Raw genomic sequence first — 72,089 nt, forward strand, 5'->3', positions numbered from 1 at the left:
GTCGTTCGGTCATACTCAGCTACATAGTGTTCTTATTTGAAAATAATGATGATGATCCTAGCAATAAACTTATAGTAACAACACTAAATAACTCCCAGTATACATACCAATCCGAATCATGCCATTATAGCTCGACCTTTTTGACTCGTCATCATGTTTCACCCTTTTCATTCGCGCGCAATCACATTAAGCCCATTATCTTGACACGCACATAGCAGAGTAGTCGGTTAGTGACTATGATCCTTCTCATGGAGTTCTGGCACAATATGTGGTATACTCCTTAGCACTCACTTGTAGATTGTGGGGAATCGGACAATAGTCCTTCCTACCAAGTTCAGTACCAGACGACTTCTGAACCAATCGACAATGAGTTTTTAAATTCTTTGTATTTGAGATTTGCGACCGTTAGGTTAAATGATCTTGTGAGGATCACCTTACTTAGTAGGCACATTTCTTCTTATGGTTAAGCACATAATTATTATTATGAGGATCATACACTTATATTCATCGACTCTCTGCGTAGTTTGTATCTAAGACGGTGCCGACTGCTAGAATAAACTACTAAGGGTTACTTCAAAACTTAAAGTCGATGGTTTTGGTATAACGGGTATTCAAATCGGTTACGCATACTCGGGGGTTTTAGAGTGTTGGGACAATAAGGATATTGACTATATTCAGTTTCAATGCGTTGAGTGTTTGAGTAGCTTTGTATTTCTCGAACGTGTGGGGTTTGCGTTTATCGTTTTTGTTATGGCTCAAGAAAATGGAAGAAATTGAAATAACTACGGAATTATACATATAAGACTTAAATTCCATAAATATTCTTTATTGAATTAGAAAAACATTACAAGGAAGGGAAATAACTGAAGGGAAAAATAAAACTAAAGGAAATAGAAATAATACGACTCCCCCAGACTTAGATGATGCAATGTCCTCAGTGCATAAGAACTACTCCTCATTGATGCGGTTTCGAGAACTGCTCGCGCCTCTTGTACGAACACGGCGACGTCTATCAGGAGGAGAGTCATTCACACGAATGTCAAGATCATGCAAATATGTAGCAATTTCAGTGTATTGACTTTCGTTCCTAATAGCATAGTCACGGTGCTCCTGTTGCATCTCTCGGATGAGCCTAATTGTTTCAGTTTGGTTTGTCTGCATAGCTTGAACGAGTTGATCTTGGCGTTGAATAGCAGCATACATGGCTTCAAGAGTGATAGGCGGAGGGTTGTTTGGAGGAGGTTGGTTGACATCAGCTTGCCCTTGGTTGAGTTCTTCTTCATTTGCATCCATAGGTTCATTAGGATGTTTTGTTGGTCATCTTGAGGGTTGTCTTCAATAAGCCTCCAACGTTGAACATAACAGATGTTGATTCTTTCAGGGCATGGGAGGATGACATAAGGAATAGGAACTTTGTTGACGACCAAAGTGTATCGGCCATCATGGCGGGGTGAAACCAAGTGGGAGTCACGGCAGTAGGTGAGATCGAGTGACTGAGCAGGCTTCATGAGATGTGAGAGTGAGAGGAGCTCGTCACCAAGACCTAAAGGACATGCCAAGGAAGTAATAATGCCGCCAAGCAAGAATGGATTTGTAGCGGGGGCGTTGACTAAACCTTGGATGTGTTGGAACATAAACGGTGCGGCATTGAAACGGATATTGTTAAGCGCACAGTTGTCGCTACCGCGAAAATTAACAGAGTCGCCACTAACATATTTATCCTGAAAAGGAAGGGAATGCCAGCAAACCACGAAACAGAACAACGGTCTCACGACCAGAGAAAAAGGGTAAGGGAGTCGGTTACGCGAGGGGAAGGTTCTAGCACCCCTCGCGCCCATCGTACTCGATGGTATCCACGCCTGTGTCTAAATCTATGGGTGTATAAGCAAACTACGCTAATCTGGACTAAAAAATGAATGCATAATGTAGGGAAAAGAAAGGATTGTGCTCGCACGGGCCCTACCCCGCTGCCTACGTATCTGTTTTGCAGAATCAGAGCTACCGTAGCTCGGCTAACTAGTTTCTGTTTGTTTTGTGTTTTTTAGGTGAACAAGTTACATTCACACTCCGCTGCTCGACCTTTGGAGACTTATGCTTGGGAATGGAGCGGAAATAACAAGCTCTTAAGAAAAGAAAATCAAAGAGTGTGGTTTGTGTTTTAAGGAATGCATGAGGAAGACCTAAGCTAAAGGGGGAAAGCTTGCTACCTAATGTTATCATACAAAGGGTACAAATCTAAGCTAAGCTATCAACCAACGAGGGAAAAGGGAAACAAACAATAATATCACACAAACGAGCATCCGCTCGTAAAGCAAACAAAACCAACGGTACTGACCGAATGGTAGAAAAGCGGTCCCGCCATAGCCAAGGGGAGCAACTCAACCCAAGTCAACCAAGCATTAGACCTCGTGAAAATGATCGGGCCATAGACAAGAGGGCGGACCCCTCTCAGCAACCAAGCCGTCACGGATCGTAAAGGAAAACGGTGCGTGCGTACACCGAGCATCAACGTCGAGCGACGCGAGCTATAGGAAAGGCGGGGGTCCGGCTGCATGAACCCTTTTCCTGACATACTCGATAACAAGATCTTGTGCTGGTTCAGAAGCGAGCAACGCGTAGCGTGCGCATACTGAACGGACTCGATGAGACTAGGCGGGGGTTGATTGCTAACCCTTTCCGCATGCCTTCCATGAGGACTTAACGGAGTGCCATATAGGACTTATTACACCGTGACTCCCTGCCGCAAAGCACAAATGTAAACACACCAACAAAAACAGAGCCTCTTTCGAGGGCTTGGCCGGATGAATGTCTAGGTCCTACTTCTCATGTTACAGGATGATGCGGAAAAGCGATAAAGTGCAAGAGAAATAAAATGAAACGGGAGACAATACTGAACGGATAGCAAATCCGCAATGAGCTAGCAAGCGTAAGCAGAGAAGTCCGAAGTACTTCGCGTAAGCCATCATCAAGCAAAGCGAGTCAGAAAGCGTCGTCGTGAAAATAGATCACAAGTGACATGTGGCACGCGTCGAGCATAACCACACGAGCAACCTGCAAGAGAACACAAGCCAGATAATACAGGAATATACATCTCAATGAATGAGAGACCAGATGAATTGCATCGGGCATAAGTTCGTGTCCCACAAATAAAGTGGAACACGACGCAAGTCAATCGCACCGGAAGCGAATTCGTGTCCCACAAATAAAGTGGAACACGAAGCAAGTCGAATCGCAATCGAAGGCTCTCTCGAAGTACCTCGCACATCTCAACAACCAAATCAGTAATAACAAGGAGGCATGCACCCGTCATAGAAAATAAGAGAAATTAAATTCTAAGTAAATCCTAAACAAAAGTCTAACAAGATTAAATTGTTTTTTGTGACATTTTCATCTAAAAGGATAATAGAACAAAACTATGCAACAAAACATCAAATTCTAACAAAGAAACATTACATGTTTTTGATTATTTTTTATCATCTAAAACAAATATAGGAAACAAAAATCTAATCTTAACTAGAAAAGAATACATGTTTTTATTTATTTTTATCATGCAAAAGTCTAATAAAACAATTATTTTTATGTCATTTTTATATCTAAAAACTAACACAAAATCTATTAAGAATATTGAAAAACCGTTACATTTTATCGTCTAAGAAAAAAAATGAAATCAAAACTAATTCTAACTAGAATAATACATGAGTCAGGGGGTGTAAAGCGAAAATATGATGTATGGATAGAAAGGGGCGCAGGGCCCAGGCTGATGGCCCATCAGAATTGTTTTTGTTATAGATTTTCATGGCCAAAAAAATGGTGTTGGGCACAGAACAAAGGGGGTGAGCAAAAGCAATTTCGTTTTGGGCCAAGGAATTTTATTCAGTTTTTGTTTGATCCAAATGCATCAGATTTTATATCATTTTCAAATTAATCATCATGTTAATTAAACCAGATTAATACCAATTATTATGACTAAACTCAAAATTAATACAGGTTTGAATTAAAAGGGGAATTAGGGATTTACGTGAGTTTCCATGGAGATGTTCAAAGCTCCTTCTCCTTCGATGAAACAGCGTGGCAGCGACGGAGACGACTCTTTCCAACTCCGGTCAAACTTCTCCGCCACCGTCCGGCCATGGCACCAGCGTCTCATCCTCGATCTCCCTTCTCTCATCTGGATTTGTCCCGATCCGATACCTCTCATCTTCTCCTACGAACCAAACACAACACCGCCGTTTCAGCCTCTCCATCGATTTCGTCTAGCTATCGACATTGTATTCAGAAATCTCATCATCTTCGCCTGCGTTGATGCAATTCGCTTGCGGTTTCAGATGCGATGTTCTTGGAGTTGTCGCTGATTTGAAAAAGATTTTATGGAAAAAACTCTTCAAGAACTTAGGTTCGTATTTGCGCTCTCTACCTCTCCGATCTCTTCTTCCTCCTTGCGATTTTGGTGTTTTCGGATTACTCATCGTCACTCTCATTACGTGACATTGAGATTACGAGACAGTTGCGATGATGATTGAAATTGATGCGCGATGAAGATTTGTGAATGAAGATTCAGAATTGTTGTTGATTCCATAGAAGAGGAGATGAAGATGAATGGTTCAGGTTTGTTACATTTCGGTTCTCTTTTGCTTCTTCTCTGAAATTCTGTTATGCATTTTTTGTTATCAGGTTTTGTTGAGAGAAAGAGATGAAGAATGATTGGAGAAGGCTATCGAGTGTTGAGTTTTTTCTGGTTTTTGTGAGAAGATTCAAGATCGATTATGGTGATGAAGTTTTGAAGGTTATGGTGGTGGATGGATTGAGGATGAACGTGATGAAGAACGATGAAGATGGTTGAAGATGATATCAAGGAGTTTGTTATCGGTTTCTTGTTCAGAGCGTGAGAGAGAGAGTCGAAGACTATGAATGAAGCGTGAATGGAGTTTTGGTTACCTTTCTGTTATAGGTTGAAGATCGGAAATTTGATGACGAATGATTGGTGAATCCAAAGAAATTCGGCAAGGGAAGAGATGAAGATTGAAAGGGTTCCAGAGAGTTTCTTCTGTTAGAATCTGTTACATTCCTTTTTTTTCTGAATTTTTTCTGTTATCATTCTCTTCTGTTACACTGCTCCTTTTCAATTGGAATTCTCCCCTGATGTATAGACTTTGGCTCTAATGTGAACCGGTTTTGAAGCGGTTCGGTTAGCTTGAGATTCAATCTTTTGCAGGTACAGCCTCGGTTTTTTTCCTCTGAAGTGCAAAGAACTTTGTTGGTTTAAGTGGAGCAAAGTCGGTTCGTTACTGCAGAGTCAGTGGTGAAGAAATTTGGTTCGAACTTGACAAATCCGTACAAGCAAGGAAAGGGAGATCATGATGTAGCTGCAAATTGGAACTGTTATTGTTGTATTTGTTTGGGATTTAATGAAGGCCTTTTTGTTGTATTTTTGTAATGGGCCTGGACCCTAGAATAGTGTAATGGACACTTGAATATTTTGTAATGAACATTTGAATGAAAGGATGATGATGATACTTGAACACTTATCCAATTAAGTTTCCAACTTGTTCCGATCCAATTAAGTTTTCTAACTCAAATCGATCTGGAATCTCTATCGATAGCCCTTGAAACACACTTTGATGAAGAATAAGATTTGAACACGAGATCGCAATATCTTGAATTAATAGGCCATGACCCTTTAAAATGATGACAACTTTGGATAAACTTTGAATAACACTCGTGGATCTTAGCCTGGCCTGAATCCTTGAGGAACAAAATGCCTTAAACGAAATTTGAATAATAGGATCAGTTATATCATCAAATCAAACTCATTCTCGAATCATTGGGACCCTAATTCAAATCTCAATTCTTTCATTCAAACCTAACTCGTACGTTGAGCCACCGATAAATTGCAAATATAATGGCGCCTCGGACACAATGCTCCCTTTTAAGCTCATACCCTTTTATCATGACTCACTACCTTGCAATTCATCCCACAAACCTCTTGACTTAATGATCTCGAAATAACATAACTCTTTAGTATTTTTCTGAATTTTTGGGCGACGAAATAAACGTCACTCCATAACTTATAGCACAGGAAAGAGGGCAAATTTTAGGGTGCAACAGCTGCCCCTATTCAAACTTCTTGAACCTGACGAGTGAGAAACGAAAGTTTCGAGCCGTTGAGGTGGAAGGAGATTGAATACCACAATGAACTCGAAAATTTGCACTCTTAATCAACAGAAGATTCTATCTTGCAAAAAGAAGGAATGTACCACCCCAGAAGCAGGGAGAAAAAACTTCAATTGATCTGGGCATCGAGAATAAGTAAGCCTTCATATGACCCGACAATTTCAGGGAGAGGGAGACAAACTTCTTCTGATTTAAACATCAGGATGAGCGCGTGTAATGATTAGGCGAGTTGCTCTCTGGGAGACATTTGAATGTGGATAACTTTCATGCAGAAAGAAACAGATATGATATGCTTTATGCATGATGCATGTATGAATGTGTATGGAATAACGTTTCCGAGGAGGAAGACGCTACACGCTTAAAGAATGCAATACGAATGATGCATGATTCGAACGTTACTTGGGGAGGCAACGGATGAGCACTGAATTGCAGAAGGAGTCTTAGAGAGAGTATAGAACTCTGCGGGGAGTACAAGATGAGTGACCAGAAGTCACAAACTACGAGCTGACAAAGATGGATCAGAAATCTGCTGGAGATGATCAAACGCGAGCTCTGGTTGGGGAATAAATCTTGCTTGGGGATATGAACATCCCGATTAACTGCTTAGGGAATACCCTTGCAACTTCATAGGATAAGAAAATTCTCAACATTCTAGGGATGTGGAGATAAAGGCAAGTCATGGAGACAACTCTAATGGGGAGTGACCACTTGCTGGTGTAGAACGCATTCTGTTGGGGAAACCCTTGAAGGACACAGATTCTGCTGAGGATGCAAATGAAACTCTGCTGAGGAGAGACTCAGTGGGGAAGATGAGTACTTCTGCATAATAGTCCATTGGGAAGATAAGAAATCCGCTGGGATAAGGAACTCGGCATAAGAATCTCTTGTTAAGACAACTCCACTAGGGAATAAGATGACTCTCTTGGGGAAAACGAGTCAATCTGTTGGAGAAAGAGACACTCTACTGGGGAGAATGAGGAATTCAGGCAAGGAATCTCATTAAGAGCTTGTCGGGGAATCAAATGTCATTCAATCATGATTCAACTGGGGAGAAGACGTTCCACCGGAGAACAAGGCTTCTGAAGCACGGAGATTGCATTGAGACGTGCTTTGCTGAGGAGATGAGAATCTTGGAACAAAGAAAGTCTCATCTGAATGTAATCCACTGGGGAATGAGAATCTCTCGTTAGGAAGCACTCGTCTGGGGAGTGAGAATCTCTCATGGCTAGGTCCGCCAACATGTTGGTGCGAAGCGCTTGCAAGGACGTACCTGCGAGACAAACAAATGAAAATTCCCCAGGATATAGCATGGCATCTTTCACAGGGTCTCCTCACATGGCAGAGAACGGTAATGCTCACCCACAATGGGCAAATGCAAGAGCAAACAGATTGTCAGACATCTTAGCTTTGAAACTTTCCATACATGCAATGGATTCAATGAGCTGATAGGCAAGCAATGATTAGAACACCAAACAAGTATCGGTCGGAGCATCAAACAGGCATTAGTTCTTCAAGGGAACGCCACCAAGAAGTGGGCTTAAGGGGTCAAGCCAGTGTTGACTTCAAAGGGACCAAACAGGCATTGGCTTTCATAGTGTTCTGCATATTCGTATTGATTGTAAAGATGCCAATCAAGTAATGGGCTTACAAACACATTGGAGTGTATATGACAACTATCTGCAACTGTTGGAAATCCACGACACGAAGGTTGGAAAGAGATCAAACTCACGACACGAGGGTCGGAAATGAGATAAACTCACGACACGAGGGTCGGAAAGGAGGTAAACTCACGACTCGAGGGTCGGAAAGGAGACAAACTCACGACTCGAAGGTCGGAAAGGAATCAAACTCACGACGCGAGGGTCGGAAAGGAGAAAAACTCACGACTTTAAGGTCGGAAAGGAATCAAACTCACGACGCGAGGGTCGGAAAGGTAACAAACTCACGACTCGAGGGTCGGAAAGGAATCAAACTCACGACGCGAGGGTCGGAAAGGAATCAAACTCACGACTCGAGGGTCGGAAAGGAATCAAACTCACGACGCGAGGGTCGGAAAGGAATCAAACTCACGACGCGAGGGTCGGAAAAGAGATAGACTCACGACTCGAGGGTCGGAAAAGAGATCAAACTCACGACGCGAGGGTCGGAAAGGAGGTCAAACTCACGACGCGAGGGTCGGAAAAGAGATAGACTCACGACTCGAGGGTCGGAAAAGAGATCAAACTCACGACGCGAGGGTCGGAAAAGGATCAAACTCACGACGCGAGGGTCGGAAAGGAGATCAAACTCACGACGCGAGGGTCGGAAAGCAAAGGACTCACAACACGAGGGTTGGAAACTCACGACTCGAGGGTCGGAATGCAGAGGAATCCGATGTCCACATAATAGGACTCAGGTTGAGGGATACCAATAACCAATGGTTGCAACATCTGGAAGAGATCTGAAAATCACACTGAAATGCGAAGATGCCACTGAAGATTGGACTTTCAGCTTCAGACCATTGAGGATGACGACCCTGATGGTTCTCAAATTCATAAGTTGTTTAGCTCACACCTGAACTTTAAACTGAACACCTTCTGATGAGGATAAAATGCCAATGCATAGTGTCTTGCCCCAGCCTGTAAGGACTTTGAAGAGATTCGTCTTGTAAGGATCTTCTGATATCTGTTCATATCAAACTGACTTGCCCCAGTATCATGACTTATGGCACCATGCTCTGATTGACCAATGTTAGAAGTAGTTTCTTCTACACTTGGGTGAATGCCCTTGATTGCTTAGCATTTGAAAGATTCTTCGAATCTTGACCTGATTGCCCCAGATTGATTAAAAACTTACTCGATAGAGTATTCAAAATGCTTCTGTGTCCCTGAGGGTGATCAAGCTTCGAGATATTCTTGCTTCAACTCAACGGAGTTCTGAAGACAACCTGCCCTTCGGGAGAGATAAACTTTTCATCTGAAGTTCACTATGGAAACTTTCTTGATGTTAAGCACTTGTTCACATGCAAAGAATGTTTATTATGAGAAATATAATTCTAATGCAAAGAGTATGTTTGTCTTGAAGTTTAAAGAAACTTTTTGAAAGGATGTCGTAACATCAATTTTTTTTTATGAAAGAAAGATGGTGTGATACCAACTCAAGCGCTTAGCGGATCTCCTAGGAGTCAGCTTACCATATTCTCATGTATAGTCTACTTTCGAATTAACCTTGCTTCAATTAGGACTTTTAAGGGTTGTAACGTGGCCAGGTTCACGGTTTTAGAAAAAATATTTTTAGGCTCAAATTATTTGGTGCCCACCCCCTTCATGATGTTCTCCAGTCCTAAGTTCAGTTAACTTGACACGAGCATTCATCTTTCAAGAGGAGTTTGGAAATGATTGAAGAGTCAATGAGGTCTTCTGGACACGGCCGCCACTTTACCTTTTGTTTTTGGTGTCTGATCACACGACTTTGTTCTTTGTTGAGGATTCTTATTTTGTAACCCTTGTTTTTCGCTTTTGCTTTTCTCTTTTTTTTTTCGTTTCCCTAACTTTTGCCTGGACAAATTCTTTTGAATTTTGATTTGGATGTCCAGCGGGATGCCCTAACTTTTGCCTAAGTCACATGTTTTCAAGTTGTTGACTTAGCAGGCTTTCTTCTTTTTTTTTTTATTTTCTTTTTTTGATTCATTCTTTTCTTTTGAACAAGTCGTGTGTTCCTGAATCTGTGATTTGTTGGAAGTGATTGTGACTGCCTGAGTCCTTGATTGATGAAGAATTACCATTGTGGTATCGTCATATTTTGACCTCCTGATGTGAGGGATAAACCACAACGGCTTTGATGTTGGTCTCGACCTCCTGATGTGAGGGATAAAGTTGATGTCTTGACCTCCTGAGGTGAAGGATAATCATTGTGGATTTGACTTTCCTCAATCTGATGCGAGGGATATCCATTGTTGTATCCATAGATGTGTGCTCCTGATGAATTTTGAATGCTCAATCAGGTTAACTGAATACTACCCGCCCTTGGGTTAAATGTAAGGGTTTTTTTATAGAAAAGAAACTCCTACTTCGAAGGCTCAGAGGGGTTAACGAGGGTTTCACTCCCTTATATCTCCAGTGTTTGGGGATTTGAAACAATGCCTGTACATCATCAACAGGGTTCCACTCAAAAGCATACCATTTGAGTTTTTTTTGGTATCATGTTCATCATTCTCCCTTCGGAGTTATCATGCTTTATGTAGCAAGAGTTAAGTATCACAAAAAGCATAGAAAAACATATAAGAGCAAAAGCGAATGGATTTTTTCAAGACAAACATATCCAATGCATTATTATTATAGTTCAAAAACAAACAAGTTTTGCATGCAACAGTATTGAACAAAGCAAGAAAGCTTAAACATGAACATGCATGATGAATTAGGAATTGTCAATGTTGAGGAGATTCTCTCCGTATTAACTTATTGCTTCAGAAGATCCGTTGAGATAGAGGAGAACTTCAATTCTGGCCTTCAAGTGCGAATGTGACAGCCTTTGAATCAATCAGGTCTTGAACCTTGTCTTTGAACGATGACAATCCTTAATCAGATAACCAGGTGCCCCAGCATGGAGATTACACCAAGCATCAACATATGTTCCTGTAGAACACTTTAGATTACTTCCTGGAAGAAGATTTCGGCGAGGCCATACAATAGTTGTAAGTGCTCAGCTTTAAGGATTTGAGTTGTGCCAGTGGTGCACAAACTCAAGATACAAGGCGTCTTGCTTATCCCTCGGTCGGGAGCCCCAAATATAGTTGCTGAAGTTGTGAATGCTTTAGGGATTTGAGCTGCCAATGATGCGAACTCAAGAACACGGAGTCTTGCTTATCCCTCGGTCGGGAGCCCTAAATATAGCTGCTGAAACAAAAATCACCATCATGAATGGAGAAACCTTGTATTACCATTGGTGAACAACCATAACCTCTGCCGCTTGTCCATCAAAGTTGTTGGAACACACAATAGCTATTGTGAAGGAAACCTCTGGCAGTACCATTTGCAAGTGTGATTCTCATGAATTACTCCTCAAGGAAGAACAAACATTCTACTTGCAGCAGATGAAGTGGAATTGACCAGTAGGAACCATTACGAATAAACTCAAACATCTCTGCATCGAGCAAGTTCTGTACTCTTTGTACCTCAACACTTTGTAAGGCTTGACATTATGATCAGGTGCCCCGAGAATGGAAAACACCAAGTATTGTCTTCAAAATCAGGTGAGCTATTTGTGGTAAGAAAGATCCAAAGCAACCAACTTAAATTCCAACAAGCAAGGAAGTAACTCGGATACAAGGCACTTGGAGTACATCAAATTGTTTCTTACTCTTTCTGTCTCTGTTGACAAGCAAAGGATACTGACAAGGAAAATCCAGGATGAAGAGGTGACTCGGAATATGAAGCAGAACCTTGAGAATGAGAGGCGTCTCTGTAGAACACTTTGGATTATTGTCTGGCAGAAGATTCTGGCGAGGTTACACGGAATTTGTAAGTGCTTTAGGGATTCGAGCAATGCAAATGGTGCAATGCTCAAGATAGACAATGTCTTGCTTATCCCTCGTGCGGGAGCCCCAAGCAACTTCAAATACTTGCAGATCCTAACATCATAACCAGGTGCCCCAGAATAGAACTCACACCTAGTGTCATCGTCATCAAGCATAGAATTTGCAAACATCCATACAGTACGGAACTTAACCAGTTGCAAATAAAGCAAGCGTGGAAGCAAATGAGAATAAGACCTGTCTTCAAAAAGAACCCCAAACTGAGCTTTCCTCTTTGTCACCCCACAAAATTGTTTCATGACTGATCTTTGAACACCCAATAAGAACAAATCAAGTCTCTGAATCTGGAGAGAATACCAAATCTGAATAAGAGATCATCGATCCTGAACACTTGTTATGCATGGAATGTGTGAGATGCATGATATGCATGCAGTGCCATGTTCATTCGATTTCCAAGGAATCCTCGTGTTTTGAAATTTTTAGCAAAGCAAGAGATGGAAAAGCTCAACACGAGGCTTAAAGATACAATTCCTTGGAAATGAGAGGAACATGTATGCTAGTTATTTTTTGTACATCATTTTTTGGGAAGTAAATATGCAATGATGCAAGGTGGTGGGAACCATAATACTGGATATATCTGGGATGCCGAGAAACCACACGGCACAAGTTCACAGGTTAGGCCCCAAATGGTAAACCACACGGAACACGGAATGTCAATCCACGGAACCAAAGCCCATAGTCAATAACACACTGGAATATAATACAGACTGCCACTCGAACAAGAACCATAGTACCCCACGAACAGGAACCAATAGTATACTCGAACGAGAACAGCGGTAACCCACGAACGAGAACAGCGGTAACCCACGAACAAGAACAACGGTAACCCACGAACGAGAACAGCGGTCACCAACAATGTACCTGTTAATATGATCATTGATTCCCGCCCCACTCACGGGTAAAATCTAGGCCAAGGTAAGGTCATGAAACGCAGTATACGGTCCGCCCGAAGGTAAGCATCATCACAGCGCGTAAGCGGGTGACGATAATACCTCCGTTTGAAACCACTACTCTGCTCGTGTTCACATAATCCATCCCGAGACGTACACCTCGAGACAAACCATGCTCCCACTCTATCCTAGGGTTCCTATGGTTCACACATAGCCTGGGTATTGGGCCTTTTACCTCTTGAAACACCCACCCACAGATAGAAATCCAGACAGTCCAGAATATGATGCAGAAAAGTAAAAGCGCACATAGAATGCAATGCAAACAGGTAAATATGCAAAGCAGTAAAAACACCCAAAGATAAACACACAAGCGCTAGGATCGACTCACTGAGTCCGGACCAGCAACAGGTCAAGACGTCCCCAGCAGAGTCGCCAGCTGTCGCTACCGCGAAAATTAACAGAGTCGCCACTAACATATTTATCCTGAAAAGGAAGGGAATGCCAGCAAACCACGAAACAGAACAACGGTCTCACGACCAGAGAAAAAGGGTAAGGGAGTCGGTTACGCGAGGGGAAGGTTCTAGCACCCCTCGCGCCCATCGTACTCGATGGTATCCACGCCTGTGTCTAAATCTATGGGTGTATAAGCAAACTACGCTAATCTGGACTAAAAAATGAATGCATAATGTAGGGAAAAGAAAGGATTGTGCTCGCACGGGCCCTACCCCGCTGCCTACGTATCTGTTTTGCAGAATCAGAGCTACCGTAGCTCGGCTAACTAGTTTCTGTTTGTTTTGTGTTTTTTAGGTGAACAAGTTACATTCACACTCCGCTGCTCGACCTTTGGAGACTTATGCTTGGGAATGGAGCGGAAATAACAAGCTCTTAAGAAAAGAAAATCAAAGAGTGTGGTTTGTGTTTTAAGGAATGCATGAGGAAGACCTAAGCTAAAGGGGGAAAGCTTGCTACCTAATGTTATCATACAAAGGGTACAAATCTAAGCTAAGCTATCAACCAACGAGGGAAAAGGGAAACAAACAATAATATCACACAAACGAGCATCCGCTCGTAAAGCAAACAAAACCAACGGTACTGACCGAATGGTAGAAAAGCGGTCCCGCCATAGCCAAGGGGAGCAACTCAACCCAAGTCAACCAAGCATTAGACCTCGTGAAAATGATCGGGCCATAGACAAGAGGGCGGACCCCTCTCAGCAACCAAGCCGTCACGGATCGTAAAGGAAAACGGTGCGTGCGTACACCGAGCATCAACGTCGAGCGACGCGAGCTATAGGAAAGGCGGGGGTCCGGCTGCATGAACCCTTTTCCTGACATACTCGATAACAAGATCTTGTGCTGGTTCAGAAGCGAGCAACGCGTAGCGTGCGCATACTGAACGGACTCGATGAGACTAGGCGGGGGTTGATTGCTAACCCTTTCCGCATGCCTTCCATGAGGACTTAACGGAGTGCCATATAGGACTTATTACACCGTGACTCCCTGCCGCAAAGCACAAATGTAAACACACCAACAAAAACAGAGCCTCTTTCGAGGGCTTGGCCGGATGAATGTCTAGGTCCTACTTCTCATGTTACAGGATGATGCGGAAAAGCGATAAAGTGCAAGAGAAATAAAATGAAACGGGAGACAATACTGAACGGATAGCAAATCCGCAATGAGCTAGCAAGCGTAAGCAGAGAAGTCCGAAGTACTTCGCGTAAGCCATCATCAAGCAAAGCGAGTCAGAAAGCGTCGTCGTGAAAATAGATCACAAGTGACATGTGGCACGCGTCGAGCATAACCACACGAGCAACCTGCAAGAGAACACAAGCCAGATAATACAGGAATATACATCTCAATGAATGAGAGACCAGATGAATTGCATCGGGCATAAGTTCGTGTCCCACAAATAAAGTGGAACACGACGCAAGTCAATCGCACCGGAAGCGAATTCGTGTCCCACAAATAAAGTGGAACACGAAGCAAGTCGAATCGCAATCGAAGGCTCTCTCGAAGTACCTCGCACATCTCAACAACCAAATCAGTAATAACAAGGAGGCATGCACCCGTCATAGAAAATAAGAGAAATTAAATTCTAAGTAAATCCTAAACAAAAGTCTAACAAGATTAAATTGTTTTTTGTGACATTTTCATCTAAAAGGATAATAGAACAAAACTATGCAACAAAACATCAAATTCTAACAAAGAAACATTACATGTTTTTGATTATTTTTTATCATCTAAAACAAATATAGGAAACAAAAATCTAATCTTAACTAGAAAAGAATACATGTTTTTATTTATTTTTATCATGCAAAAGTCTAATAAAACAATTATTTTTATGTCATTTTTATATCTAAAAACTAACACAAAATCTATTAAGAATATTGAAAAACCGTTACATTTTATCGTCTAAGAAAAAAAATGAAATCAAAACTAATTCTAACTAGAATAATACATGAGTCAGGGGGTGTAAAGCGAAAATATGATGTATGGATAGAAAGGGGCGCAGGGCCCAGGCTGATGGCCCATCAGAATTGTTTTTGTTATAGATTTTCATGGCCAAAAAAATGGTGTTGGGCACAGAACAAAGGGGGTGAGCAAAAGCAATTTCGTTTTGGGCCAAGGAATTTTATTCAGTTTTTGTTTGATCCAAATGCATCAGATTTTATATCATTTTCAAATTAATCATCATGTTAATTAAACCAGATTAATACCAATTATTATGACTAAACTCAAAATTAATACAGGTTTGAATTAAAAGGGGAATTAGGGATTTACGTGAGTTTCCATGGAGATGTTCAAAGCTCCTTCTCCTTCGATGAAACAGCGTGGCAGCGACGGAGACGACTCTTTCCAACTCCGGTCAAACTTCTCCGCCACCGTCCGGCCATGGCACCAGCGTCTCATCCTCGATCTCCCTTCTCTCATCTGGATTTGTCCCGATCCGATACCTCTCATCTTCTCCTACGAACCAAACACAACACCGCCGTTTCAGCCTCTCCATCGATTTCGTCTAGCTATCGACATTGTATTCAGAAATCTCATCATCTTCGCCTGCGTTGATGCAATTCGCTTGCGGTTTCAGATGCGATGTTCTTGGAGTTGTCGCTGATTTGAAAAAGATTTTATGGAAAAAACTCTTCAAGAACTTAGGTTCGTCTTTGCGCTCTCTACCTCTCCGATCTCTTCTTCCTCCTTGCGATTTTGGTGTTTTCGGATTACTCATCGTCACTCTCATTACGTGACATTGAGATTACGAGACAGTTGCGATGATGATTGAAATTGATGCGCGATGAAGATTTGTGAATGAAGATTCAGAATTGTTGTTGATTCCATAGAAGAGGAGATGAAGATGAATGGTTCAGGTTTGTTACATTTCGGTTCTCTTTTGCTTCTTCTCTGAAATTCTGTTATGCATTTTTTGTTATCAGGTTTTGTTGAGAGAAAGAGATGAAGAATGATTGGAGAAGGCTATCGAGTGTTGAGTTTTTTCTGGTTTTTGTGAGAAGATTCAAGATCGATTATGGTGATGAAGTTTTGAAGGTTATGGTGGTGGATGGATTGAGGATGAACGTGATGAAGAACGATGAAGATGGTTGAAGATGATATCAAGGAGTTTGTTATCGGTTTCTTGTTCAGAGCGTGAGAGAGAGAGTCGAAGACTATGAATGAAGCGTGAATGGAGTTTTGGTTACCTTTCTGTTATAGGTTGAAGATCGGAAATTTGATGACGAATGATTGGTGAATCCAAAGAAATTCGGCAAGGGAAGAGATGAAGATTGAAAGGGTTCCAGAGAGTTTCTTCTGTTAGAATCTGTTACATTCCTTTTTTTTCTGAATTTTTTCTGTTATCATTCTCTTCTGTTACACTGCTCCTTTTCAATTGGAATTCTCCCCTGATGTATAGACTTTGGCTCTAATGTGAACCGGTTTTGAAGCGGTTCGGTTAGCTTGAGATTCAATCTTTTGCAGGTACAGCCTCGGTTTTTTTCCTCTGAAGTGCAAAGAACTTTGTTGGTTTAAGTGGAGCAAAGTCGGTTCGTTACTGCAGAGTCAGTGGTGAAGAAATTTGGTTCGAACTTGACAAATCCGTACAAGCAAGGAAAGGGAGATCATGATGTAGCTGCAAATTGGAACTGTTATTGTTGTATTTGTTTGGGATTTAATGAAGGCCTTTTTGTTGTATTTTTGTAATGGGCCTGGACCCTAGAATAGTGTAATGGACACTTGAATATTTTGTAATGAACATTTGAATGAAAGGATGATGATGATACTTGAACACTTATCCAATTAAGTTTCCAACTTGTTCCGATCCAATTAAGTTTTCTAACTCAAATCGATCTGGAATCTCTATCGATAGCCCTTGAAACACACTTTGATGAAGAATAAGATTTGAACACGAGATCGCAATATCTTGAATTAATAGGCCATGACCCTTTAAAATGATGACAACTTTGGATAAACTTTGAATAACACTCGTGGATCTTAGCCTGGCCTGAATCCTTGAGGAACAAAATGCCTTAAACGAAATTTGAATAATAGGATCAGTTATATCATCAAATCAAACTCATTCTCGAATCATTGGGACCCTAATTCAAATCTCAATTCTTTCATTCAAACCTAACTCGTACGTTGAGCCACCGATAAATTGCAAATATAATGGCGCCTCGGACACAATGCTCCCTTTTAAGCTCATACCCTTTTATCATGACTCACTACCTTGCAATTCATCCCACAAACCTCTTGACTTAATGATCTCGAAATAACATAACTCTTTAGTATTTTTCTGAATTTTTGGGCGACGAAATAAACGTCACTCCATAACTTATAGCACAGGAAAGAGGGCAAATTTTAGGGTGCAACAACAGTAAAGGAAAAATAATTCATTTTGGTTTACCTTGTGGTTGTTAGATCTCGCAAAAATAGTATGCCCCAAGACACGTTGAAAATAACGTATAGCGGGGTTTTGAATGTGAGAAGCATGGAGAGCTCTCCAACCGGTAGGATTTTCTCCAGTGAGATGGAACCAAAATTCAAAAGCGAGTTCCTCTCAAGATCGACCATTGAGTTCTTGAAAGATAGAGCGGTGAGCAATTGGTGCATGATTAAAATGCAAATATGAAGCTACGACATCTTGATCTAGAGCATATTCACGGTTGAACATCCGAAATTGGATGCTACCGGTTGAGAGTGGTTGATTAGAGGGAGTGTCGTAGTTGAAAGAACTCAAAAATTCTAAGACGAGCGGCTCATAAGTAGGTACGGGTTCGGTACAAAGATGGTGGAGGCTAGATTTAGTGAGCAAACGGGTAACACCATCAATGAGACCTAAAGTTTCTAGACACTCGGTGTTCACAAATTTTGTGGGAACAACCGAACGTTCGTAGAAGGCGACATATTTTGTTCGTTGAGCATCATTGTCATCATCTCGGAAGATAATGTTTGAAAGGTCGGGAGGTGGTCGCTCGGGACGCTCACTACGGATGAATGAACGTGGAGGCATGGTGAGTATGGAAATGAAAAATAGAAATGTAGTGTAGAAAAATAGAGAATGGTATGAAAGTTGTGAAGAAGAAGAGTGGTGGTGGTGTGGTTTTATAGTGAGGTTTGAAAATGGTGTGGTTAATGGAGAATTAAAATGGATTAATGGTGGTGTTTGAAGTTTGAATAGAATAGAGAAGTGAGAAATGAATGGAGTTTAAGAGGTGAATGATGGAGGATGAATGAGGTTTATGGAGTTTAAATGGAATAAATAGGGGAAGAATGAGGAAGAGTGAATTTTGAAATTCAAATTCAAAATTCAAGAGGGAAAGAAAAATGGTCTGCATGGTCAAATGCAGACTGCTGGCCTTGGGAGATGTGCGTCTCAGGCAGTCAGTCTGCTGGGGCAGAGCATGGAGACGTGCGTCTCCTGTCCCCTGATTCTTGTCAGCTGGTCCCACACAGATGGAGACGGGCGTCTCCTGTTGCAGGCAAGTGGGTCACGCATGCAAGTGACCAGACAGTGCTGACAGATACCATAAATTGTCCATCAGTTCAGAACAGTGTCGAATTTTATTACTATTAACAGCAAACAATGATAACCAGGCAAGTATATATAGCAGTCAATAGCAGTGTAATATAACACAGTAGCAGTGATCAAAAGAATTTTGCATTTAATATTAAACCAGTACTGAGTGTTAACAGAAGCAGAAAGTAAAAGTGCAGAAAAATGAAAATCTAAACTAGGAATAGAAATTACTAAAACTAGAAATAAAATCTAATAGTCTAATACGGTAACATCTAGCCACGTCTATTGTTGTGCTCATTAGACTGAATGTGTTTGAAAACTTCGTCGAACTGAGCATTTACGGTGTCGATAAAATCGAAGAACTGCATTTGCAAAGTGTGTAGCTCGTTGCGCACGTGTTGGACATCTTGTTGTATTGCAGTGATGGCTTGCTCGTGCGTGTTCAGATTAGGCATTCTTTGATTCACCGATGCGGTAGATGTAGCGGGTTGTTGTTGCTCGAGCTCGACATCAGTCATATCAACAGTGTAATCATCAACGGAATCTTCAGAACGAGTTTCAGGCTCATACTCAGATATAGGTTCATCAACAGGTTGAGGTTCATAATCAGGAATGGGTTCATCTTCAGGATTAGGTTCATAGTAACCAAGAGGTGTTTCAGGTTCAGATTCAGATGCAGGCATTTCCTCATCAAAATGTTCATAAGCTTGAGGAGTTTCAGGTGATGGCTCTCTCTCAGGAATCTGACCATAGTAAAGCCAGTTGGCAGGGTTGTGCACACTCGTCCTAGGATTCGGTAAGGTGAACTGATACCAAACTTTGTTATCAATGAGCAATTCAAACCGATTAGGTCCAAGGTTACCGATGATACCTCGATTAAAGCAGAAATTGATGTCCATAGAGGTATGGGTACCATAAGGTGTCAATCTAAGCAAAGGCACTCTCATTCCTATGGCATTAGCAATCATAGTGACAAATCCGCCGATCCTAATGGGTGAAACTTCGTCTTGCGTGATGCGCTCGAAGTTTGTTAGCATGAATGCGATGGCATTGACCGGGCGATTCTGAGAGGAGCAGAACATGATGAATAACTCTTCTCTAGTAACTTCAGTGACATTATCAGGCTTTCCAAAAATATAGTGAGCAAGGATCTTGTGAAAGTAGCGGAAAGCAGGATTGTGGATGTTCTCAGATTGAAATTCATTCTCTTCAGGGTTGTCGTTTCCAGTGATCTTGCCCCAGTATTTTTCCAACTCCCAGTATGGAAGATTTTCTTCAGCTACTTTGGCGTATGCATCAGGTCCATGAGGTAGTTCTAACATTTCAGCAAAATCTCGGATGCAGAAATTAAACTCCATACCAAAGAGTCTAAAGAGAATAACTCCTTTTCTCAGCCCTTGTCCACAGTTTGGAAGATAGGTCAGGGAGCTCAAAAATTCCAGAGTGAGCTTCCGGTAAGTGCTAAACTTGCGGAACAAGTGAGAACCAGTCCAACCAATTTGGTTAAGCAGGTGTAGGATGCTTTCTTCGATACCAAGTTTCACCATAGTTGGTTGGTGAGGATAGCAAGTCAACTCCATGTGTCTTTCAGCCAGCTTGTTAAATCTTGCTTCTTGTCCTCTACCACGGAACACAACTTCCATATTATCAACTTCTTGCATCGTAGTTAATAGTTAAATGAAAAACCTAGAAGTTGAAAATATTAAGATTAAGTTAGAACTAGGCTAGTGTTCATTTTTAAAAAAAATAAAATTAAATAAAACAAGTTATAATAATAATTATAATTATAAAAAGGAAGTATTTTCTCGAATTAAGATAGCAGCTATAATTATAATAATTATTATAAGATGTATAAGAAAAATAAGAAAATTAAAGTTTAGAATAATTAAAAATAGAATAATTAAATGAAAATTAAAGGTTAAAATTTTAAAAATAAAATAAAATAAAAATAAAAAGAATAAGTAAATGTGGGTTGTCTCCCACCAAGCGCTTTGTTTAATGTCGTAAGCTCGACGATTTTAAAATAGAAAACTATTTTTTCGAAAGAGCGGGCAGTTCGTCAAGTTTAAAAACTTCGATGTTTTCATCGTATTCGAGATGATGGTAATACTTAAGACGTTGCCCATTTACGACAAAAGGTTTGACGGTTTCTCCTTTGATTTCTATCGCTCCACTTGGAAATATGTTAGTTATTTCGAAAGGGCCAGACCATCCAGATCGTAACTTACCAGGAAATAATTTTAGTCTAGAATTAAATAAAAGTACTTTGTCGCCTATGCTAAAAATTTTCCTAGATATACGCTTGTCGTGCCATTTTTTCGTTCGCTCTTTATAGATTTTGGCGTTTTCGTAAGCGTCTTGTCTAAGTTCTTCTAATTCGTTTATGTCTAGAAGTCGTTTCTCACCAGCGGCAGTGTAGTTTAGGTTTAAGTTCTTAATGGCCCAATAGGCTTTATGTTCTAACTCTACCGGTAGGTGGCATGATTTTCCATAAACGAGTTTGAATGGGGTAGTTCCTATTGGAGTTTTGAAAGCTGTTCTATAAGCCCATAAAGCTTCATTTAGCTTGGTTGACCAATCTTTCCTAGATATAGCAACAGTTTTCTCCAATATTTGTTTTATTTCGCGGTTAGATACTTCTACTTGACCGCTTGTTTGTGGATGGTATGGTGTGGCTATTCGATGATTCACTCCATATTTTCGAAGGAGTTTCTCAAGTATTCTTGAAATGAAATGGGAACCACCATCGCTAATTACCAATCTTGGCACACCGAACCTAGGAAAGATGACGTTTTTGAAAAGTTTGATAACTACTCGTGTATCGTTTGTAGGAGAAGCAATAGCTTCTATCCATTTTGAAACGTAATCGACGGCTACGAGTATATATTGATTTCCAAACGACGACGGAAACGGTCCCATGAAGTCTATTCCCCAGACGTCAAATATTTCTACTTCAAGAATGCCTTTTTGAGGCATTTCATCGCGTCTCGAAATGTTTCCAGTTCGTTGGCATCTATCACAGCTTAGTACAGCAAAATAAACGTCTTTCCACAGGTTGGGCCAGAAGAGTCCATATTGAAGGATTTTGGCGCAGGTTCTAGATGTGCTATGGTGTCCTCCACACGGTGCAGAATGGCAGTGTGTTATTATGCTTCTTATCTCTTCTTCGGGTACACAATGTCTAAAGATTCCATCGGGGCCTCTTTTGAACAAGAGTGGGTCGTCCCAATAGTAATGTTTTAGGTCATGGAAGAATTTCTTCTTCTGTTGGTAACTTAGATCAGGAGGAAGCACACCAGCAGCTAGGTAGTTTACGAAATCTGCATACCAAGGCGTGTTAGATTGGGCTAAAGCTATTTCTGCTAATTTGTTGGTTTCAGCGTTTGGATGGTATGGTTCGAATTCATTTGCTTCTAATTGAGCGATGAGTCTTTCGTAAGGGAAATCATCGTCAATTGGTACTTGTTCGGGTTTCAGATTGAAACCATCTCAAAAGTCTTGGCTTAGCGTCCTTTTTGGTTAGGAGGTACCTAATGGCGGCGTGGTCAGTGTATATGATTATTTTGGCTCCTACCAGGTAAGAACGGAATTTGTCTAATGCAAATACGACAGCTAATAATTCTTTTTCTGTCGTGGCATAATTCATCTGAGCTTCGTCTAGGGTTCTACTCGCATAATATATGACATGTAGTTTCTTATCCTTTCTTTGTCCTAGAACGGCTCCTACAGCATAATCACTTGCGTCACACATTATTTCGAAAGGCTCATTCCAGTCGGGAGGTTGCATAATTGGCGCAGAGATTAATGCTCGTTTAAGCGTTTGAAATGCTTCAGTGCATTTATCGGTGAAAATAAATTCGGCGTCTTTCATAAGTAGTTCAGTTAAGGGTTTGGTTATTTTAGAGAAATCCTTAATGAAGCGTCGGTAAAAACCAGCGTGTCCCAGAAAACTTCTTATTTCTCTAACGGTTTTGGGAGGTTGAAGGTTTTCGATAATTTCGATTTTTGCTTTATCAACTTCGATTCCTCTATCGGATACGATGTGTCCAAGTACAATTCCTTGTCGAACCATGAAATGGAATTTTTCCCAATTAAGGACTAGGTTTACGCTTACGCATCGTTTAAGCACCATTTCAAGGTTTTCTAAACATGTTTCAAAACTTCCTCCACAGACAGAGAAGTCGTCCATAAAGACCTCCATTATTCCATCTAAGAAGTCGGCAAATATTGCCATCATGCATCTTTGGAAGGTCGCGGGTGCATTGCAGAGCCCAAAAGGCATTTGTCTATAAGCGAATGTACCATAAGGACAGGTGAATGTGGTCTTCTCTTGGTCGTCAGGGTGGATAGTAATTTGGAAAAATCCGGAGTATCCATCCAGATAACAAAAATGCGAGTGTTTAGCTAGGCGTTCGAGCATTTGATCTATGAAAGGTAAAGGGAAATGGTCTTTTCGGGTAGCCTTGTTTAGCTTCCTATAGTCAATGCACATTCTCCATCCAGTTTGGGTACGTTGTGCTACAGATTCTCCTTTTGCATTAGTGATTACAGTGACTCCTCCTTTCTTTGGTACGACGTGAACAGGGCTAACCCATTTACTATCGGATATAGGATATATTATTCCAGCTTCTAGCAGTTTTTGGATTTCCTTTTTAACCACATCGCTCATAATAGGATTTATTCGCCTTTGATGTTCCCTAGAGGTTTTACTATCGTCTTCGAGCATAATGCGGTGCGTACACAGAGAAGGGCTTATACCTTTCAGATCTGATATGTTATATCCTAAAGCGGTAGGGTATTTTCTTAGGACATTAAGTAATTTTTCAGTCTCGGTTCGTCCTAAGTTGGCGTTCACTATAACTGGTCGGTTTAGTTTTTCGTCTAGAAATTCGTATCTAAGATCGGTAGGAAGTGTCTTCAGCTCTATAGCAGGTTTCTTAGGTCCAGGTATAGGATCGGGAGTTAAGGCTAAGCATTCACTCAGGTGGTTATCTTGATATTCCTCACGCCAGTTGTCATCTTCAAGAATTGGCGGCATAGGAATTCTTAGGATCTCGGTTTCCTTATTTGGTTCGGATTTTATTTCCTTGACACACTCGTCGATTATGTCAGCAGAACAGCATGTGTCAATTATAGAAGGTGCTTTTAGGAATTGGGAAAGTATAAATTCTATTTTCTCTTCTCCTACTTCGAAAGTAAGCTTTCCTCGCTTTACATCTATAATTGCACCAGCAGTTGCTAAAAATGGTCTTCCTAATATGATCGGGATGTTAGAATCTTCTTGGATATCCATAATGATGAAGTCGGTTGGGATGTAGAATTGACCTACACGAACAGGGATATTCTCTAACATTCCTACAGGGTATTTAACTGAACGGTCAGCTAGTTGAAGAGACATTCTCGTTGCTTTAAGCTCACCTAGATTGAGTTTCTTACAGGTCGAAAGAGGCATCAAACTAACACTAGCTCCTAAGTCGCACAAGGCTTTCTCTATGATGGTTTTTCCTATTACGCAGGGTATAGAGAAACTACCAGGGTCTTTCAATTTTGGAGGCATGTTATTTTGGATGATAGCGCTACATTCAGCGGTAAGCGTTATAGTTTCGTTATCCTCGAGTTTCTTTTTGTTTGATAAGATTTCTTTTAAGAACTTGGCGTACGAAGGCATCTCAGTTATGGCTTCTGTGAACGGTATGGTTATGTTTAATTGCTTCAGAAGTTCTACAAATCTTTTAAATTGCGCTTCGGTTTTTGATTTAGCTAATCTCTGAGGGTAAGGAATTGGTGGCTTATAAGGTGGTGGTGGAACGTAAGGTTTCTCTTTTTCAGGTTCCACTTCGTTATTGTTCTCATCAGTTTTAGCAGTTTGTTCGTCAGTTGTTTTCTTTTGGGTTTCCTTTGGCTCTTGTTGTGACATGGATACGTTTTGAGTTCTAGGATCTATGGGTCCATCGTAATTTGTTCCACTTCGTAGTGTTATCGCGTTCGCATGTCCTTTAGGATTGGGTTGAGGTTGAGCAGGAAACGTGCCAGCAGGGGCAGCAGTAGGTGCTTGTTGTTGAGCTACTTGTGAGATTTGAGTTTCTAACATTTTGTTATGCGTAGCTAAAGCATCTACTTTGTTCGATAGTTGTTTTAGTTGCTCTCTATTGTGGATGTTTTGATTCAGGAAGTCCTTATTGGTTTGTTGTTGGGAAGCTATGAAGTTCTCCATCATGATTTCTAGATTTGACTTCCTAGGGGTGTTTTGAGCAGCTACAGGCGCTTTTTTGTAGCCAGGTGGTACAGCAGGTGCTTGTCCAGGCGCGTACAACGCATTGTTGTTCTTATAAGAAAAGTTCGGATGGTTTTTCCATCCAGGGTTGTACGTGTTAGAATAAGGGTTTCCTTGAGCGTAATTTACTTGATCATATGGGACTCCAGTCAAGAGTTGGCATTCAGCAACTACATGTCCAGTCAATCCACAAATCTCGCAGTTAGGTGTTACAGCGGCAGCGGTGGCTGAAGGAGTGATGGTTAAGTTCTTGATCTTTTGAGTTAAAGCGTCTACTTTAGCGTTAACGCGGTCTATACCACTTATTTCGTACATTCCTCCTTTGGTTTGGGCTTTCTCTAGAGCGGCTCGTTCTCCACCCCATTGGTAATGGTTTTGTGCCATGTTCTCTATGAGTTTGTATGCTTCATCATGGGGTTTGTCCATTAATGCTCCGCCAGCAGCGGCATCTATAGTCATTTTAGTGTTATATAAGAGACCACCATAGAAAGTATGGATGATCAGCCATGGTTCGAGTCCATGATGAGGGCATATTCTAAGCATGTCCTTGTAAAGTTCCCAAGCTTCGAAGAGTGATTCGTTATCTTTCTGGGTAAATCCGTTGATTTGACCTCTGAGCATAGCAGTTTTGCTAGGCGGAAAGTATCTAGCTAAGAATACTCTCTTCAATTCGTCCCACGTAGTTATGGAATTGGAAGGCAGGGATTGAAGCCACGCTCTCGCTCTATCTCTCAAGGAGAAAGGGAAAAGGCGTAATCGAATAGCTTCGGAACTAACGTTGTTGGCTTTGATAGTGTCGGCGTATTGCACGAACACGGATAAATGGAGATTGGGGTCGTCTACAGGGCTTCCAGAGAATTGATTCTGTTGAACAGCTTGGACCAACGAAGGTTTGAGTTCGAAATTGTTCGCCTCAATCGCAGGTGGTGCGATACTCGAATGCGGTTCAGCGCGCGAAGGAGCGGCATAGTCTCTAAGAGGACGAATAGCAGCCATCTCTAACTTCGGGGTGATTTGATTAATTTGATCAGTAAAAATCAATTCCTGATTAATCGGAATTTCTGCTACTTCGGGAAGATTGCGAGCTCGACGTTTGACGTTAATGAAACGTTCGATCTCGTTAATTCGTTGTATTAAATCTCCTCCTTGTGAACGAGTATTTGGCATACAATCGTTCAGAAAGAAAGGGAAGAATTGTCCTAGTCTCTACGGTGTAACAGTGAGTTACGATATCGACTTAAATAGTCCCCGGCAACGGCGCCAAAAACTTGATCGCGACTTTACGTGTCTATAAATCTGATAACTGCAAGTGCACAGTCGTGTCGTGTAGTTTTAAAAGATATCGAATCCACAGGGACTATGAATCGATCTACCGTTATCTAAGGTTACTATGTAAAGCTAGGAGTACTAAAATTTTGATTGTTCCTAAGGGAAAGTGATTGTGAGAAAATAAAGAATAATAATAAAAGACAGGTATCAGTATGTATTTCGTTTAACTAAAGGTAATCCGAAGGTCCATTGGCTTTTGCATAATTAAATTAAAAATCTTTACTAATTCCATTGATTAAAAATCCTCGTCTCAAACTTTCGCTCTGTTGATTCAGACTACTATCCTAATCCTAATGTACGCTTTCGCCATCCCATTAGATTTTAGAAGAGCTTTTTGGAAACAATGTAATTAATAAAATGCCTATTTTACGAGGTTGTTATCTATTTAAATCTCCTAATCTCAAACTTTCGCTCTATTGACTCGGAGCAAGCTAATAACCCTAACGTACGCTTTCGCCATCCCGCTCGAGTGTAAAAACAATTTTTGAAAATAAAAAAGTTCCAATTAGTTTTAATACGCTTTCGCCATCCTTAAAACTAATGTCCTATGTCTACTATCTGGTTAAAGATCTCAAACTTTCGCTCTATTGATTTTAACCTTTGACCGTCCTAACCCCTCAAACTTTCGCTCTATTGGTTTTAAGACTTACTAATTAAATTAGACATATAAACCAAAAATAAGTGATAATTAATAAAACATAATTAAGCCAATTTATTTCGGATCCCTACGGTTAACTTACTTTACATACCGACACCTTTAGTAATTTAGCCAGACATATTAATACGATTAAACATGCATAAATCGGTTCGGCTCATAATAATAAGCATATTAAATGGCATATAATATATCATGCAAACAAATATAAATAAGGCGGTAAATAAAAACCTGAATTAAATAAATGGTAACTGGATCTTCAAGTACTGAACTTCCACCACAGGTTGGCTGGATCGTTCTTCGGAATTTAAATGGCAGAAAATAAAAACAAGGAAATAAAACGATAAATCTAACGTAAGGCTAGATCTACGAAAAGTTCACAACAATTTCCAGTGTAGAAATCGTTGTGAGAAAATAAACGGTTGAATGAAAGCAGAATAAAGAAAAGCGGTTCGCGGTACAATTTCGGCAGCACTTCGTTGGCAGGAAATCGGACCCTTTGGAAGTGAGATAGCATGTCCTATTTATAGGAGAGGTTTTGCTGTGACGTTGCGTGAAAAGAGGAACTTTTTGCAGACTGGGCGTGGAGACGTGCGTCTCCGTTTCTTCAGGAAGACTTGAGACGTGCGTCTCAAGTGGAGAGAATCTAGGGGCAGTTGGAGACGGGCGTCTCCTCTTGGTGACGTGGCAGAAGAGAACGTGGAGACTGTTAGGAGTAAATTAATGGTAAATTCATGTGTTAATATAAGTGATTTCTTCTCTAAACCAATGCAAAAATGTGATGAATCCATAGGTTTTTATTAAGAATTGAACTGAATAAGTTTAGTTCGTGCGTAAAGCAAATCGAATCACTTGTGGGTGTTATTGTTGCAGGTTTTGAGCTGAATAAGAACTTAAGAAGAACATGAGGAGGAAAGAAAGCTGGAAGTCTCAAAGGCTGAAGAAAAAGATGGAAAGTACAAAGGGCGCGCCGCGAGAGTTCCTAGGCGCGCCGCGAAAATACTTCTGTTTGAGGGGCGCGCCGCGCCAGCCCGTTGCCGCGCCGCGGCCTCGGCGTTAAAAGCCCAAAAGTTCTGTTTTAAAGCCCTAGTTTTCCAAGTGGTTAGATATACTTTGGGGAGCGAAATTAGGAGAGCTATCTGATTCTGAAGCTGAGAATAACAATAGAAGGTGGATTCTTTACCAATTGAAGGCATTCTATTGATGAAGATGAATTCCTCCATTGATTCTTGTATGTTCTTTATGTCTATGGAGAGCTAAATCCCTCTTGTTGAGTCTAAGGTAGTAGTTAACCTATGAATGTACATTACCATTGATTAATTCCTGTGAACAATTGTTTGAATTCATTATCAATAAGAAATCTTGTTTTTATTCTTAAATTATCGTTGAATCTTTGATCGAAAGAAAGGATTTAACTTTTGCCCTAGGTTACTATATTGATTCAATTGCAATTTGCAGAGATGGAATTGTAATTGGGTTTTCATAATTATCGTTCTTAATTACTATTATCGTTATTGTGATTTGGAGAGATCGAATCTCATACCGGTAAAAGTTATCTAATTTGATTTGCAGACATGGAATCTTATTTGAGGATAAGTGAAGATAATGATTCAAAGGATTGTTCTATTGTGAATTAATTGATAATTGTATAGGATTAGGTTGATGAACCCTAAAGGCTCAACATCTTTCTTTATTTGTTAACACAAAGTCCTTTACTTGCTTTTATTTTATTATTTGCTTTTGATATTATTATTAGTATAAAACAAACCAAACCAAATTTCTTAACTCAAAATAAACAACTATAGAACGGCAGTGATATTAACCAATCCCTGTGGATACGATATATTACAGAAAATATTTACCAACAAATACTTTCAACAAATTGGCGCCGTTGCCGGGGATTGGTGTCAATATTGCATGCATTGCAATAGTTCTTATTTTGAGTTTTAATTTTTATTTTCTCTATTTGGTTGTTTCACGTGTTTGCTAGTTTTGCAGAAGATTGTGTATGCGCAGCAAAGTTTCTAGCGATCAACTTCTTTTTGATCCCGAGATCGAAAGGACCGCTAGGAGGTTAAATAGCAAAGCACGAAAAGAGCGAACATAGCAAAAGCAAGAGACAACGCAACCGCGACATCGTCACAACAACTTGAAACCATTGACGAGTCGCAAGAAGGATTCTTCTTTCACGAACTATTCACGGAGGAAGAACCGGAAGTTTTTATACAACCTACTGTTGGCAACATGGCTGCTAATGGTCCATGTGCTAATAGTCCAAGACTCAATCCTCAGTTCGCGAGAACTGCCGCCAACGGGCGACCGACAGAACTGAAGACCGGTATCATACAATTGATTTGTGCAAGTCCTTTCGCCGGATTGGACCATGAAGACCCGTACACGCATCTTACTCGATTCTATGAGTTAGCGGGTACTACGGGTGTCGCTCAAGCTGATGAGGAAGCATTATTTAAGAGGTTGTTCCCACACTCTTTGCTATCTAAGGCAAAGGATTGGTATCTGGATCAACCCGAGGTAGTGATGACAAATTGGAACACATTGGAAGAAAAATTTCTGGAAAGGTTTTACTCTCAAAACCGATTCTTCGAAGCAAAAACAGCAATAGCAGTATTTTCTCAAGGTAGTAATGAATCTTTGAATGAAGCATGGGAAAGGTATAAAGCTATGTTGAGAAAGTGCAAAGGACACGGTTTTTCAAACGTTGACCAAATCCATATGTTCCGTAACGGTCTCACAGCTACAAACAAGACACTTTTGGACGCCACAGCTGGTGGTTCTCTCATGTCCAAAACACCTGAAGAAGCTACTCAGATAATAGAGCGAATGGCTCTAAATGATCGTCAAGGCAATCATGATCGAACGGTAAGAGATAAGAAACCCGGAATGTTAGAGTTGAACAACAGTGATGCTCTACTTGCTCAGAACAAATTGCTAACTTCACAAGTGGAACTTTTGACACAACAAATGTCTAAACTACCACAACAAATCAAGGAGCTGAACGGGGTATCTAATTCATATCAAGTTGCTAGGTGCGAATTGTGCAAGGGAGATCATCAAACAGGATTCTGTCCACCAGTGCAAGAAGAAGAAGTGAATTACATGAATAATAACCAAGGACAAAGGCAGAATCAATATCAGAATCAGCCATACCAACAAGGTTATCCACCAAGATACAACAACCAAGGGTACCAACAAAGACCACCGAATCAAGGGTATCAACAACAAGCATTCCAACCATACACTCAACCACCACAACAACAGCAAGGAGGACAATCCAAGTTGGAGGAGACAGTGAATCAGTTCATTCAAACATCAGTAATAAATCAGAAGAACCAGGAAGCGGCAATTAAAAACCTGCAAACTCAAGTGGGGCAAATAACACATCAACTTACTCTACAGGCACAAGGAGCCTTACCAAACTCAACCGGAAAAAAACCGCAAGACCAGGAGAAAATTAATGCTGTTACAACAAGGAGTCAAAGGGGTTCAGAATCGGAAAAAGAGAAAGAAGAGATAGGTGACCCTATGGCGATGGAGGTAGATCTGGAAATAAGAGAGGACCTAAAAGAGCCAGAAGTTGTAATACTACCAATGAAACCAGTTGAAGAAAAAAATAAGAAAGATGTTGAACAGGTGATTAAACCACCCCTCCCTTTGCGAGTAACAAAGAAGGATTCAAAAGAGAAAGACGTTCGGAAATTTACGTCCTTGTTCAAAAAGTTAGAAGTGAATTTACCTTTCTTTGAAGCACTGGAACACGTACCTGTGTATAAGAAATTTATGAAGGAGGTATCGGCGAAAAAAAGATCACTAGAGGGAGAACCAAAAATGGCAATCGAAAAATGTAGTATAGTCGCTGCAGCAAGAAAAATCCCAATTAAGAGAAGAGACCCTGGGGCGGTGGCGATACCATGCACTATCAAGAATATATCATTTAAAAAGGTACTTCTCGATTCTGGCTCTAGTGTGAGTCTAATGCCGTTATCCATTTTCAAAAGGCTTGAATTAGACAAGATTAGTGAAAGTAAGTCGCAATTACGGTTCGCCGATCACACTATTAAGAAATCTTATGGAGTAGCGGAAGATGTACTAGTAGAAGTTGATAAGTTTGTTTTCCCTGTTGACTTCCACATCATGGACATTCCGGAAGATGAAGAAACTCCGATCCTTCTTGGGAGACCCTTTTTGTCGACAGGACGCTGTAATCTTGACATTGAAAAGGGGACGCTAACGCTAAAATCATTTGATGAAGAAGTAACCTTGAAGATGCTGGGAGTCAAGAAACACAGGTCAGGGGTAAATGAGAAAAATTCAACTGGTATACCGGAAGGTGCACAAGAAAACAAAAATCTCAAAAACCTCCAAGAAAAAGTCTCTAACATATCTTCTCCAATGAAACCAAATTATGATGATGTCAAAAGTCCTAAGAGGGCTAAGGAGAGTGATAAGAATGGGGAAGATAAAGTGAAGAGAAAAGCTATCCATGCTTTTTATCTTCATGAGTTTGTGGGTATGGAAGTACAAAGTAGCGAGTGTTGGAAAAGGAAATACCCTCCATAAAACAAGGGGTAATGGACCGTCGAGCCATGCGACGTTAAACGAAGCACTTTGTGGGAGGTAACCCACACTTCTAATGTTTTATTTTTGTCTATTTTTATTTCAGGAAATAATAAGGGAACCTTTCTGGTGAAAGCTAGGAAGAGGCAAGTAATATTGTAATACCCTCTGTGAGTCAACCCTCTCGGGCTTGTTACGAAACATTGAGGTCAATGTTTAGTTTAAGTTTGGGGGTGGATTTACTCTTTGCATTTTTTATGTTCAATTTTATGTTTTTATGTCTGTTATGTACTCCCAGTTAGAGTAAGTAGTCCCATAACAAAGCGAGAACCTCAAGCGAAGTATCAACAATGAAGCAACATGTATGAAAGTGGTAGTAAGTGAATGTTCAAAATTTTTGAGTTTCACTCTCTTTTTCAATAAGTAACAAAGCAGGTATGAAATTTCAAACTCAAACTCTTAATGTGTGCAATGAAACTTAAGGTGTTAGTAAATTCTTAACAGAAGTTCTTTATGGTACATTGTTTATTGGATCAGCTTAGCCTTAACCATTGTGAGGAAAGCTTTCCATTGTTTACTATATGCAGGAAGACCATCAATTATTTTTGACGTGTTCGTATCATGCTAAACCGGTTGTTGCATCGTCTGTGGAAATCTGTGGAAGTGATTTAGGCAATTGTTTGAATTTGAGAGTTCTTTGAGCCGACTCCACCGTAAAAATTATCTTCTTCTGTGAGAGTGTGATCCTTTGCTAACCATTCTTTGAGCCTGAGGTCAAGGTAAGCATTATAATATACACCAAGGAAAATATCTGGTGAGTTTTGATCTCAATAAAAAGTTTTGTTCTGGACCATCAACCATAAAATTTGGTGATGTGTTTTCTCTTTGACCTTTTTAGAAAGTAGGGGAGCATTCATATAATCTGAATACAGGTTGATCTCCAAGTTGGGGAGAGTCACATTTAAAAGAAGAGTAAGTACTTATGGTAATCGGTGAAAGATAAAAGAAGTCGTAGCTTGAAAAAAAAAAAAAAGAGAAGTAACAACGTTTGAATATAAAGATTGTTGAAAAAAAAAAGTGAAAAAGAAGAATCAAGCTACGAATGAATGAAAAAAGATGGACAGGTAAAGGAAGTAGAGTTTTAGAGAAAAAGAAATAAGTTATGAATTGGATGCTTCCCTATATTAGGAACAACCCTTGATTATCTTCTTTTCTTTGAATCTAAACCACATTACAACCATAGAAAGACCTTCTGATTCTCAGATTCCACAAGACTTGATGCGAGCAATTTGGTGAACGTATGATATGGATCTTTGTTGATTTAATTGTTTGGATGAGTGTTTAACCCCTCTTTTATTCATCATACTTTTTGATGAGAGTGATTAGTGTTGATTCAATTACAATTGTGTAGTGTTTTGAACTTCTGGAGGTAATTTGCTTTCAACGTTTGTTTCATGTGGATGTTCTGAGTTTGCAGGTAGAAGAGGAGTATTTGACTTGGTTACTGGATTGAACCACTTGAGAAAAACTTTTTGAAAAACTTGTTGCTTGATTGTCGGTAAACTTTGCTGGAGGTAAGTAATTTTGTTTAGGGACAAACAAAACTCTAAGTTGGGGAGAGTTTGTTAGGAGTAAATTAATGGTAAATTCATGTGTTAATATAAGTGATTTCTTCTCTAAACCAATGCAAAAATGTGATGAATCCATAGGTTTTTATTAAGAATTGAACTGAATAAGTTTAGTTCGTGCGTAAAGCAAATCGAATCACTTGTGGGTGTTATTGTTGCAGGTTTTGAGCTGAATAAGAACTTAAGAAGAACATGAGGAGGAAAGAAAGCTGGAAGTCTCAAAGGCTGAAGAAAAAGATGGAAAGTACAAAGGGCGCGCCGCGAGAGTTCCTAGGCGCGCCGCGAAAATACTTCTGTTTGAGGGGCGCGCCGCGCCAGCCCGTTGCCGCGCCGCGGCCTCGGCGTTAAAAGCCCAAAAGTTCTGTTTTAAAGCCCTAGTTTTCCAAGTGGTTAGATATACTTTGGGGAGCGAAATTAGGAGAGCTATCTGATTCTGAAGCTGAGAATAACAATAGAAGGTGGATTCTTTACCAATTGAAGGCATTCTATTGATGAAGATGAATTCCTCCATTGATTCTTGTATGTTCTTTATGTCTATGGAGAGCTAAATCCCTCTTGTTGAGTCTAAGGTAGTAGTTAACCTATGAATGTACATTACCATTGATTAATTCCTGTGAACAATTGTTTGAATTCATTATCAATAAGAAATCTTGTTTTTATTCTTAAATTATCGTTGAATCTTTGATCGAAAGAAAGGATTTAACTTTTGCCCTAGGTTACTATATTGATTCAATTGCAATTTGCAGAGATGGAATTGTAATTGGGTTTTCATAATTATCGTTCTTAATTACTATTATCGTTATTGTGATTTGGAGAGATCGAATCTCATACCGGTAAAAGTTATCTAATTTGATTTGCAGACATGGAATCTTATTTGAGGATAAGTGAAGATAATGATTCAAAGGATTGTTCTATTGTGAATTAATTGATAATTGTATAGGATTAGGTTGATGAACCCTAAAGGCTCAACATCTTTCTTTATTTGTTAACACAAAGTCCTTTACTTGCTTTTATTTTATTATTTGCTTTTGATATTATTATTAGTATAAAACAAACCAAACCAAATTTCTTAACTCAAAATAAACAACTATAGAACGGCAGTGATATTAACCAATCCCTGTGGATACGATATATTACAGAAAATATTTACCAACAAATACTTTCAACAAATTGGCGCCGTTGCCGGGGATTGGTGTCAATATTGCATGCATTGCAATAGTTCTTATTTTGAGTTTTAATTTTTATTTTCTCTATTTGGTTGTTTCACGTGTTTGCTAGTTTTGCAGAAGATTGTGTATGCGCAGCAAAGTTTCTAGCGATCAACTTCTTTTTGATCCCGAGATCGAAAGGACCGCTAGGAGGTTAAATAGCAAAGCACGAAAAGAGCGAACATAGCAAAAGCAAGAGACAACGCAACCGCGACATCGTCACAACAACTTGAAACCATTGACGAGTCGCAAGAAGGATTCTTCTTTCACGAACTATTCACGGAGGAAGAACCGGAAGTTTTTATACAACCTACTGTTGGCAACATGGCTGCTAATGGTCCATGTGCTAATAGTCCAAGACTCAATCCTCAGTTCGCGAGAACTGCCGCCAACGGGCGACCGACAGAACTGAAGACCGGTATCATACAATTGATTTGTGCAAGTCCTTTCGCCGGATTGGACCATGAAGACCCGTACACGCATCTTACTCGATTCTATGAGTTAGCGGGTACTACGGGTGTCGCTCAAGCTGATGAGGAAGCATTATTTAAGAGGTTGTTCCCACACTCTTTGCTATCTAAGGCAAAGGATTGGTATCTGGATCAACCCGAGGTAGTGATGACAAATTGGAACACATTGGAAGAAAAATTTCTGGAAAGGTTTTACTCTCAAAACCGATTCTTCGAAGCAAAAACAGCAATAGCAGTATTTTCTCAAGGTAGTAATGAATCTTTGAATGAAGCATGGGAAAGGTATAAAGCTATGTTGAGAAAGTGCAAAGGACACGGTTTTTCAGACGTTGACCAAATCCATATGTTCCGTAACGGTCTCACAGCTACAAACAAGACACTTTTGGACGCCACAGCTGGTGGTTCTCTCATGTCCAAAACACCTGAAGAAGCTACTCAGATAATAGAGCGAATGGCTCTAAATGATCGTCAAGGCAATCATGATCGAACGGTAAGAGATAAGAAACCCGGAATGTTAGAGTTGAACAACAGTGATGCTCTACTTGCTCAGAACAAATTGCTAACTTCACAAGTGGAACTTTTGACACAACAAATGTCTAAACTACCACAACAAATCAAGGAGCTGAACGGGGTATCTAATTCATATCAAGTTGCTAGGTGCGAATTGTGCAAGGGAGATCATCAAACAGGATTCTGTCCACCAGTGCAAGAAGAAGAAGTGAATTACATGAATAATAACCAAGGACAAAGGCAGAATCAATATCAGAATCAGCCATACCAACAAGGTTATCCACCAAGATACAACAACCAAGGGTACCAACAAAGACCACCGAATCAAGGGTATCAACAACAAGCATTCCAACCATACACTCAACCACCACAACAACAGCAAGGAGGACAATCCAAGTTGGAGGAGACAGTGAATCAGTTCATTCAAACATCAGTAATAAATCAGAAGAACCAGGAAGCGGCAATTAAAAACCTGCAAACTCAAGTGGGGCAAATAACACATCAACTTACTCTACAGGCACAAGGAGCCTTACCAAACTCAACCGGAAAAAAACCGCAAGACCAGGAGAAAATTAATGCTGTTACAACAAGGAGTCAAAGGGGTTCAGAATCGGAAAAAGAGAAAGAAGAGATAGGTGACCCTATGGCGATGGAGGTAGATCTGGAAATAAGAGAGGACCTAAAAGAGCCAGAAGTTGTAATACTACCAATGAAACCAGTTGAAGAAAAAAATAAGAAAGATGTTGAACAGGTGATTAAACCACCCCTCCCTTTGCGAGTAACAAAGAAGGATTCAAAAGAGAAAGACGTTCGGAAATTTACGTCCTTGTTCAAAAAGTTAGAAGTGAATTTACCTTTCTTTGAAGCACTGGAACACGTACCTGTGTATAAGAAATTTATGAAGGAGGTATCGGCGAAAAAAAGATCACTAGAGGGAGAACCAAAAATGGCAATCGAAAAATGTAGTATAGTCGCTGCAGCAAGAAAAATCCCAATTAAGAGAAGAGACCCTGGGGCGGTGGCGATACCATGCACTATCAAGAATATATCATTTAAAAAGGTACTTCTCGATTCTGGCTCTAGTGTGAGTCTAATGCCGTTATCCATTTTCAAAAGGCTTGAATTAGACAAGATTAGTGAAAGTAAGTCGCAATTACGGTTCGCCGATCACACTATTAAGAAATCTTATGGAGTAGCGGAAGATGTACTAGTAGAAGTTGATAAGTTTGTTTTCCCTGTTGACTTCCACATCATGGACATTCCGGAAGATGAAGAAACTCCGATCCTTCTTGGGAGACCCTTTTTGTCGACAGGACGCTGTAATCTTGACATTGAAAAGGGGACGCTAACGCTAAAATCATTTGATGAAGAAGTAACCTTGAAGATGCTGGGAGTCAAGAAACACAGGTCAGGGGTAAATGAGAAAAATTCAACTGGTATACCGGAAGGTGCACAAGAAAACAAAAATCTCAAAAACCTCCAAGAAAAAGTCTCTAACATATCTTCTCCAATGAAACCAAATTATGATGATGTCAAAAGTCCTAAGAGGGCTAAGGAGAGTGATAAGAATGGGGAAGATAAAGTGAAGAGAAAAGCTATCCATGCTTTTTATCTTCATGAGTTTGTGGGTATGGAAGTACAAAGTAGCGAGTGTTGGAAAAGGAAATACCCTCCATAAAACAAGGGGTAATGGACCGTCGAGCCATGCGACGTTAAACGAAGCACTTTGTGGGAGGTAACCCACACTTCTAATGTTTTATTTTTGTCTATTTTTATTTCAGGAAATAATAAGGGAACCTTTCTGGTGAAAGCTAGGAAGAGGCAAGTAATATTGTAATACCCTCTGTGAGTCAACCCTCTCGGGCTTGTTACGAAACATTGAGGTCAATGTTTAGTTTAAGTTTGGGGGTGGATTTACTCTTTGCATTTTTTATGTTCAATTTTATGTTTTTATGTCTGTTATGTACTCCCAGTTAGAGTAAGTAGTCCCATAACAAAGCGAGAACCTCAAGCGAAGTATCAACAATGAAGCAACATGTATGAAAGTGGTAGTAAGTGAATGTTCAAAATTTTTGAGTTTCACTCTCTTTTTCAATAAGTAACAAAGCAGGTATGAAATTTCAAACTCAAACTCTTAATGTGTGCAATGAAACTTAAGGTGTTAGTAAATTCTTAACAGAAGTTCTTTATGGTACATTGTTTATTGGATCAGCTTAGCCTTAACCATTGTGAGGAAAGCTTTCCATTGTTTACTATATGCAGGAAGACCATCAATTATTTTTGACGTGTTCGTATCATGCTAAACCGGTTGTTGCATCGTCTGTGGAAATCTGTGGAAGTGATTTAGGCAATTGTTTGAATTTGAGAGTTCTTTGAGCCGACTCCACCGTAAAAATTATCTTCTTCTGTGAGAGTGTGATCCTTTGCTAACCATTCTTTGAGCCTGAGGTCAAGGTAAGCATTATAATATACACCAAGGAAAATATCTGGTGAGTTTTGATCTCAATAAAAAGTTTTGTTCTGGACCATCAACCATAAAATTTGGTGATGTGTTTTCTCTTTGACCTTTTTAGAAAGTAGGGGAGCATTCATATAATCTGAATACAGGTTGATCTCCAAGTTGGGGAGAGTCACATTTAAAAGAAGAGTAAGTACTTATGGTAATCGGTGAAAGATAAAAGAAGTCGTAGCTTGAAAAAAAAAAAAAAGAGAAGTAACAACGTTTGAATATAAAGATTGTTGAAAAAAAAAAGTGAAAAAGAAGAATCAAGCTACGAATGAATGAAAAAAGATGGACAGGTAAAGGAAGTAGAGTTTTAGAGAAAAAGAAATAAGTTATGAATTGGATGCTTCCCTATATTAGGAACAACCCTTGATTATCTTCTTTTCTTTGAATCTAAACCACATTACAACCATAGAAAGACCTTCTGATTCTCAGATTCCACAAGACTTGATGCGAGCAATTTGGTGAACGTATGATATGGATCTTTGTTGATTTAATTGTTTGGATGAGTGTTTAACCCCTCTTTTATTCATCATACTTTTTGATGAGAGTGATTAGTGTTGATTCAATTACAATTGTGTAGTGTTTTGAACTTCTGGAGGTAATTTGCTTTCAACGTTTGTTTCATGTGGATGTTCTGAGTTTGCAGGTAGAAGAGGAGTATTTGACTTGGTTACTGGATTGAACCACTTGAGAAAAACTTTTTGAAAAACTTGTTGCTTGATTGTCGGTAAACTTTGCTGGAGGTAAGTAATTTTGTTTAGGGACAAACAAAACTCTAAGTTGGGGAGAGTTTGTTAGGAGTAAATTAATGGTAAATTCATGTGTTAATATAAGTGATTTCTTCTCTAAACCAATGCAAAAATGTGATGAATCCATAGGTTTTTATTAAGAATTGAACTGAATAAGTTTAGTTCGTGCGTAAAGCAAATCGAATCACTTGTGGGTGTTATTGTTGCAGGTTTTGAGCTGAATAAGAACTTAAGAAGAACATGAGGAGGAAAGAAAGCTGGAAGTCTCAAAGGCTGAAGAAAAAGATGGAAAGTACAAAGGGCGCGCCGCGAGAGTTCCTAGGCGCGCCGCGAAAATACTTCTGTTTGAGGGGCGCGCCGCGCCAGCCCGTTGCCGCGCCGCGGCCTCGGCGTTAAAAGCCCAAAAGTTCTGTTTTAAAGCCCTAGTTTTCCAAGTGGTTAGATATACTTTGGGGAGCGAAATTAGGAGAGCTATCTGATTCTGAAGCTGAGAATAACAATAGAAGGTGGATTCTTTACCAATTGAAGGCATTCTATTGATGAAGATGAATTCCTCCATTGATTCTTGTATGTTCTTCATGTCTATGGAGAGCTAAATCCCTCTTGTTGAGTCTAAGGTAGTAGTTAACCTATGAATTTACATTACCATTGATTAATTCCTGTGAACAATTGTTTGAATTCATTATCAATAAGAAATCTTGTTTTTATTCTTAAATTATCGTTGAATCTTTGATCGAAAGAAAGGATTTAACTTTTGCCCTAGGTTACTATATTGATTCAATTGCAATTTGCAGAGATGGAATTGTAATTGGGTTTTCATAATTATCGTTCTTAATTACTATTATCGTTATTGTGATTTGGAGAGATCGAATCTCATACCGGTAAAAGTTATCTAATTTGATTTGCAGACATGGAATCTTATTTGAGGATAAGTGAAGATAATGATTCAAAGGATTGTTCTATTGTGAATTAATTGATAATTGTATAGGATTAGGTTGATGAACCCTAAAGGCTCAACATCTTTCTTTATTTGTTAACACAAAGTCCTTTACTTGCTTTTATTTTATTATTTGCTTTTGATATTATTATTAGTATAAAACAAACCAAACCAAATTTCTTAACTCAAAATAAACAACTATAGAACGGCAGTGATATTAACCAATCCCTGTGGATACGATATATTACAGAAAATATTTACCCACAAATACTTTCAACAGAGACGTGCGTCTCCACTTGCTTGCATGGTTTGGGCTACGCATTTTTGTTCCTTTGTGGGCTGGTTCGTCTCTTTTGGGCCTTTGGGTCCTTAATTGCACCCTTCTTTCACTTCAGCACTCCCTTTTCATCTTTTAGGCATAAATATTGGTCATTTAAGCTCAATTTTCTTTCCTTTTCGCAAATAGTCGTAATTGAAGTGTAAAACCTGAAACAAAGCAAATACACGCGTAATATCATAATAAATTAACATAATAAACGGAAAATGCTATAAATATCTATGGATTTTAAGCTAAATATACGATATAAAATCGTGTTATCATGGTGGCCAAGGAGGATTACTGGCCTGAGTATGATGGAGAGGTAGTTTGGCACAACGACGCAATGCGGCAAAAGAAAAAAGGGCGTCCCAATAGTACACGGATTAGAACCGAAATGGACGTCCACGACAAAATGGAACGAAAATGCAGCATTTGTCGTCAGGTGGGGCACAATAAAAAAAGATGCCCTAGTCGTGGCTCAACCTCGACGCAAGTTTAATCTACTCTGTATTTTTTTTAGGACAATGTAACAGTTGCGCTTACCACCTCTTGTAACCTTTCCTCCGTCTTTAATCAATAAATTGTGCTTTAGTTAAAAATCGAAATCGACAACGCAACCATTATTTAGGGTAAGAGAAACTTTAACGAACTCGATTTATCAAACGTTTTTACGAATATACAAGGCCGGAATAAAAAACGGTACGCGAAAATTAGGCCGGAATAGAAAACGGTGCGCGAAAATACCTGAATAGGGTTATTTTTGAAAAAAAAAAGGAGAACACATAGGAGCCAAACCATATGGCGCCTATGTGTTGAGGAATGGCCTTATGCGCCAAACCAAATGGCTAGCAACTTCTTGCCCTAATTTTTGGCCTAATGCGCCAAATGGATTGGCTTGTGTGACATGCATGCGCCATTTCATTTGGCGTATTCACTTGTCTGGGGTCCCAAACCTAGACAGTTTGGTAAATACCCCGAAAACTTGGTTTTTTCTGTATTATTTTTATTAAACATGGTTATTTAAAATTTTTTTTTCTTGTTTTGTTGCTGTAGTTTTTTTATTGTTATGTTGATTTAATATACTAGCCACTTGTTAGAATTTTGTCACTGAGATTTAAATGGTGAAAAAGTCAAGATCTTGAGTTACCATTTTCTAAGTGAGCATGAGACAAAAAGGGGAGCGCCCCCTAATATATGGTCTTTTCATTTAGTTTTTAGTTAATTTTATTTTCATGTTTTATAAATAAATAAATAAAATGATATGTTAGTGTAACTTCTTTCATATAAAAAATAGTTTGTTCAATTTTATTTTCTCTTTAGATTTAATTTAGTCTTTATTTAAACTTTCTTTTGTTAATCGAAAATTGTTTATAAATTTGCTATTTTCTCATTCATTATTACTAACATTTTCCTATTTTTGCGAGGTACTACACTATGAGGTATTGGGCTATTGCATGAGCATTTACAAGCCGTTTCTTTAAATTGTGTATATCATTTATGTTTTAAATTTCATTTTGGGTTTGTAATAGTTAATTATGACTTTTACTTTCTCGCACATTTACTTTTTCGCACCTCTAATTATGTAACTGCCCCAAAGCCCTGTAATAGCGTAGGACATTTACCTTCCGCATTTTAATTTCCGTAAATATTAACTGTTTAGATGTATGGCTAATAGGATTGCATGAGAAGATTAAAATCAACCGTTAGATCACTTCTAAGTCCAAGATAAAAAATAACTGAATCTAACACACCTCGCACTCACTCTCACCCTTACGGTACGCCTCTCTTGGTTGCCTTCGAATATAAGGTCGTGTCCCTCGAAATGTAGAGGTACCCATTAGCAAAGGTCCCTCAATACAAAATCGTCACTAAGTCCCTCGATGACCCTCGACTGTTGCCTACGAAAAAGTGACAATCGTCCCTCCGAATACTGCTAAAGGTACCTCTACCTGTTGCCTTCAACGACCTCGATGACCCGCACGTCCAATATAAACAAGGACTACCTACTTCTATATAGTATGGATAGTCCTAGGAACTTTAAAAAGCATAGAAAAAGACCAATTTAGGGTAGTGCTCTTAATATGCCTAGCTCGATTAAAAAACATCTTTTCAAATACTCTTTCAAAGACTAAGGCTACGCATTTACGCTAAAGTCCTTATGTCCCTTTTCAACTCAAAACAAACAAAGCAAACATGAGCTAAGTAAATTAAGAGCCCGTAGACAACTACGGATGAAAAGGGTGTTTATACCTTCCCTTTTCATAATCTACCCCCGAGCCCGTTTCTTTTAAAAGGGTCTTTTTCTGTTCTTTTTGCCCTTCCGAGTTATTGGACAAAATAAAAGTCGGTGGCGACTCATGCTTAACCGCGACATTTAAAGTCAGTTCACCGAGTTACAAAGAGCATTAGTGAGAGCTCTCTCAAGAGGAGTAGACACGTGATTTTGCTTCTTCACTTGCATGATAGCTTCATTAGTTGCATCTACTCTAAAACAATTACTTTTATCATTCTAATGCTTCATTGCTTCAAAAATATTAAAACACACTTCTTCATCTAGAACTCTCAGTTTCATTAGACCGTCATCGATATCGATCATCATCTGAGAAGTTTTCATGAAAGGTCTTCCAAGAATTAAAGGTGTATCATAATCCTCCTCCATATCAATTACAACAAAGTCGACCGGGAAAATGAACTTATCAACCTTAACTAACAAATCTTCCGCAATCCCATGAGGATGAGTGGTGGACTTGTCGGCTAATTTCAAAGTCATCCTTGTTGCTTTTAACTCAATGTTTCCTAATGTTTTCACAAGAGACAACGGAATCAAGTTAATTCTAGAACCCAAATCGATCAACCCCTTACCGACATAAACATTTCCAATTGTCACCGGTAGAGTAACTTTTCCCGGATCACTTTCTGTTTTCGGTAGAGTTCTTTGAATTATCACACTATAACACGAGTTAACAGTGCCGACTTCTTTATCCGAAAATCTCCTCTTCTTTGTAATAATATCCTTGATGAATTTTGCATAAGTAGGCATTTGCTCTAACACCTCAGAAAATGGAATATTTATTTGCAATCGACTAAAAATATCCAAGAACTTAGCATAATGCCTATCATCATTTTTCTTTGATAGAGCATGGGGATAAGGTAGATTTTGCATAGAAATATAATTCTCTTTCTTTTTTCTTTTCTCCTTTTCTCTCATTTTCTTTTTCTCCTCTATCACAAGATTTTTTATTTCCACTAATTCTTTCTCTTTTCAACTAATTCTCCCTCAATATTTTTTCTACTTCAATCTCATCATCTTTCTTATCATTTTCTACTACCACATATTCTTCCTCAACTACCTCACCTATCCCCATATCAATAGTTCTACCACTACGAGTTAAAATAGACTTACAATGCTCTCGAGGATTCTCTTGAGTATTTTCCAGAAAAGGACCTTTGTGTTGGTCGGCAAGTTATTTTGATAATTGACCAACTTGAGTTTCAAGATTCTTTATGGCCGCATCGGTACTCTTTTGACTAGCAATAGACAATTGCATGAATTGACTAAGAGAATCATCCATTGAAAGCTTTGGAACTTGAGGTTGTTGATTGTAGCCACCTTGATAAGGATTTTGACGATTCGAAGGCTCGACATCTTGTCTCCAACCTTGTTGATAACCTTAGTTATTACTTCTTTTTTGGTAACCTTGGTTATTTTAGTAAGGTTTTTGTCTTCCACCATAGCCTTGATTTGGATTTGATACATAATTCACTTCTTCGTCGGGTGGAGGATAATAACCTGTTTGATGATCTCCCCTACACAACTCACAACACATTACTTGTTGATTTTTGGTAGGAATATCATGCATCTCCTTGAGTTGTTGTGGAAGTTTTGACATTTGTTGAGTGAGAAACTCCACTTGTTGAGTCAATAACTTGTTTTGAGCAAGTATTGCATCATTAGTTCCTAACTCAAGCACTCCCAAATTTCTTTGTATATTACTTCGGTTGTGTTGTCCTTGATGATCGTTGATAGCCATCCTATCAATAATAGCTATTTCTTCTTCTGCACTCTTTGACATCAAAGAACCACTGGCGGTAGCATCCAAAAGAGTTTCTGATTGTGGTTGAAGTCCATTTCTAAAGATATGGATTTGAGTACGCTCATCAAATCCATGTCCTTTGCATTTTTGAACCATAGATTTGAACCTCTCCCACGCTTCATTGAGAGCTTCACTTTGCCCTTGAGAGAACACCGAAATAAAAGTTTTCGCTTCCATGAACCTATTGTGTGGAAAGAATCGATCAAGAAATTTCTCCTCTAACTCATTCCAGCTAGTCATGATATTGTTAGGTTGATCAAGATACCACTCCTTAGCTTTTCCTATCAAGGAATGAGGAAATAGTCTCCTGAAAACCTATTCTTCTTCTGACTCAGGAGCACCGATTGTTCCGGCTATCTCATAAAACTTCGTGAGATGAGTGAAAGGATCTTCATGATCAAGCCCCGTGAATAGATTTTGATACAACAATTGAAGTAGTCCCGTTTTCATCTGCCATCTCTTCCTAAACTAGATTTTCAATTGGAGTTGAAGAAGAAGAAGCTTCCCTTTGTTGTCTTCTTTCCTTAGCTAGTTGTCTTCGTCTTCGAGTTTTGCTATTCAGTCTACGAGCAGTTCTTTCAATCTCAGGATAAAAAAGGAGTTGATCTGCAGGTATACTTCCTCGCATAAACTGTTTTCTGAAAAGCTAACCAAGCAAATTAAATAACATAAGGGATAAGACTTTGGATATAAGAGCTTAATAATAAAACTTAAAACAAAACAAACTATTGCAATGCTTGCAATATCTAAACAGCAATCCCCGACAACGGCGCCATTTTGTTGAAAGTATATTGGAATACTTTTAGTTTATCATTTCCATAGGGGTTGGTGTGATATTACCGCCTTTCTACACTTTATATTGTCATGAGTTAGAGTTACTTTGGGTTTGGTTTGGTAAAAGATCATTCACAAGTTTTAGTAGCAAGGATTTAAATTAGGAAAGATCATTCACAAGTCTCCTACTAATCATGCATATGAACTTGTTACTAATCAATATTATCACGTATCATTCGTCTATATCGTCCGTGTCCGAAACGGTATAGCAAGTTTTTACTGTATTGTTAAACCAACAATTTCTCAATCGATCAAACAATACCAATAACATTTATAAACCGATATAAAGTGAATATCAACCATTAATTCCATGTCTAGACTTAATGTTTGATAGATGATAAAGTTAGGTCAAGATGTAAACATTATATTTCACAAACCTTTAAACCATAGGAATCCAAGAATAAACAAACTATATCATCTATATTGATCTCTTGAGCAAGAAGAACCTGCTCTCCAAACTGCACCGATTTCTTCCAAATCCATAACTCCAAATTTGCTTTGTTAAATTCTAGCACACAATGTAAAGCTTATTATGCCACCAGTTGCAGTTCAAACACTTTCTTCTAACACATGTTACTAGCCTGCTAAATTTCCATAGTGTGGTACACAACAGTTGAGTGCCCAAGGGTCATTAGGGTTTAGCGATTTGAGCAACCAGTCAAGTAAATCTATGTCAGTTTGTATTCGGATGCCAAGAGGGTGGAAAACCATACCAATTTGGCAAAGTCTGCAATGTATAAAAAGATATTGGGTAGATTCTGGAGCCAACACATAGAACAATACCGATGGACCTATTTCTCAATCACCTGAGTCTGGAAACCTTGTTGTCTTGATACTTGCAGCTAATCTTAATATGAGAGTGGACTTATGGAATGCTAGCATATTTACACATTAGCATTAGCATACAAATTTATATTTACAGAAGTAGGAATAATATGAACTAAATTCAAAACAACATTGTCGGAGTTCAAAACAACAACACAAAAATTAGAACATAAAATCCAAGCTTACAAAATGATTATTCAACAAAATGTTAACCTGTTAGAAAATTAAATAACAAAGTCAGAAATCAAAATAACAAAATGAATTTTCAAAACTCTAAATAGAAGAACAATACAGATGGTTATTCAAAACCCTAATTAGAAAAACCTAACAATAAAAACCTTAAAATGGAATCAAAACCACAAACTTTAGACTCTTGCAAACAAAAGTAGGAGAACAATGGTATATCGAAGTAGCCTTTTCCGATTGGTACCCTTTTCTCCATTTTTGTGATTTTTGTTTGTAAGAAACAGAAGAAAAATGCTTCCTTTTTTTTATAAAAAACAGAAGAAGAGAGAACCATGTTTGCATTTGTGCTAAAAGAAAAACTGTTAGAAAGAAAAAGAAGAAGGATGAGATAGGATTTGAGAAACAATATATATATATATATATATATATATATATATATATATATATATATATATATATATATATATATAGAGAGAGAGAGAGAGAGAGAGAGAGAGAGAGAGAGAGAGAGAGAGAGAGAGAGAGAGAGAGAGAGAGAGAGAGAGAGAGAGAGAGAGAGAGAGAGAGAGAGAGAGAGAGAGAGAGAGAGAGAGAGAGAGAGAGAGAGAGAATAAGTAGGAAAAGTTTGTGGAGGAAGAAAGAAAATGTATAGAAAAGTTCAAAATGATATTTTGGTAACCGTGAAAAAAGCAAAAAAGTGGTTGAATTGGTTGGTTTGCAACCAAAGAGAGCCATGTGACATCATCAATCAAGTAGTTGGAATAAAACAATGTGACATCATTAGTTGCAAAAAGTATTTTTTTTGACCAAATTGCCCTCATTTTAGTGAGGTGACAAAATTAGAGTTAAGGAGAATATTGACTTTTCCGGAACATCTAATTTTCTTATATTATAGATTGCCCTCATTTTAGTGAGGTGACAGAATTAGAGTTAAGGAGAATATTGACTTTTCCAAAACATCTAATTTTCTTATATTATAGATTATAGATTTATAAAACTTCTATATGATAATAATAATAATAATAAAAACAAAAATTATTCCAAAAATATTCTCTCTCTTTCTCTTCCTATCTTCAAGTTTAAATTAAACATAAATTATTCACATTATTTACATTATGATACAAGAAAGAAAAACTATGGGTGAATATGTGAGAAATAAAAATGTCAATAAATTGTTTAATTTTAGATTTTTCATGTTTTTTTAATAAAAAATAATTTAATAGTAATAAGCTAAATCTATTGGATCGATAAAATGAGATGAATTGAATCCATCTATATAGTTTGATGGATGGATCAGACCAATCTGTTAAATTTGCTTTTTATTTAATGGATGGATAAATTATTAGTTGAGTTGGATGAATATTTTCTAAATGGATTTTATTGTCACTCCTACCCGAACCATTATTTTTTTTTATACTATTAATTGCGTAAAATTATTGTCTCAGTAAAATTGTTGTTTCGGTAAAAAATTGGCGTTGCTGCAATTATATATTGGTCTGATAAATTATAGGAGGGCCTGTGTTAAAAATTACTTGAAAAATACAGGGTGTCGAAGGGTACAGGGTGTGCCGAAGGGCCCACAATGAAAAAAATTTAACTAATACACCCACTTATTTTTATGAAGGTGTGTTTTAATAAGTTTTAACTAAAAAAAAATACTTAAATGCACCCTAAGGTGTATGTATGTATGCATGTATTAACATATTCATATCAGTTAGTATTTTCTGTTTAATATAGGTAAGTTTAACTTTTAATTTTTAAAGTGTTTGTATAATATGTGTGACAAAGATTAGGTAGTTTTATTTATTTAATGCCATTAGTACTAGACAATTTAAATGATATATTTTTTTAAAATAAATTTACAATAATAAGAAATTTCATTAGATTTTATTATTATTATTATTATTATTATTATTATTATTATTATTATTATTATTATCCAGTAGTACGAATATATTTTTTATTTACAAATCACTTAAATAATATTTATAGATAATTATTTTAAAGTTGTGTAACATTTTTTAATGTGAAATAAAATATGCTAACTAATTTTCTTTTGTCTTTCCTCCACAAAATATTTTTCTTAAAATAAAGTATTAAAACTATATAACTTTGTTGATAGCTAGGATGTATGATTGGCAAAGAGATTTGTGCATGAAAAAGATTGAATCGACAGATTGAATCGACCTGGGGTTTATGCTGAGCTAGTGAGCTCTTCCACCGTTGAAGTGAGATGAGATTTGAAAAGAGCTGTGAAATGAAAGCGGGACTTGGATTTAGTTTAAATAGTATCTGACAAACAAATAACACAAAATATAAGAAAATAAAAAGAAATTATTACTATTTGACTAATTTTTTTAGGCTAATTGAGTTCTTTCATGTTGCCTCAATAAAAGTAATTAACGCTTCATTGAGTTTTAGTGTGTGAAGACATACTATATTTAATTTTAGTGACGTGACTAATCGTTAGTTGGTTTAGTGGTGATTGACACTATATTTAGTAGGGAGAACCACAGTTCAATTCCCCGCAAAAAAAAATAGTAATTTGGTTTCAAATCCCTCTCCTATGGTGACATAAATTTTTATTTGAAATGTGTTTAGATCTGAATCGAGGTAAGACTCAGACTCACATTTATATATCAACCATCTCCTTCTCAAGTGTGAGTTTATACAAATCTTTGCTATATAAAATATCTTCCTTGAGAGTCTTCCAAAGAGTATAGTTAGTAGAGTTTTAGTTTAATCATATTTACCTCTTGAGTTTTCTCCATTTAAAATACATAAACAAGTCAACCATAGCTCTTGATACCATTTAATTTGAAAATTTTAAAATAATCAAAATATTTTTCTCAAACCTTTTTCAAAGCTGTGCAATTTAAACAAACAACTAGGAGAATCAATAATAATAACAGAAAAATTAAATAATAAGAACACTCAATTTTTAATGTAAAAAACTTCCCTCAAGGTGAGAGAATAAAAATCATTGGACCTAGTCCCCTAAAAGGCTAAAACCTTCCACTACACTAATAATAACAATACACAAATTCTTTCTATTAACACTAAGGAATTAAAATTTTCACCGATATACAATAATGGTGGGAAACCTCACTATAAAATAACATCTTCATAAATTATGGGCAGGGCCGGCCCTGGACCAGGGCAACCAGGCCCACAGTCCAGGACCTCAAAAAATTAGGGGCCTCATAATTTTGGATAGCCCAGGGCCTCAAAAAATTAGGGGTCTCATAATTTTGGGTTTGGGCTTTAGCAATTTTAAAATAAAGTAAATGTATATATATCCTGCGAGTTGTTACACAAAACAACAATACCATTTCAGTGTAGTGTTTGAGATCATATTTTCAATCTTGAAGAACGTGTGTTCGATACCTGTAGCAGTCATATTTTATTTTAGTTTCTTCATTTTATATCAAAGCTTACAATTTATTTAAAAAACTGCCATAAAAGAGTACAGCAAACAAATTTTAATTTTATATTATTTTATGTTTTATTTTATAGTCATATTTTTTTTTAATAAGAGTTAATGTAGACTATCGAAATATTTTAAAGACCTTATAATTAGTTCGATTTTTTCACGCTATATATCAACTCTAATAAAGTCTTGAAGTATTTATCGCATTGTCTCAGTATATATATATATATATATATATATATATATATATATATATATATATATATATATATATATATATATATATATATATATATATATATATATATATATATATATATATATATATATATATATTTTCTATTGGAATGGGGCTTCAAAATTATTTGAGACGGCACTGCTTCCGAATATTAATAAGAATAAAATATTTTTTATATTAGTTATACGTATAAATGACTAAGTTTAATATTGTTTGATATTATTTACAATTTAAATATATGATGTTCTTTTTAAAAAAAAAAAAATTTTTTATTAGAGGCCTATTTTTAATATTTGCCCCGGGCCTCTAAAATGTCGGGACCGGCCCTGATTATGGGTATAACATGTTACTGCGTGAGAGAGTTATAGTGAGGAGAGAAAGAGAGGGAATTTCTCAATCTCATACTTTGTTGACAACATCTTCTTCTTCACCCTCATTGCACCAGTTTGTCATGTCAGAGTACCGTTAAGAACAAACCCGAACTATGAGAAAGGTAGAGTTTCTTGAACAAACACAAGAAATCCTATTAGGTTTTCACGAAAGGGAGATAAGATGGAAGAAGAAGAAGAAGGAAATTAGGATTCGTTGTAACTATTTTTCTATTCACTTACTCAATAAGGGTTTACATATTATAATTGAATAACAATAATCTACCTCTCTTAACAACCTGAGAGAACTAGTTTATTTATAGACTACTGAGTTAACTTAAACAATTAGACTAAACAAACAAACTCAATTCAACATGCTAACAATCCTAGCATTATCGACTACTGCATGCTAGAATATATTTCAACTACAACATTCAGGACTTCGACATCAGCATGTGAATAGACTTCGACAACATGCTCAATCTTTGTAGAACGAAGAAGCAGCCTTTGTTGACACTAGAGTTCGATCCAAAATCTCACACTTTGAATTACACCTCGCAACCTCCTAAGTATTGGGATTTTCCAATTGCTAAGATAAATATATTATAATGCATAAAACTCTACTAATGTCGGAGATTATTCTCGTCACAACGGGAAAAATCATTAGAATCTCATATTTATACCAATCAAATAGACAAATTATCGTTGAGTCTCATTGTCCTATAGATTAGTTCTCCCAATTCCATAAATGGGAGAAAGAGTTAAACATAAATATAACTATATAATTAATATCAGAGATTTATTACATAAGCAGCCATAGAAAATTACATAAAATCACATGGTTAGATTATAATCATGTAGAGGGAACCTAATCTAAGGGGACTAGCCACTTGTCCTCAAGGGATTCTTAGTTTTTTTAATTGAAAAATAAAAAGTAAGGCTTACAATGATGAATAATGAAATCTTATTAATATATTTAGTCACTACCTCCCTCTAACTCAGAAAACACCTTAGACAATATAAAATTGGACTCCAAATTTACGCATTCGTTTTGTATCTAACCCTAATTACGTCGTTATTAAGTGATTTTCTTGACTATAATATTATGATTCCAGTGGAAATTAATCCTCATCCCCAGTTGAAGAAAAGAAAGAATCAAATAGAAAACGAACAAGCATACCTTAAGAAGCAGTATGAACATGTTGAATGCAGTCATAGAAATAACACACATAAGAGAATATGCCACCAAGCTATATGTAACCAGAAAATACAACTCCAAAGTCATTCCCAATGAAATGAAATAAGGGGACCCAGTGCTAAAGCAACCAATTATATAACTAAAAGGAGGGAAGTTAGGTTTCAACTAGAAAGGACCATACATAATCATAGAGAGGTTTTAGACCAGAGCATACATGTTGGAGACCTTATAAGGTGAAGCTCTGCCCATAACATGGAATGTAACCAATTTACGTTCTTAATTTAGACTTGATCCATTATTTTGTATCCATGTGAACATTATTATTTGAATAAATAAAAGCAGGGTTAAATATGTTTAAAGTAGTCCCTCTCATGTTAGGTATTTTCATTTTGGGAAAATACCCTTTTTTCCCGTCTCTTAACTTTGTCTTAGGGTCTATTATGGTCCCTTAACTTTTAAAAAGTTCAAATCAATCTCTTATGTTTGGATACAATAAAAAGAATGGAGCGGAATGGAACAGAGCGAGATAGAATGGAGCGGAATTGAATAAATACGTCTTTCCATTGTTTGGGAATTTCACGATGGAATAAAATAATTTTTTCATTCCGCCCAAATCGGAGGGTACAAAAAATAGTGGAAAGTGATGGAATGTGATGGAATGCATTCCATCCGATACCACTCCATTTCATCCGTTTATAATCAATCCAAACGATGGAACATAAAATTATTCCATTCCATTCCGCTCCATTCCATCCTATTCCATCAATCCAAACATACTTAAGTCTTAAAAACGGAGCACGTAGTTCCTTTCCGTCTATTTTCCTCAAACGACGTTTATGTTTGTAGACGTGACAGCTGAGTTGGCAAATGACCTTTGTCTTCCTTATTTTCCACTCTCTTCTACATTCGTGTTCTGCAATTTCCTGAGAAATAAAATTAGGGGCTTAAGTTTCCATCCAATCCCATCTAAAATTGTTCATCCAATTCTAGAAATTAAATGTTGTAGCAACAAGAACACTCTCCCGTAAACTATTTCTCCTTCAATTTCTTCTCAAATTCTTCCTTCACTCTCAAACGCAATAACACGATACAAATTAAACTTTTCATCTTCTTTTGTCATAACTAACCAAGCCATAAATACAACAGATTAAACTCTTCATCTTCTTGTTCAAACACAACTTCAACGGTGCAACGCAATGACATTGTTCACGGGGACAACGTCTTTGTTTACGGTTTTAACGGCGACTTTGTTTACGATTTCGACGACATCTTTATTCACGACGACAACAATTTCGATGGTAATTTTGTTTACGGTTTTAATGGCGACTTTGTTATAGTTTTGATTATGACAAACACATAAGCATAAGTCAAAAGATTTTCTATTCTGTTTGCTTGTTTATTGCAAGTTACAAAACAATTTATTTGTTAGTTAAGTTTATTTGTGACTTTTGAGTTAATTTCATTTTAAAATCTATTGAAGTTAAAAAAGTGTGTGAGATGTGGAGATTTAGAAATGAATGTTTTTCTATTATGTTATTGACAATCTGTCACTGTAGTAGAAACTAGTTTGAGGTTTAGCAGAAATTATTTATAAAACATTTCAAAAGACATCAGTATGCAGTATCCTTGTCGTGTTTCTTGTTATGGCTTTTTGGAAACTTCTGTTTGTGCAGAATTATTATAGTGATTTTGCTAGTGTGGTTGTTGTGGCTTAACGCATCTATCTTGGCTCGAGTTTGGGTTTAGTTTTGGAGTTTGTTTGTTGGTTTTCAACTTTGTAATGGTTTGAGTTCTATTGTTCTGTGCAGATTTTTTATGAGATTTTTTATGAGATGTGTAATGAATGATGTTACTTTAGTCATGTTAAATCCACATTAGCACATTACAATGCCACTTGGACGTTTTTTTTCAAACTTTGACTAACGGACCGAGACGGAAGGACTAACGTGGCACTATTTTAATAGTTAAAGGATCAATTTGAACATTTTAAAAATTAAGGGACTAAATTGGACTCTCAGTTAAAGTTAAGGGACTAAAAAGACTATTTTAGCTTTTTGTTCCTCCAGCTAAAATCGTCATTAAAACCCTCGTTAATTCTGTCGCTAAGTAATAAATTGTCGTTAATTCAGTCACTAAGTTGCAGGAGAGGCCAAAATTAAAATTCCTGATTTTAGAAGGATAATTCTTTAACGAAGTTTTTTAGATAGACGAAAAAAGAAAATGTCTCACTTTAAAAAGAGTTTAAACATATTTAACACTATTTTTTGTTTCAGTTAATTGGGATCGACGACGAAATATACTCTCCCTCGAATGGAACCAACAATGATAAATACTCTCCCTAGATTTTAAATCTATGAAGATAAATACTCTCCCCCATATATTGAGATGAACGAAGATAAATACTCTCCAAATTAGGAACAATGATGATAAACACTCTCCTCATATTAGAATTGAGGATAACAAATTTTTTTTTTTAAAGGCCAAGAGATATATTAATAGAAAGGCATAAGCAATGCCATAGTACAGTATAAAACGTACAAAACTCCAAAACCAGAAACTAAGTGAGCAGCTGAGACATTGGAGTAACTTATCCAAGCCAATACCCTTCTCTCTTAGATTCAAGAGCCAGCTCCTCATTCTATTACAGAATCAGCAAAATTTAATGATATAAAACAGAACTAACAAGAGAATACTAACTCCAATCCAAACTGATATGCAGCCCAAATAACATAGCTGAGGCCGCAGCCACTTTGCCGCCCACTGTTACGCCAGCCAAAGAAATACCAATGGTATGCCAACCTAGAGCTGAGATTGCAGTCACAAAATTGGCCCCATCCACCAAACGCAAGCCGAAACGCCAAAGCCGAAAGCCGACTCCAGATAAATACTATAAGACTATGCACCACACCCAAACATAGCAGAATCCCCTAACCAGCAAACAAGACATAGGTGTCTCAAGACTCCGCAAAATCATGCACCGACCGCTGCATATGGACTTTTCGAAAATGCGAACACCGGATCCAAAAAAAGTTGCGACCGCTGCATATGGACTTTTCGAAAATGCGAACACCGGATCCAAAAAAAGTTGGCCAACAACAAACATACTATACTGCAGCAATCGCCATACTCGTCATCAAAAGATGCGCTGCAAACAACACTCTAAACTGGCTCCGATCCTCCCTAACTCCATTAATCTTTCCCAATCCATCCGATGCATTCTTTTGGGTTCGTAATCCATTGACTTAACGATGATAAATACTCTCTCAAGAGTGTGGGATCAAAGAAGATAAAACCTCCCCCGAAAAAGGGTCAAGACAAATACCGTAATGTAATACAAGGTGCAAAAAATAAAAGTGATAACTTGTTTATGTATTTATTGACATTTTCACATAAATAGTTCAACAATAAAACAAAATCAAAATCATAGTTAAAAGAGGTCTAAAAGACCACAACACTTAGAATGTTAACAATAACAGTGTGTCTGACCAACCAGAACTTTGATGAAAAATAGGTTGTAACGAAGTCATATTTATAACCCCTAAGAAAGAAAAATAATTGGAATTAACAATAAGAGTGGAAAAAATGAAGTGATATTCAGTACCTAATTCTTAAAGAAAAGTGCTAACAACACATTGTGACAATGGTGTTGGACAGTGATTCAATTCAACATTTCAACTACGCTGCGTCAAATTGATAGAGATTTTTTGTTTTCAATGAGCGAAAACACGGTAATAATAAAGATTATCTGAATTCAAGATCATAGCATACATGTTTCAACAAGAGCTTATAGGATTATGATATTATTATTCACCAAATTTGAAGCACAATGCTTACAACAAAAGTGATATCTATATAATATCATGATATCATAGATACAAGTTAGAAATCTTTTACAAAACTAGCCCTTCTTACCTTTTTTTTCTGTGGATTTGAATCTGATAACTGCTTAGTAACATCTGTCATTTTGGGCCTCTTATGTGGATCATTCTCAACACATCTCAAAGCCACCATAAGCACTTCTGCAACATTTTCCATTATATTGGTATCTAGACACTCATTTGCAAGGCTTGAATCAACAATTTGATTAATTTCTCCTGTTTCACTCCACAACAATCTAACCCAACCCACTAAATCAGTACCCTCCGGAAACGATGAATCTACTACCTTCTTTCTCGTTATCAGCTCAAGCAAAACTACTCCATAGCTGTATACATCACACTCCCTACTACTTACCGTTGTATAAGCGTTCTCTGTCAAAGGCCAATATAAACAAATATGTTACTCAACCGTACGAAAATTATGTGAAGAAGATAAAAATCAAATCACTAGTTAGTTAGTTACCTGGTGCAATATAACCAATTGTGCCAGGCACGGATGATGAAGGATTTGATGTAGAGGACTGGTCCAAAAGTTTGGCAATACCGAAGTCTGCAATGTGAGGCACCATATCAGAGTCTAGAAGTATGTTGCTTGGTTTGATATCTCGGTGCACAATGGGAGGATCGCAGTCATAATGGAGGTAAGTCAACCCATGAGCAATTCCAATAGCTATCTTATACCGAACATTCCACTCTAAAGACGGTGCTGGCTTCTTTTCATGCAAGACATCATAAAGGCTTCCATTTGGCATGTAGCTATACAGAATTAGACCATAATCATGTCTCAACCAAAAGTTTTCCAATTTGACAAGATTACGATGCTTGATTTGTCCGAGGGTTTGAATTTCTCTAACCATGCTCAAGTTCTTACCTTTGCTGGCAGCAAATGCTAGCTTCTTTACAGCAAAAGCTTTGTCTTGGTTTACAAGGGCTTTATAGACAACTCCATGGGCTCCTCTACCAATAATATACCGATCACTTAGATTCGATGTAGCCTCCATGACTTTGTTAAGAAGGGACGAGGGACCTCCATTATCGGTGATATGGACTTGCTGCTTAGATTTTCTGCCAAAGATATAAACTAATCCCATCAACAGCAAAACAACAAATATTGAGGATCCTATCGCTATCATCACAATTGCAACTTTACTGAGGCCTTTGTTACTCATAGGTTTGTTGTTGTTGTCACATGGTTTTACGTAGCTGCTTTCGTTGCAAACAAAGCCACTGGATGGTGAACAACTGATACATAGCCCGGGATTCCCCGAAAATGATGACAAGCGATAATTAAACCGCTTCATTAGCATTTTCGGTACGGGACCCTGAAAAGAATTGTTCGAAATACTGATTTCGACTAATGAAGGGAGGTCATCAAGAACTTGTATGCTTCCTGTCAAATTGTTACGAGAAAGATCCATCATTAGTAAACTTTTCAGCTTTCCAATTTCCACAGGTATGTCTCCTATCAGCCCATTAGAACTTAGATTCAACCCGTAGATCAAATTCTGCAATGTCCCAACCGAGTTAGGAATTTTCCCTCCAAACATATTGCCCCCAAGCTGTAGTTCCGAAAGATCTTTAAAAGCCGACAAGAACTCTGGAATTCCGCCACTAAAACGATTCTCATTCAAAACTAGTGTGTTTAGCTTTGTCCACTTCTGCAAACTCGACGGCAATGAACCATTCAGGAAATTAAATCCCACATCAAACTTGTCCATTTTGGTACAGTTTGCGAGCTGAAAAGGCAAAGGACCTTCTAAGTCATTATGAGCAAGATTCAGTGTCCGAAGATTCACAAGGCTTCCTAACTCCGGTGGTATACTCCCACTAAGTTTATTCATAGACAACATTAAATCCGTGAGATTCGTGCAGTTTCCCAAGCTCGACGGAATTGATCCGTTGATTTCATTGTTGCTGATCTCCATGTATAACAGATTGGTATTCCTTTCAAACTCCGGGAGAGGCCCGGTAAATTTGTTTTGTTTAAGAATGACCCTTCTTAGAGTTGTGCATCTTCCAACATCAAGAGGTATTCTACCTTGAAGCTGATTGATTCCCATATTCAAAACACTCAACTTTCTTCCATAACAAAGATTTGGTGGAAGGTTCCCAGTGAACCTATTATTCACAAAGTCCAACTGCACCAAACTGCTGTTAATTCCCAAGCTTTGAGGTATGACTCCAGAGAACATGTTGTTAAACAATGAAATGTTCTTAAGGTTCTTGAGCTCTGTCATCTCCACAGGAAGTTCACCAGAAAGGCTATTATTATACACAAACAGATACTCGAGACCTCGAATCTTCCATATCTCGAGCGGAATTTCGCCTCTCAATTGATTAGAAAACAGTTCAAGGTCTCTTAATTCACTGAGTTTTCCCAATTCACACGGAATCTTTCCATCGAGTCGGTTGGAATACAAATGCAATTCAGTCAAAGACTTACAGTTGCCTATTTCAGAAGGTATTTCTCCAGACAAATGATTCTCCGAAAGGCGAAGAATCGAAAGCTTGGTTAGCAGACCAATGGAAGATGGAATAGGTCCAACCAAGTTAGATTTCACAGCAGCAAATTTTGATAAAGCAGTATAATTACCAATACTATATGGAATTTCACTACCAAAATCATTGAATGAGATATCCAAAAACTGTAAATTTCCACAACCAGAAGAACCCAAAGGAATAGTACCTGTTAGTTTATTGTTGGCAACATCAAAGTTAAGAAGTTGGTTGAGATTGTTGAGACTGTAAGGAAGAACACCCTCCAACTGATTATCATTCAAATACAAGTCTTGTAACTGAGTACAGTTCCCAATAGAGGAAGGAATTGAACCAGAGAAGTTGTTATATTTGAGGTACAATTCTTGGAGATGAGTCATGTTGGCAATAGTAGTTGAAATGGAACCGTGAAGCTGGTTATAAGAGAGATCAAGAACTTTAAGGAGAGGGATTTGAGACAAGAAATGAGGAAATGGAGTTGTGAGAACATTAACAGAAAGATCAAGGTATTTGAGATTGTGAAGGTTAGTGAAAGATTGAGGTATTTGGCCATTGAAGTAGTTGTAACTAAGGTCTAGGTGTTGAAGTTGTGTGCAGTTAGCAATTTCTGGTCCTAGTTGACCGTTGATATCAAGATAGGAAAGGTTGAGAGAGATTACACGGTGGAAAGAGTTGCATTTGAGACCAGCCCATGAACATGGTGTGGAATGAGATGGGTTCCATGTTGAGTTTATGAGAGGTGGAAGTGATGTCCAGTGGGTTTTGAATGATAGAAGTGCTAAGCCATCTGAGTTGAGTGAAGAAGAAAGAGTGTAGAAATGGAAGATGGAAGAAAAGAAGAGAAGAGAGGAGTGAAGTTTCATGGAGAGAAGAAAAAGTTAGTACTACCTTGGTTGAAGATGAGTTGAAAAAAAGGTTGTACTAGTATGACCTATGAAGCGGTGGTGTTTTTGTTTTTTGTGTGTTAAGTGTTATGTTTCATAGTTTCATGATGATGTTTGGTCATTGATCATTAATATATGTGTCAGTTTTGAGTATGCCATCATTGACTGTTTTTTCTTCCATTCACATTCACTATTTCTTATGTATAGAAACAAAGAGAAGTTAGGTGGTTTTGGATTTCTTTGAATGTTGCATTTTTTGAGTTGTTAGATTTGCTTTACTTAGGTAAAGAAAGACTTATTTTGGAAAAGAAACATATATTATAGAAAGACTTGTGTTAGTGCGTACTGCTACTGCACATTAGTTTGTCATATGACTGGATTGAATAAATTAATGTGAATACAAATAAGTAGTTAAAAAGTTGTGTCAATGTTAACTTTAATGATTTAGTTACAAACTTTACCGGTGGCTTTACACAAGTGTATTATGATAGTAAGTCATAGATGTATGATAGTAAACTTCAAGGAAGAGGATTTATGAGAGAAAAATTAATATATTAATCTATACTATTGGACATTCTACCTCCGTTGATGTAAGAGACACGACATTACTAAGTAAAAAGATAGAGAAAACATCATCTGAAAAGTATAAAATCATAGACTTGATAACCTTGAAATAGGAGTGTTAAAAAGAAAGAAAAAAAAAAAGGTTAAATAAGTTTTTGGTCCCTATAAATATTGTAGTTTCATTTTTAGTTCCTTCTGGATTTTGGCAACGGTTTTAGTTGGTTTTGACAACGATTTTTTTTTAAAAACAGTTATCTAAAGGCAGAGAGGGACTAAAAATGAAAACTGCAATATTTATAGCAACCAAAAACTTATTTAACCCAAAAAAAAATGGGAGTGTTAGAAAAAAAACACGCATAGAGAAAATAAAAAGAACACACATAACATAAGAATGTAATAGGGAAACTTTAAAATCAGAAGAAAAAAACACACATTTTGTTTAATGACAACTAGAGAATAACACATAATGTATTCTCAACAACTCCCAGATCCCGACTGTAACACCCTAATTTCCCAGTATATAATATAACAAATAAATCAAGGTATAACACTTGATCAGATTAGGATGTCACACATCTCAATTCACAATTTGTTTTGTAACAAATAAAATTTTAAAATAAAACATTTAACACCTGTCATTGCCTGCTCACCTTCACTTAGGGTATCATCGCAACGAAATTATCTGATGACATAATACGAAGCATGCATGTCATAACTCAATACTTTGTTAAACTTTTAAAATAATTGCAGTGACCAACTTCACATAACAGCATAAACAAAAAAGCAAAACGTTGAGAGTATAACATTCAACTCTAACATAGTAAACAAAATGAAATAACGTTCGCCCCACCTAGTGTTACAAAATCAGAGCATGTAATCTAAAATACAGAACAAACTAAAAGAAGAATATTTTTCCTGTTGATTTTAGTTACACATATTTTTCCTGTTGATTTTAGTTGCTTTTGAGTTAATTGGTTAAGTGTTTTATTATTGTATTCCGCATTTTATGCTTTGATCGTGTGTTTAAGTGTTTGCAGACTCAGATGAATGAAGTGGAGAAAATCAATGCGAAAAAGTGAAGAAACTGAAGAAAAGCACATGGCCTGGCTAGACGCGTCCCTAGACGCGTGTGGAAAAGAGAAAATGCAATCTGCTGGCTAGACGCGCCCCCAAACGCGTGTGGAACCAAGAAAAGACCATAACCTGCCCAAACGCGTCCCAGGACGCGTGCCAGTTTCGCAAGACACAAAGAAAAACAACCATCTGCCAGGACGCGTCCCCAGACACATGTCCCAGGAGTCCAGAATAACAAATGAAAGCCTCCTGTCTGCCCAGACGCGTCCCATGACGCGTTTCACTGCACCAGACGCGTCTCCACACGCGTGTGCACGTGAAATTTCGGGCTTTCTTGCTGAGAAGCCCAGTCAATCAGAAATAAAAGAGGGAAAACGCGTTGGCACAAGGGTTGGACGATTTCGAGAGCGAAAATACACTGTAAAAGGTTGGAGAACTCAGATTGGAGGCAAGGATTGAAGATTTCAATGAGCTTTTGTCATTGAAGATTGGATTTCCTTCATTTATCTGTAATGTCTACAAGTAACACTATGATTTTTGTTATTATTATGAGTAGCTAAACCCCCAATTGCTAGGGGTGACCCTGATTCTGAATATTATAACTTTGTTTATCGTATGCAATAACAATTTGGTTTTCATATATCTGATTTGTTCTACGACTGTTCTTAATGCCTTAACCGTCAGAAAAACGGATATTGAATCTTTATGAATAATTTTAGCTAGACAGCGATTATTTGTTTGTCTGAGTAAAACATATGGTAATCACTATCACCTAGGACTAGGGATAATTTATCATAACCGGAAATTCTCGATATTGGAATGCTTGATCATAATTATAATTATCTATGGACATAGTAATTAGGTTGTGATGTCAAAGATCTATTCACTAAGGAATTAGGATTAGATAATCTTGAGAACCGGTAATCAAGTGTGATAATTTAGTTGTTGCATTGAGAAAGCAAGTTATGAAGGATAGAAAAACACTTAGAAAGGGGGGGTTTGAATAAGTGTAGTCTTAAAAACTTGAACGATAAAAATAAATAGCACAGTTATTTTTATCCTGGTTCGTTGTTAACTAAACTACTCCAGTCCACCCCCGCGGAGTGATTTACCTCACCTGAGGATTTAATCCACTAATCGCAACAGATTACAATGGTTTTCCACTTAGTCCGCGACTAAGTCTTCTAGAGTTTCCTGATCACAACCTGATCACTCCAGGAACAACTGCTTAGACACAAGCTAAGACTTTCTTAGAGTATCCTGACCACCACGTGATCACTCTAATTACAACTGCTTAGACACAAGCTAAGACTTCCTAGAGTATCCTGATCAACACTTGATCACTCTAGTTACTTACAAATTAATGTAATCAAATAAGAGTTTTACAATGCTTCTTAAAAGCTATAATCACAACAGTGATATTTCTCTTAACGTTTCAGCTTAATCTCACTAATATATTACAACAGCAATGTAGTGAGCTTTGATGTAGATGAAGTTTCTGAGCTTTGACTTGAACAGCGTTTCAGCAAGTTAATATTCACAGAATTTGGTTCAGAGTTGTTCAAGAATTCGTAACCTTGCTTCTCATCAGAACTTCATATTTATAGGCGTTTGAGAAGATGACCGTTGAACGCATTTAATGATTTGCGTGTTCCGTACAGCTTTGCATTTAATGTTTCACGCTTTTGTCAACTACCTCGAGCCTTGTTCACGCTGTGTCTACTGACGTTGCCTTTAATAGCTTCCAACGTTCCTTTTGTCAGTCAGCTTAGCCTGCCACCTGTACTTTCTTCTGATCTAATGTTTGTGAATAAAATATTTGAATATCATCAGAGTCAAACAGCTTGGTGCATAGCATCTTCTTGTCTTCTGACCTTGAAGTGCTTCTGAGCGTGATACCATGAGAACTTCAGTGCTTCTGCTTCTGACCTCAAGTTCTTCTGATGCTTTCATAGACCCATGTTCTGATTCTGCCTTGACCATCTTCTGATGTCTTGCCAGACCATGTTCTGATGTTGCAGGCTGAACCTTCTGAGACAAAGCTTCTGAGCGCTGATTTGTGTATACTCTTTATATATTTCCTGAAAGGGAAATTGCAATGTATTAGAGTACCACATTATCTCACACAAAATTCATATCCTTGTTATCATCAAAACTAAGAATATTGATCAGAACAAATCTTGTTCTAACAATCTCCCCCTTTTTGATGATGACAAAAACATATATAAATGATATGAATTTGCGATCAGAAAGAGCAGACGGCTAAAGACAAATTACACAGCTATAGCATAAGCATGTGAATATGTCTCCCCCTGAGATTAACAATCTCCCCCTGAGATGAATAATCTCCCCCTGAAATAAATACTCGAAGAACTTTAATGATAAAAGACTTCCCTGATTATTTCGGTAGAGACGATCACATAAGCTTCTTGCTTCTGATAATTCATAGCTTCTGACTTCTGCTTCCATTGGACAGCTTCAGAACTTGAATTTCTTTAGATCCCTAGAACACTCACAGCTTCTGATTCCTGCTTCCATTTAGGACAGCTTCAGAACTTGAATTTCTTTGATCTTCAGAACATTCACAGCTTCTGATTCCTGCTTCCATTTAGGACAGCTTCAGAACTTGAATTTCTTTAATCTTCAGAACATTCACAGCTTCTGATTCATGCTTCCATTTAGGACAGCTTCAGAACTTGAGTTTTCTGGATCTTTTAGAACATTCACAGCTTCTGATTTCTGCTTCCCTCGGATAGCTTCAGAGCTTTGAAATTCTTCTTTCATCACTTCATGCTAGATTGTATCAGAATATTGTTGAATGTACCAGAGCATCATCAGAGCATCTCTACATCCTGAAATGTTACAGAACAAAACTAAACGACAAAAGTCAGCATGAATGAGTTAGAACATAAGATGTGTATCAGAACACAAGATATGTATCAGAGCCATATAAGCCATATAGACTATATCAGATCTAATAGACAATGTATTAGAGCAAATAGACAATGATTTGGATCATATTCTACTATCAGAATTTCTGATCATTCTTGCTTCTGATTCTGAAGTTTCCTAGCACTCAACTTGCTTCAAGAATCCAAGAGCTATCTCTGATCATTTCTTCTTGCTTCTGATTCTGAAGCTTCATAGCACTCAGCTTGCTTCAAGAATCCAAGAGCTTGATTCATTTTGTTGCTTCTTATATTGATCTTGAATCTTTGATTCCTGCAACAACACAACTTAGAAACATATGAAGCTTGCAGCTTCTGTTAGTAAATGTGGGGTCTTTTTACTCGGTAACTGATAATATTAATCAGATCATTTATCATATATTTTCTCCCCCTTTTTGTCATAACATCAAAAAGCATAAAAGATTCAGATGTAAAGCAAGAGACAAAAGGAAAGAAACATAAATAATCATTGATAGAAAGCAGAAGTACAGGAGTTATGCAGAATAAGCTTTTCATTGATTAACCAAGTAGGATTACAAAAGATGTATGCTGATACACAAGTGCAACAAGCAACGAAAACTACAAAGACTTAAGAGCTACAACTCTAACCTAAGACTCTATCCTACGCAAAGACTGCGCAAACAACTCAAGAACCCTCTGGTCTTCAGTTTGTTCAGCCATGGAAGCTTGAAAACTCTTCATGCCTGTCCAGACTAGAACCTCCACTGTAGGAGAGATCCAAGAGACCAAAGAGGAAGTGAGGGACAGTTCACAGACAGAGAGCTAATGTTGCAAGCGGGCTCCAGGCACTCAAGAAGGTCTTCTTCCTTTGGATAAATGTTGATAACAGCATTGAAGAAGAGATCTGTCTTGAAGGAGACTTGGAGAGCCATCCCAAGATATGCTTCACATCCTGTAACTGATTAACCCTTCCATCCGTTCTTATTGAGTTGAAAGGATTCATGAAGAACGCTAGGTTGAAGATGAATGAACTAGGGTTTATGCCAAAGAAAAACTTTGTTGGACAAGAGAAAAAGAAAGAGAAAGAGAGCCAAGACTTATTGAAAAATGCAACGAAATGAAGGAATAAATAGTGGGAAAAAGAAGAGGGAAACGTTCGAGGAATATAAAAAAGAAAAGAAGGACAATAAAAGAAATGATGAATAGCATTTAATGTTACGTGACGTGAGGAGAGATAATAATGACAAAAGACGAGATTTGCACAGTTACCTAAGTAGACGTCCCCTCAACTGCACGCACGCTTGTCCAGGAATAGTGAACACGTGTTTACCATCTGGATAGCCAGTTACAGCTGTTTTGCTTTTAAAGAGATTCTGAATCAACTTAGACAATGAAATGTTAGTAATAACTGAATCACAATTTCTAATTGATTTCAATCAGAACTTCTTATAAACAAAAAATCCAATTTCATTTCAGAAGATACTCATACATAAGATCTTCTCATCTTCTCATTCTGGGCATAAATCCATACTGATATTCTTCAGAATGAACTTAAACCTATCTTCAGCAAGGGGTTTTGTAAAGATATCAGCCCATTGATGGTCTGTATCCACAAAGTTTAAGGATATAACACCCTTCTGAACATAGTCCCTTATGAAATGATGTTTAATCTCAATATGTTTAGCTTTTGAATGTAAAATAGGATTCTTAGATAAACATATAGCAGAAGTATTATCACAGAAAATAGGAATGCTACTCTCATATATCTGGTAATCTTCCAGCTGACTTCTCATCCAGAGCATTTGTGTGCTACAACCAGCAGCAGCAACATATTCTGCTTCTGTTGTTGAGAGGGCAATAGTAGCTTGCTTCTTGCTGTACCATGAGATCAGATGACTTCCAAGAAATTGACAACTTCCAGAAGTGCTCTTTCTTTCTATTCTATCTCCAGCATAGTCAGCATCACAGAATCCTACTAAGTTGTAATCTTTAGATCTTCTGTAAAATAAACCAACATTAGTAGTACCTTTCAGATACCTTAGAATTCTCTTAACCGCAGTTAAATGAGATTCTCTTGGATCTGATTGGAATCGAGCACACAAACAAACACTAAAGAGAATGTCAGGTCTAGAAGCAGTTAGATATAGAAGAGATCCAATCATACCTCTGTACAACTTCTGATCTACCTTCTTACTTACCTCATCCTTACCCAGTACACATGTTGGATGCATAGGAGTTTTGGCTTCTTTGCTTTCAGAAAGATTAAACTTCTTCAGAAGTTCTTTCACATACTTCGTTTGATGAACATAGGTTCCATCGGAAGTTTGGTTAATTTGAATCCCAAGGAAATACTTGAGTTCTCCCATCATGCTCATTTCAAATTCATCCTGCATAGACTCAGCAAACTCCTTTCCAAGTGTAGCATTAGATGTTCCAAAGATAATATCATCAACATATATTTGACAAATTAAAATATCCTTTTTAAATGTTTTACAAAAGAGAGTAGTGTCCACTTTTCCTCTAGTGAAACCATTTTCCAGAAGGAAAGAACTCAAACGTTCATACCAAGCTCTGGGAGCTTGTTTCAATCCGTATAATGATTTCTTTAATTTAAAAACATGATTTGGAGACATGGAGTCTTCAAAACCAGGAGGTTGATGGACATAAACTTCTTCATCTATGTAACCATTTAAGAAGGCACTCTTGACATCCATCTGATAAAGAGTGATGTTGTGTTGAGTGGCAAAAGAAATTAATAGATGAATAGATTCTAACCTGGCCACTGGTGCAAAGGTTTCTGTGTAGTCAAATCCTTCTTGCTGACTATAACCTTGAGCAACCAGTCTGGCTTTGTTTCTTACCACTTCTCCTTTCTCACTTAGCTTGTTTCTGAAAACCCACTTAGTACCGATGATGTTAAATCCTTTTGGTCTAGGAACCAAGTCCCATACATCATTCCTTGTAAACTGATTTAGTTCTTCTTGCATGGCAATTATCCAGTCTGGATCTTCTAGAGCTTGATCAACAGAAGTTGGCTCGATCAAAGAAACAAGACCTAATTGACATTCTGCATTGTTCTTAAGGAATGCCCTTGTTCTGATGGGATCATCTTTCTTCCCAAGGATCACATCTTCTGAATGAGCTGAAGCAAGTCTAGGTGATCTTCTGACTGTTGGTTCTTCAGAAATTCTCAGATTCTCTAAAGATGCAGCAACTTGATCTTCTGGTCCATTGCTTCTGAGACTGCCAGCTTCTGCAGCTTTGCTTCTTGGTTCTTCAACTTCTGATATATCAATATCGAAATCTGCAAAATTCTCAAACTGCTTTGGTTTTTCAAGACCAAGCTTATCATCAAATCTGATATTGATTGATTCTTCTACAATCAATGTTTCAGTATTGTATACTCTGTAGCCTTTAGAGCGTTCAGAATATCCAAGAAGGAAACACTTTTGTGCTTTAGAATCAAACTTACCAAGATGATCTTTAGTATTCAGAATAAAACATACACATCCAAAAGGATGGAAATATGAAATGTTGGGCTTTCTGTTCTTCCACAATTCATAAGGAGTCTTATTTAGAATAGGTCTGATAGAGATTCTATTCTGAATATAACATGCAGTGTTTACTGCTTCTGCCCAGAAATGCTTAGCCATATTGGTTTCATTGATCATGGTTCTGGCCATTTCTTGTAGAGTCCTATTCTTTCGCTCTACAACTCCATTTTGCTGTGGAGTTCTAGGACAAGAGAAATCATGGGCAATACCATTTTCTTTGAAGAACTCTTCAAAGAATCTGTTCTCAAATTCACCACCATGATCACTTCTGACCTTTATGATCTTGCACTCTTTCTCAGATTGAATCTGAGTGCAGAATTCAAGGAACACTGAATGAGACTCATCCTTGTGTTTCAAGAACTTTACCCATGTCCAGCGGCTATAATCATCAACGATGACTAGTCCATATTTCTTCCCTCTGACAGATGCTGTTTTGACTGGGCCAAACAGATCAATGTGCAAGAGTTCTAACGGCCTTGAGGTAGAAACAACATTCTTAGACTTGAATGCAGGTCTGGAGAACTTGCCCTTCTGACATGCTTCACAAAGAGCATCTGATTTGTATTTCAGATTTGGGAGTCCTCTGACCAGATTTAGTTTGTTAATCTGAGAAATCTTTCTCAAACTAGCATGACCTAATCTTCTGTGCCAGACCCATTGCTCTTCAGAAACAGACATAAGACAAGTCACCTTCTGCTTCTCAAGATCAGAAAGATCAATCTTATAAATGTTGTTCTTCCTCTTGCCTGTAAATAGGATTGAGCCATCCTTCTGACTTACAGCCTTGCAAGACTTTTGATTGAAGATTATATCATAACCATTGTCACTTAATTGACTTATGGACAATAAGTTATGCGTTAATCCTTCTACAAGAAGTACATTAGTTATGGAAGGAGAGTTACCAAGACTTATGGTTCCAGAGCCAATGATTTTGCCCTTCTGATCTCCTCGAAACTTGACTTCTCCACCTGGTTTAAGCACCAGGTCTTGGAATGTAGACCTTCTTCCCGTCATGTGTTGCGAGCACCCAGAGTCCAGGTACCATGACATTTTGCTTTTTGTCCTCTTTTCCGCCAAGGATATCTGCAATAGGAATAATCTTTTCCTTAGGTACCCACAACTTCTTGGGTCCTTTCTTGTTAGTTCTCCTCAAGTTCTGATTGAACTTGGGTTTAGCAAAATATTTAACAGGAGGAACAGCATGATATTTCTTATTCTGAGTTCCATGATATTTCTTAGGTTGTGTCACATGCTTCTTGGTGTGTGTTATGTGAAAACTTTGTGCATGTGATGTGTGCTTAATATCATGGGAGTGGCCAAATTTAAATTGGTTATACAAAGGCTTGTATGATATTTTCATATCATCCACAGATTCAAGCTTGTATGGGATTTCACCCTCATAACCAATGCCAACTCTCTTGTTTCCAGACACAGCATATATCATAGAAGCTAGCTGACTTCTGCCAATACTTCTAGATAAGACTTCCTGAAACTTAAATCATATTCTTTCAGAATATGATTCAGACTGGGAGTGGATTTTTCTGAATTAGAAGGAGATCCAACATTATTGGATAATTTTAAAACTTTTTCTTTTAATTCAGAATTTTCCAACTCAAGCTTCTTAGTTTCAAATTCAAATTGCTTTTTCAGCTTTTTGTATTTGATACTAAGATGAGCTTTTAATTCAAGAAGCTCTGTTAGACTGGAAACTAACTCTTCTCTAGATAGTTCAGAAAATACCTCTTCAGAATCTGATTCTGATGTAGATTCTGATCCATCATCTTCTGTCGCCATCAGCGCAAAGTTTGCCTGCTCTCCTTCAGAGTCTGATCCTGATTCTGATTCAGAATCATCCCATGTTGCCATAAGACCTTTCTTCTTATGAAACTTCTTCTTGGGATTCTCCTTCTGAAGTTTCGGACACTCATTCTTGTAATGTCCAGGCTCATTGCACTCATAGCAGACAACCTTCTTCTTGTCAGATCTTCTGTCACCAGAAGATTCTCCACGTTCAAATCTCTTTGAACTTCTGAAGCTTCTGAAGCTTCCTTTGTTTGCTCTTCCAGAGTTGGTTTACCCTTCTGGAGATCATGGACAGTTCATCTTCTTCTTCAGATTCTGATTCTTCAGGATCTTCTTCTCTAGCCTGAAAAGCGTTAGTGCATTTTTTAATATTAGATTTTAATGCAACAGACTTACCTTTCTTCTGAGGTTCATTAGCGTCAAGTTCAATCTCATGACTCCTCAGGGCACTGATCAGCTCTTCCAAAGAAACTTCATTCAGATTCTTCGCAATCTTGAATGCAGTCACCATTGGGCCCCATCTTCTGGGCAAACTTCTGATGATCTTCTTCACATGATCAGCCTTGGTGTAGCCTTTGTCGAGAACTCTCAATCCAGCAGTCAGAGTTTGAAATCTTGAAAACATCTTTTCAATGTCTTCATCATCCTCCATCTTGAAGGCTTCATACTTCTGGATTAGTGCAAGAGCTTTAGTCTCCTTGACTTGAGCATTTCCTTCATGAGTCATTTTCAAGGACTCATATATGTCATGGGCCGTTTCCCTGTTAGATATCTTCTCATACTCAGCATGAGAGATAGCATTCAGCAAAACAGTCCTGCATTTGTGATGATTCTTGAAATCTTTCTTTTGATCATCATTCATTTCGCTTCTCGTGAGCCTTACACCAGTAGCTTTAACAGGATGTTTGTAACCATCCAACAGAAGATCCCATAGATCAGCATCTAGACCAAGAAAGTAACTTTCCAGTTTGTCTTTCCAATATTCAAAGTTTTCACCATCGAATATTGGTGGTCTAGTATAACCATTGTTACCATTGTATTGCTCAGCAGAGCCAGATGTAGATGGAGTTGAATTTGTTGGAATTTCACCAGCCATCTTTTACTGAAGCGTTTTTCTCTTCCTGAATCTTTTCTAAACACGGTTAAGTGCTTGCACCTTAGAATCGGCGCTCTGATGCCAATTGAAGGATAGAAAAACACTTAGAAAGGGGGGGTTTGAATAAGTGTAGTCTTAAAAACTTGAACGATAAAAATAAATAGCACAGTTATTTTTATCCTGGTTCGTTGTTAACTAAACTACTCCAGTCCACCCCCGCGGAGTGATTTACCTCACCTGAGGATTTAATCCACTAATCGCAACAGATTACAATGGTTTTCCACTTAGTCCGCGACTAAGTCTTCCAGAGTTTCCTGATCACAACCTGATCACTCCAGGAACAACTGCTTAGACACAAGCTAAGACTTTCTTAGAGTATCCTGACCACCACGTGATCACTCTAATTACAACTGCTTAGACACAAGCTAAGACTTCCTAGAGTATCCTGATCAACACTTGATCACTCTAGTTACTTACAAATTAATGTAATCAAATAAGAGTTTTACAATGCTTCTTAAAAGCTATAATCACAACAGTGATATTTCTCTTAACGTTTCAGCTTAATCTCACTAATATATTACAACAGCAATGTAGTGAGCTTTGATGTAGATGAAGTTTCTGAGCTTTGACTTGAACAGCGTTTCAGCAAGTTAATATTCACAGAATTTGGTTCGGAGTTGTTCAAGAATTCGTAACCTTGCTTCTCATCAGAACTTCATATTTATAGGCGTTTGAGAAGATGACCGTTGAACGCATTTAATGATTTGCGTGTTCCGTACAGCTTTGCATTTAATGTTTCACGCTTTTGTCAACTACCTCGAGCCTTGTTCACGCTGTGTCTACTGACGTTGCCTTTAATAGCTTCCAACGTTCCTTTTGTCAGTCAGCTTAGCCTGCCACCTGTACTTTCTTCTGATCTAATGTTTGTGAATAAAATATTTGAATATCATCAGAGTCAAACAGCTTGGTGCATAGCATCTTCTTGTCTTCTGACCTTGAAGTGCTTCTGAGCGTGATACCATGAGAACTTCAGTGCTTCTGCTTCTGACCTCAAGTTCTTCTGATGCTTTCATAGACCCATGTTCTGATTCTGCCTTGACCATCTTCTGATGTCTTGCCAGACCATGTTCTGATGTTGCATGCTGAACCTTCTGAGACAAAGCTTCTGAGCGCTGATTTGTGTATACTCTTTATATATTTCCTGAAAGGGAAATTGCAATGTATTAGAGTACCACATTATCTCACACAAAATTCATATCCTTGTTATCATCAAAACTAAGAATATTGATCAGAACAAATCTTGTTCTAACAAGTTATAATAGGAAGAATCATTCACCATCCGTAGCAATCTACTCATCTCTGTCATTGTTCAATAATTTATTTGTTTACTTTTATTACAAACTCTATCAAACCAACCAAAACCCCTTATACCTTTTGTCTAATTGAAATTGCTATAAAACTCTGTATCGTCAAGCAGTCCTTGAGATTCGATACTTGGGATTTTCCCATTACTACTACATAGGCAAAATAGTACACTTGCTATTTACCTATCAAGTTTTTGGCACCGTTGCCGGGGACTTCCGAAGATAATTGAGTTTTGAGTTATTTTAATTAGAATTTTGTTGCTCTGCGACTAAAATTTTATTTTCTGCACATTTTTATTTTTGTTCCTCATTCTAATAATTGTCTAATCTGTTTATGCGAGGTAAGACCTCAGCTGAATTTCTTTTTGACGCAGAAAAGCCCGTCTAGCTAAACTGGAATCTGAAGAAGAAGTTGTTATAGATCATTCTTGTTCAGACTCTGAAAGTGAAGTAGAAGTCATGGGCGAGAACCCACCAGCACCGGAGAGACTTCTTGGAGACTATGGTGCTAGAAACACACCGGGAGGAAGACTAACTATTGTCAACCAACCGGTGAACGCTGCTAACTTCCAACTGCATCCTAGCACGATCAATCAGCTGGAAATAAAACCTTTCACCAGAAAGGTTAATGAAGATGCAAACAAGCACTTACAAAGGTTTTTGACCATGAGCACTACGTTGAAAATAGAAGGTCACACGGAAGAGGCAAAGAAGCTAAGAATGTTCCCGTTCACCTTGGCCGAAGAAGCAGAAGAATGGTTCTATTCTCTTCCAGATGGCAGTATTACGTCATGGGAAGAGATGGAGAAAGCTTTCTTGAATGAGTATTTTTTCGCATCTATATTTATAAGGAAGAGGTATGACATCTTGAATTTCAAGCAGAAGGAGGGTGAGCTCTTAGGAGATGCCTATTAAAGATTCAAAAGAATTCTGGTAGCATGTCCCACTCATAATATGGACAAGACTGAACATATGATAGTATTTGTCAATGGGCTCAGAATGAAAACAAAGCAGTTGATTTATACAACAGCTGGTGTCATACCCCAATTTTTGACCTAAGATACCATCTCATATCATCTGCATATGCATCATTTGCATCTCTAACAAATTGCATAGCTTGTGTTTGCTACTTGTGACTCAGCATGATTTAAACAAGAAATCACTCATCAGTACAAGTAACAACCAATTAGGGTTTTGTTCTCCCTTCATCTCAAAAGGAACTATCTTCATCAACAATCAACATTTGGTCCTCAAAAATCCATTTCAACAAGCTCAAAGGCTCTGAATCGATCAGATTAGGGTTTTGACTGAAGATAGCATACTCCTAATTTTTACTCAGGATTTGACCTAATGACCTGGGACATGACCTCAAGACCCCAAGTACATCATTTTGACCTAATCCATTGGCTCAGGACATCTCCTACACCAGGATTGATCAACAGTGAAATTTCAAATCATCAGATTAGGGTTTTGAACTATCAGGGACTGA

The 72,089-nt window shown here is 37.9% G+C and overlaps 2 protein-coding genes and 1 non-coding gene across 3 annotated transcripts; 1 reads left to right on the forward strand and 2 right to left on the reverse strand.

Moving 5' to 3' along the window:
• Positions 1-25,433: 25,433 nt before the first annotated feature.
• On the forward strand, positions 25,434-25,540 carry LOC131654301 (small nucleolar RNA R71). Its single transcript, XR_009299342.1, has one exon. It is a non-coding gene; the product is annotated as a small nucleolar RNA R71 (small nucleolar RNA).
• A 16,774-nt stretch (positions 25,541-42,314) lies between these two features.
• Positions 42,315-42,968, reverse strand: LOC131651512 (uncharacterized). The gene has a single exon (XM_058921172.1). The coding sequence runs from the start codon at positions 42,966-42,968 to the stop codon at positions 42,315-42,317; it is 654 nt and encodes a 217-aa protein (XP_058777155.1).
• Positions 42,969-54,749: 11,781 nt separating this feature from the next.
• Positions 54,750-58,449, reverse strand: LOC131654105 (receptor-like protein kinase). Its single transcript, XM_058924527.1, has 2 exons — positions 55,320-58,449; positions 54,750-55,228 (listed from the first exon to the last, which is right to left on the reverse strand). The coding sequence occupies exons 1-2, from the start codon at positions 58,213-58,215 to the stop codon at positions 54,858-54,860; spliced, it is 3,267 nt and encodes a 1,088-aa protein (XP_058780510.1). The 5' UTR covers positions 58,216-58,449; the 3' UTR covers positions 54,750-54,857.
• Positions 58,450-72,089: the final 13,640 nt, after the last annotated feature.

The sequence above is a fragment of the Vicia villosa genome, linkage group LG2 (genome assembly GCF_029867415.1).
Source record: "Vicia villosa cultivar HV-30 ecotype Madison, WI linkage group LG2, Vvil1.0, whole genome shotgun sequence".
In the NCBI taxonomy this organism is placed as follows: domain Eukaryota; kingdom Viridiplantae; phylum Streptophyta; class Magnoliopsida; order Fabales; family Fabaceae; genus Vicia; species Vicia villosa.

Bases quoted from the DNA above. Each gene is read 5' to 3' on its own strand.
- LOC131651512 (XM_058921172.1), bottom strand. From the start codon at position 42,968: ATGCAAAATCTACCTTATCCCCATGCTCTATCAAAGAAAAATGATGAT.
- LOC131654105 (XM_058924527.1), bottom strand. From the start codon at position 58,215: ATGAAACTTCACTCCTCTCTTCTCTTCTTTTCTTCCATCTTCCATTTC. The intron at 55,229-55,319 runs GTAACTAACTAA...GGCCTTTGACAG, and splicing joins AATTGGTTATATTGCACCAG to AGAACGCTTATACAACGGTA.